Source organism: Capra hircus, chromosome 23 (genome assembly GCF_001704415.2).
Source record: "Capra hircus breed San Clemente chromosome 23, ASM170441v1, whole genome shotgun sequence".
Lineage (NCBI taxonomy): Eukaryota > Metazoa > Chordata > Mammalia > Artiodactyla > Bovidae > Capra > Capra hircus.
The window spans coordinates 41,489,107-41,557,995 of record NC_030830.1 but is presented as its reverse complement, the minus strand read 5'-3'; the positions used below and the strand labels follow the sequence as shown (position 1 = coordinate 41,557,995).

Below are 68,889 nucleotides of genomic sequence, written 5' to 3'. Positions count from 1 at the left end.
TCCTTGTAATGATCCTGTTTGGCAATGAGCATAGACAGAGGGGCTTTCCCGATGATTCAGATGATAAAGAATCTGCCTTCAATGCAGGAGACCCAGGTTGGGAAGATCCCCCAGAGGAGGGATTGGCTACCCACTCCAGTGCTCTTGTCTGGAGAGTTCCATGGACAGAGGAGCCTGGAAGGCTACAGTCCATGGGGTTGCAAAGAGTCGGACACGACTGAGCAACTAACACTTACACGTTCATAGACGGATGTGGACCTGGAAATAAAGACTGAGAAGGAAAAGCCATGGATATGAACTGGAGGAGTGGACAACAGTCAAGAGAGACTTCTCTGGTGAGCACATCTGTGAAAAGCCAGTTCTCTCAGTTTCGGAAGTTTGTTGAGGACAAGCACTAACTTCTTTAGCCAGCATCTCAGAATCTTTGCTCTATGGATAGACTTCAGTGTCAACATCAGAATCTTCTATCAGAGAGCCCAACGTCTTATTTTGTATCTAATCGGGAAACCAAGAATTAGGACCAAATTTTTCTGTGATTTTATTTATGCCAACCTCAGCAATCTTAGGTATTCTCCAATGCACTCTCTCCTTTACTGGTGGTTTAGTCGTTAAGTCGTGACAGTCTTCATTAGCATCTACTAATCAATCAATGTCTTTGCAATATTTTTGAAGTTGGCACGTTTTTCACCCATACCGTCTTTGGGCAACCAGTTGCATTAATTTTGCCAATGACATCTAAAGAACTCTTCTGTCATACATTTCCTCTTTCAAATTACAGAGTGAAAGTAAAAGGGGGTATTCTCTTTTTCACTTTGCAGAAACTAATGAAGACACTGAATTAGCAGATGTTTCCAAATTTGTAAAACTTGATACACACCCTAGAGGCCAGTTGTTACAAACAGCAATGGGCAGGCTATGTACTAGAGAATCGCATGTGGTACTTTTGCTAGACGAGATATGGCTTCCACTGTTTACATGGCTATCAAAAAGTGAAATGTGTTTCTTCTTCTAATCTCGTCTGTGTGCCTGAGTTTCTTGACTTCAACTCAGTGAATCAACATTTATTGAGTAGCTCTGTTCTAGGCACCAGGAATCCATCAGTGGTGGGGAAGAAGAAAGAATTCCTTGTCTCCAGAAGCTCAGTTCTAGCAGGACTGCCTGCATTATACTCTGAAAAATGCGTGGATTGAACTAGGTCATCTCTACTGTCCCTTCTAGGCCTTAGAGCCTGTGATGAGGTGACATCTCGTGGTGACTGGGGAGCTGGTCAGTGTCCTGAGGTCACAGGATAGTCAGTTTGCCCAATGGACTTGCTTCTTGTTGACTCGAGTTGTAATAAACCAGATTTGGGTTTGTATCTACATGATCACTTCATGGGAAATAGATGGGGAAACAGTGGAAACAGTGTCAGACTTTATTTTGGGAGGCTCCAAAATCACTGCAGATGGTGACTGAAGCCATGAAATTAAAGACGCTTACTCCTTGGAAGGAAAGTTATGACCAACCTGGATAGCATTTTGAAAAGCAGAGACATTACTTTGCTAACAAAGGTCCATCTAGTCAAGGCTATGTTTTTTCCAGGGGTCATGTATGGATGTGAGAGTTGGACTCTGAAGAAAGCTAAGCACAGAAGAATTGATGCTTTTGAACTGTGGTGTTGGAGAAGACTCTTGAGAGTCCCTTGCACTGCAAGGAGATCCAACCAGTCCATTCTGAAGGAGATCAGCCCTGGAATTTCTTTGGAAGGAATGATGCTAAAGCTGAAACTCCAGTACTTTGGCCACCTCATGAGAAGAGTTGACTCATTGGAAAAGACCCTGATGCTGGGAGGGATTGGGGGGCAGAAGGAGAAGGGAACGACAGAGGATGAGATGGCTGAATGGCATCACTGACTCGATGGACGTGAGTCTGAGTGAACTCCGGGAGTTGGTGATGGACAGGGAAGCCTGGTGTGCTGCGATTCATGGGGTCGCAGAGTCGGACACGACTGAGTGACTGAACTGAACTGAACTGAACCTCTTATAGAATATTAAATTCAATGTGTCCTTCACCCAGATCTGTATCGATACAGTGGCAGACTTCCTCTGTAAGATCGGTGACAGTAATAATTAAGAACAGTGGCCTAAGGAGGGAGGGATGGATACAGGCCGTGAGGGGACAGAAACACAGGGCTTCTCTGGCTGGACTGGAAAGCGCCTCATCACCTCTTCTCCATTCCCTGAATTTCCATGTTGTCCATTGCTCCGTTCAGTGCCTTGCAGACTGAGGTAATATGAGAAAAAGGAGACGCGGAGGCTAGTGCAGAAATCCCCTTAGAAAATGTCAGATTTCCACTGGGACTCCCCCCATGAAATTGGAGAGTTCAGTTCAGTTCAGTCACTCAGTCGTGTCTGACTCTTTGTGATCCCATGGACTGCAGCACGCCAGGCCTCCCTGTCCATCACCAACTCCTGGAGTTCACTCAAACTCATGTCCATTAAGTCAGTGATGCCATCTAACCATCTCATCCTCTGTTGTCCCCTTCTCTTCCTGCCTTCAATCTTTCCCAGCATCAGGGTCTTTTCCAATGAGTCAGTACTTCGTATCAGGTAGCCAAAGTATTGGAGTTTCAGCTTCAGCATCAGTCCTTCCAATGAACACCCAGGACTGATCTCCTTTAGGAGGACTAGTTGGATCTCCTTGCAGTCCAAGGGACTCTCAAGAGTCTTCTCCAACATCACAGTTCAAAAGCATCAATTCTTCTGTGCTCAGCTTTCTTTATAGTCCAACTCTCACATCCATACATGACTACTGGAAAAACCATAGCCTTGACTAGATGGACCTTTGTTGACAAAGTGATGTCTCTGCTTTTTAATATGCTGTCTAGGTTGGTTATAGCTCTTCTTCCAAGGAGCAAGTGTGTTTTAATTTCATGGCTGCAATCACCATCTGCAGTGATTTTGGAGACCAGGAAAATAAAGTCTGTCACTGTTTCCACTGTTTCCCCATCTATCTGCCATGAAGTGATGGGACCAGATGCCATGATCTTTGTTTTCTGAATGTTGAGTTTTAAGCCAACTTTTTCACTCTCCTCTTTCACTTTCATCAAGAGGCTCTTTAGTTCTTCACTGTCTGCCATCTGCATATCTGAGGTTATTGATATTTCTCCCGGCAATCTTGATTCCAGCTTGTGTTTATTCCAGCCAAGTGATTCTCAAGATGTACTCTGCATATAAGTTAAATAAGCAGGGTGACAATATACAGCCTTGACGTATTCCTTTTCCTATTTGGAACCAGTCTGTTGTTCCATGTCCAGTTCTAAGTGTTGTTTCCTGACCTGCATACAGATTTTTTAAGAGGTAGGTCAGGTGGTCTGGTATTCCCAGCTCTCTCAGAATTTTCCACAGTTTGTTGTGGTCCACATAGTCAAAGGCTTTGGCATAGTCAATAAAGCAGAAACAGATGTTTTTTTGGAACTCTGTTTCTTTTTTGATGATCCAGCGGATGATGGCAATTTGATCTCTGGTTCCTCTGCCTTTTCTAAATCCAGCTTTAACATCTGGAAGTTCACAGTTCACGTACTGTTGAAGCCTGGCTTGAAGAATTTTGAGCATCACTTTACTAGCATGTGAGATGAGTGCAATTGTGCGATAGTTTGAGCATTCTTTGGCATTGCCTTTCTTTGGGATTGGAATGAAAACTGACCTTTTCCAGTCCTATGGCCACTGCTGAGTTTTCCAAATTTGCTGGCATATTGAGTGCAGCACTTTCATAGCATCATCTTTTAGGATTTGAAATAGTTCAACTGGAATTCCATCACCTCCACTAGCTTTGTTCATAGTGATGCTTCCTAAGGCCCACTTGACTTCTCATTCCAGGATGTCTGGCTCTAGGTGAGTGATCACACCATCATGATTATCTGGGTCATGAAAATCTTTTTTGTACAGTTCTTCTGTGTATTCTTGCCACCTCTTCTTAATATCTTCTGCTTCTGTTAGGTCCATACCATTTCTGTCCTTTATTGCCCATCTTTGCATGAAATGTTCCCTTGGTATCTCCAGTTTTCTTGAAGAGATCTCTAGTCTTTCCCATTCTATCGTTTTCCTCTATTTTTTTGCACTGATCACTGAGGCAGGCTTTCTTATCTCTCCTTGCTATTTTTTGGAACTCTGCATTCAGATGCTTATATCTTTCCTTTTCTCCTTTGCTTTTCACTTCTCTTCTATTCACAGCTATTTGTAAGGCCTCCTCATGCTGGGAGCCAGCGTGAGGAATCCCGCCTGTGGCAAAGATCATGAGGAAGGAAGCCTGACATACGCAAAGGCGTGATCTGGCTTCAGAGGTTCCCCCTGGATTTTCCTGAGCATCTACCCCCAAAAACTAGAGTTTGCCTGCCTCATTTTACTGTGCTTTCCACTCTTCTGACATTAACAGGGGCTGTCCCCAATCACCTTTCTCTGGAAAAAGTTAACTTAGAGCTCCAATTAGTCTCCCGCATATGAAAAGAATGTTTCAGCTCGAATCCCTCCGATGGTTCTCTAACTTGCCTGACAGGTTTAACTACATTTGTGAATTGTTTATGGCCCCCCTACCGTTAGAGGCACGAAGCTTAAAGCATCTTAAAGATATAGAGACTTTTCTAAAAGCTAAAAATTATATTGGTGACGGGTTTCATTGTTGAGTCAATGACTGTTGCCAGGCCTCCAAATTCTTTATCTTTTAGGCACCTGAAGGATATTAATCAATGTAATTGGGATATAGAAAAAGGAATATAGTAGTTTTGATGTTAGCAACACTAGACTTTTGAGTTGATTAATTTTCCCTTTGTTATAAATCACTGTACTCCTCTTTCCTTGTTATAAATTGTTGTGTCCTTGCTATGTAAGAATGTAACTTTATTTAGTGCTTTCTGAGAGTGGCACCAGACTTTGGGAAGAACACACTATTAAGACAAATAAGTTTTCTGGTTAGTATAGACCAGAAACTTATTTAGGTCTAAATAAGTTTAGACCCTTATCAGAAAAGGGCCGTAAAATGTTAATTGGCCTTCTGGCCAGAAGATGATGTAAATCACCTAAGACTTGTGTATACAGCTAGGTATGCCTAGTAAAAGCCTGGTCTCGATAAGAGTCAGGGCTGCTGACGCTGCATAACTTTGTATTATCCCTTGATCTCTATGTACAACTAAAAGTATAAAAAGCCTTTCCGGACAATAAAGGATGGACCAGTTTCTCAGACCAGCTTCTCGAACTGGTTTCTTGGAAATCTGGCTCCCCCCATGTCGACTCTCTCTCTCTTTCTCCCTCTCCCTCCCTTTCCTTTTCAGGCTGAATTCCCATCTGGAGAGCAGAGGCTCACCACATCTACTTACTTGCCCTGGCTTCTAAGACCCACATGAGAGGGAGCCCAAGGCGGGGCACCCTCCATTATTCAAGCAGGCGCCGGTGGCCTAACGTAGATGGTGCAAACCTCTTGTCCTAAGGTTTTATTAGCTCTCCATATAAACCAAGTTATTCAGCCTCTTTTCTCCACTGAATTTTCCTACTATACTATTTTTCCTAATCTTATATTTCTAATTAAATAATTATTTTCTAAGACACCGATTCCGTCTCCCCTTCGAATTACCCTGGATCCACCGGGGCTGGACCCCAGCATCCTCAGACAACCATTTTGCCTTGTTGCATTTCTTGAACTTGGAGAAAACCAACTTAAATTCCACCACGATCACCATCTGGCTGTAGGAGTACCGCATCACATTTTCAGAGCAGCGGCCCATTGTGCCTAAGCAAAGGCGACTCGGGTTTAAGATGATTACATTGGAAATAAAAGCAAAAATAAACAAATGGGACCTAATTAAAATTAAAAGCTTCTGCACAACAAAGGAAACTATAAGCAAGGTGAAAAGACAGCCTTCAAAATGGGAGAAAATAATAGCAAATGAAGCAACGGACAAACAACTACTCTCAAAAATATGCAAGCAACTCCTGCAGCTCAATTCCAGAAAAATAAACGACCCAATCAAAAAATGGGCCAAAGAACTAAATAGACATTTCTCCAAAGAACACATACAGATGACTAACAAACACATGAAAAGATGCTCAACATCACTCATTATCAGAGAAATGCAAATCAAAACCACAATGAGGTATCATTTCATGCCAGTCAGAATGGCTGCTATCCAAAAGTCTACAAGCAATAAATGCTGGAGAGGGTGTGGAGAAAAGGGAATCCTCTTACACGGTTGGTGGGAATGCAAACTCGTACAGCCACTCTGAAGAACAGTGTGGAGATTCCTTAAAAAACTGGAGTTAGAACTGCCATATGACCCAGCAATCCCACTGCTGGACATACACACCGAGGAAACCAGAATTGAAAGAGACATGCATACCCCAATGTTCATCGCAGCCCTGTTTATAATAGCCAGGACACGGAAGCAACCTAGATGTCCATCAGCAGACGAATGGATAAGAAAGCTGTGGTACATATACACAATGGAGTATTACTCAGCCATTAAAAAGAATACATTTGAATCCGTTCTAATGAGGTGGATGAAACTGGAGCCCATTATACAGAGTGAAGTAAGCCAGAAAGAAAAACACCAATACAGTATACTAATGCATATATATGGAATTTAGAAAGATGGTAACAATAACCCTGTATGCGAGACAGCAAAAGAGACACAGATGTATAGAACAGTATTTTGGACTCTGTGGGAGAGGGAGAGGGTGGGATGATATGGGAGAATGGCATTGAAACATGTATAATATCATATATGAAATGAATCGCCAGTCCAGGTTCAATGCAGGATACAGGATGCTTAGGGCTGGTGCACTGGGATGACCTAGAACGATGGTACAGGGAGGGAGGAGGGAAGGGGGTTCAGGATGGGGAACACGTGTACATCTGTGGCGGATTCGTGTTGATGTATGGCAAAACCAATACAATATTGTAAAGTAATTAGCCCCCAATTAAAATAAATAATTTTAAAAATTAAAATAAATAAACATATTCGAGTGAAAAAAAAGATGATTACATTTCTGAACTTTTCTCAATGGAAATTTTATTTGATGGTTAATCTGGGATTGTGACCATTGCCCTCACCTGGACCTAGACCTGGATCTAGGTTTCACCTGAGTGAAACCTGGTCTTCTTTCAGCTCACCCCTGGTTTGCCGAGGATGCTACGGTTGAGATTGCTCTGTCCCCAAAAGCCCTCCCACGTAAGACCTGTGACTGCTTCTCTCACCTTATCACCTTCCCCTCCCAAGCACACTCTGGAGCCCAATCCTAAGAGGTCACCGTTAAAATCCTTGAGTTTGCTGCTAAGTCACTTCAGTCGTGTCCGACTCTGCACAACCCCACAGACAGCAGCCCAACAGGCTCCCCCGTCCCTGGGATTCTCCAGGCAAGAACACTGGAGTGCGTTGCCGTTTCCTTCTCCAATGCATGAAAGTGAAAAGTGAAAGTGGAAAGTGAAAGTGAAGTCGCTCAGTCGTGTCCCACTCTTCACGACCCCATGGACTGCAGCCCACCAGGCTCCTCCATCCATGGGATTTTCCAGGCAAGAGGACTGGAGTGGGGTGCCATCGCCTTCTCCTTGAGTTTATGAGACTACAAAAAACACTTTAACTTGAACACTAGTAAATCAAGGGAAAGAATTCAACTTTGATCTTTTCTTTCCGCAGTACCATGTGGCAAACCACTCCTCAGTAAAGGGAAGGATCTCTTTACAGAAGCAACAATGCACGTAAATGAAGAAGGGATGATAGAATTAGCTCATCCCCTATCTACATTCAGTTCAGTCTCTCCGACGAGTCTGACTCTTTGTGACCCCATGGACTGCAGCACGCCAGGCCTCCCTGTCCATCACCAACTCCAGGAGCATGCTCATTTCTGCATTTCCCAGGGAGTTAATTGACCCAGGCAATGGTTACTAACTTCACGGAGACAAGCAGGGTGTGTGTCTCATGGTGAGGTCACAGCACCACCTATGGACGTTTCAGAGGAATGACATCTAAGTCTAATCCAACCTCCAAGCAGATGCTGATTTGCGAGAGCCGCGGAGGACAGAGGCACATGGCAAACGGCGCCGGGCGTCTCAATCCACAAATCCAGACTGCAGAGAGCTGTGTGGGCCAGTAGCTCAGAAACGCCACTGTGCTAATCATAAGGAGCAGACAGGGCTGCAGGAGAAATTTGTAAGCGTGAATAAGCATAAACAACAACTAAACTAAAAGGAGCACATTTGACTGGTCCTAATAAGATGGGTGAACCTAGAGCTTATTATACAAAGTTAAGTAAGTCAGAAAGAGAAAGACAAACATCATATATTAACGTATATATATATATGGAATCTAGAGCCATCCGATCTCATGGCACCGATGAACCCTGTTTGCAGGGCAGCAATGCAGACGCGAACACAGAGGACAGACACAGAGTGGGGAGGAGAGGGCAGGATGAGCTGAGGCAGCAGCGCTGAAGCCCATGCATTGCCCTGTGTAAGATTAGAGAGCCGGGGGATCTGCTGTATGACCCGGGAGCTCAAAGGAGGGCTCTGTGACCACCTAGAGAGCTGGGATGGGGTGGTGGGGTGGGAGGGAGGTTCATGCAGGAGGGGACATACCTATATTCATGGCTGGTTCATGCTGATGTATGGCAGAAACCAACACAATATTATAAAGCAATTATCCAGTTAAAAATAAATTTAAATTTTTAAAGAGACACCTAAGCTAGGGTGTCCAAAAATTTATACTTGAGTAAACAGACCACCAAGAAATTTTTTAAGGTAGTTGATATAACAGTCCAGATATGATTACTTTTTAAATTTAATTTACTCTTTTAAAATATTTATTTATTTGTTTGTCTGCGATGGGTCTTAGCTGTGGTTCACAGGATCTTGTTCAGTTGTGGTGTGCAAACTTAGTCGCGGTATGTGGGATCTAGTTCCCCGACCAGGGCTTGAATCCAGGCCCCTGCCGTGGGAACAGAGTCTTAGCCACTGGACCACCAGGGAAGTCCCATGATTACTTTTGCAAATTTTATTGAGTTACAGTTGATATACAACATTGTGTTAATTTCTGCTGCACAGCCAAGTGATTCATTTGTACATATATATATATACATACATACATTCTTTTACATATTTCCATTATTGTTTATCCCAGGATACTGAATATAGTTCCCTGTCCTAAAGAGTAAGACCTTTGTATTCCTCCATCCTGTGTATAATAGTTGGCAAACATATTTCCCTTTAAGAAGAGGGAGGAGGAGCTTTGATTGGCCCACAGCAGAGAGACTTCTGCAGCGGCTGGAAAATTTCTAATTCTTGAACTGGGTGTTGATTACAAGGGTTTTATCTTAAGTCATGTATTAAATAACACATTTTACATGGTTGTTGGTACCTCAGTTTTATTTTAAAGGAAAAAAAAGACTTTAAAAATCAATGAAAAGGGGACTTCTCCAGGGGTCCAGGGGTTATGATTCTTCACTCCCACTGTAGGGGGCACAGGTTTGATCCCTGGTGGCAGCGCTTAAGATCCCGCAGCCCTCACAGTACAGCCAAAAACAAACAAAAAAAAAAAACAATGAAAAGGAAGCAGTGACTATCTGAACACTTGTCTTCTGAAGACTGCAGGGCTGAGTTTGGAGGAGAGAAAGTTGAAGACCACGACTCAGAGGGCTAGGGCTGGACCACAAAAAAGTAAACCATTTGGGGCTGGAAGGAGCTAGGTCTTGGGGGAATTTCTGGGCACTGTCCTTGGGAATGAGGACTTGTGTAGACAAGGAGGAGGACAAAGGGCAGGAGGGTGAGAGACGCGTGATCTCAGAACACAGCACTCCAGAGTTAGTTCAGGACTCCTCCCAGGTCTCACAGAATGAGTCATCCTGACCATTGACCTCACAGCGTCCTTCACTTGGTCCAAGGCCACCTGATGGGTCTTCAGGCTCCCGGGGAGAAGCATCAATTAGAACCTAGTGCGGCTGTGGTGGAAGCACTGCTCTTGGGACCTGCAGGGAGAGCGATAAAGTCTCTTGAGGTCCCCACCCTGCTGGGCAAGGACTCAGCAGACAGTGCACCCAGCCAGAGCCACTTACATCTTATCCCTCCCTCTGCCAAAGGCTGGGTGACTGATCTGGGACCCAAAGATAAGGAAGGAGACATTACCTCATTGCCAAGCAACGGAGTCTCCACATGTCCTGGAATTAAAAAAAAGAAGGAAGAAATAGAATGCATCAATTAGGATCAAAAGTGATTATCCTGAGTGGTGGGAGATGACCCACAACATCAGAACTCTGTTTCCAATTACCCCCTGAAATGTTTCTGGCTTCAGAAAAGATTATCCCAGTGATCCCTGAGAAGTATGGTCAGCCTTCCCCTGTCACACATCTTAGACGTTAGGAAAAGTAGAAAGTGGGAGAAGCTGGGGGCGGGGGGTTAGGTAGCAGGGTGCTCCTCAAAACTTATTACCTTTCCGGGCCCTGATGTGGATGGCAATTCCCACCAGAAAGAAGACTAGCCCGACCAGGAAGGCTGCAGCTCCACTCAGCATCTTTCTCCAAGAATATTCAGACTGAGCTCCTAAAGGAAACAGGTCTCAAAGTTGGCCAAAAGCTCCCAATATTTGGTGCTCCTTTCTGAAACTCCATCCACCTGCAATGCAGAAGACCCCGGTTCAATCCCTGAGTCGGGAAAATCCCCTGGAGGAGGGCATGGCTACCCACTCCAGTAATCTTGCCTGGGAAATCCCATGGACAGAGAAGCCTGGCTGCTACAGTCCATGGAGTCCCAAAGAGTCAAACATGACAGTGACTAACATTTTCTCCTGAAATCCCAGGGTCTGTGCTGGACAGCAATACAATGCTGTCCAGAGAAAGAATACATCTTTGGGTCCAAGGTTTGTACTCACGGAGTTTCTGTTAATGATTCTGATGGCCAATAAGAATGCCCCCCCTAAATGTTAAGGCCAAAGTACCAGAGGACACAAGTTCCCAAAACCAGAAGTGAGTAACAAGGTGATTAGACCTCCTTATTTCTTGGAAGATCCAAGGGTAGCTATCTGCCATGATTTTTCTCCACCCCAGCCCAACAAACACAATTTCTATGACTCCTTCAGGTCAGAGGGAGGAACTAGTGCTGTGGCCAAGGTGAATAGGGAGGTAACACAGGCCCTGTCCAGGGTCAGATCGACCCGAGTTGGGTTCAGAAAGTACAAGCTGGTTCTCACTCCACTCCACAGAAACAGGGCTCGGCAAGCTGGGATGGTCAACAAGGCAGGTGTAGACCTCTCCAAGCTCAGGCGTCATGGGCAGCATCACCGTCGTCTGAAAGGTCCAGTCTCCATTCCTGATGAGGCCGGTGGACATGACCCCCTCTCTTTGTTCCTGCCCATTCCGGAACCAGGTGACCTTGATGTCCCCTGGGTAGAAACCTGTCACCAAGCAAAGCAGCAGATTGCGGTGCTGCAGGGCTGGGGTCTTCTCCGGATACACTGTCACCTCTGGTTGCACTAGGAGGAGAGAGAAAAAATGAGAGGTGGTGAAGGAAATCCACAAAGCCAACACCGGAGTGCCTTTAGGGCTGTCTCTGCCCTGAATCTCTTCCCCAGATCACCCACGTGGCAACCGGAAATGTGGGGAAAGCTCACCCCCAGGACTCAGGCACTGGAAATGTCAGTGTCCACAAGGAGGATGTGGGCTTTATCAGACACACCCACAATTTTCCTTGTGTTCAGGAAGACACTAGCCCTCAAAGGCGCCGAGAACTGGTATCTAGGACCAAGACCACAGTGACCTGACCCTTGAGGACAGTGAGTGAGTCACAACAGGGGACAGATCATATATAGTCTCCCCTGCACCTGACCCTGATGGATAGATATCCTGAAGCAGGAAACTGCCCAGGACAAGGAAGAAGAGCCACGCCCAGGCTCCCACCTAGGAGACTCCAACTCCCACCTCACCTCTCCTCCCCACGGTGAAGGGTGCTCCCAGATTGTAGTTGCGTCTGCAAAGCATGTCCACAGAGGCTCTACTCCTCGCCAGTATATCTGGCCGATTGTTCCACAGCTCAGCATCGGGCTTGCCCAGCTCCGTCAAGGCCACAAACATTCCCAAGTCGCTGTCGAAACGTGCATACTCCTCCAGGTTGAAGATGAATCTGACCACAAACCGCACCTTTTCTGTCCCATTGGTGAAGTAACAGTCAGCCTTTGCCTGGGTCACAAAATCTTCTGGAAAACCAAAAAAGACTATGAACCAGCCCCCATCTTTAGGAAACCCCTACCTGGTATATTACAATGCACCATATGGATTGGAGAGGAGGGCTTTGACCTCAGTAAATCTGACAAAGTAGCCTCTGCTCATCTGGGCCACACCCTGGTTCCTCTTAGCAAACAGACATCTATTCTTTAAAAAAAAAGTGGTACACATATACAATGGAATATGCAGTTCAGTTCAGTTCAGTTCAGTCGCTTAGTTGTGTCTGTCCATCACCAACTGCCGGAGTCCACCCAAACTCATATCCACTGAGTCGGTGATGCCATGTCATCCTCTGTCCTCCCCTTCTCCTCCTGCCCTCAATCTTTCCCAGCATCAGGGTCTTTACAAATGAGTCAGCTCTTTGCATCAGGTGGCCAAAGTATTGGAGTTTCGGCTTCAGCATCAGTCCTTCCAATGAACACCCAGGACTGATCTGCTTTAGGATGGACTGGTTGGATCTCCTTGCAGTGCAAGGGACTCTCAAGAGTCTTCTCCAACATCATAGTTAAAAAGCATCAAGTCTTTGGCACTTAGCTTTCTTTATAGTCCAACTCTTACATCCATACATGACTACTGGAAAAACCATAGCCTTGACTAGATGGACCTTTGTGGACAAAGTAATGTCTCTGATTTTTAATATGCTGTCCAGGTTGGTCATAACTTTCCTTTCAAGGAGTAAGAATCTTTTAATTTCATGGCCGCAATCACCATCTGCAGTCATTTTGGAGCCCAAAAAAATAAAGCCTGACACTGTTTCCACTGTTTCCCCATCTATCTGCTATGAAGTGATGGGACCAGATGCCATGATCTTCATTTTCTGGATGTTGAGCTTTAAGCCAACTTTTTCACTCTCCTCTTTCACTTTCATCAAGAGGCTCTTTAGTTCTTCTTCACTTTCTGCCATAAGGGTGGTGTCATCTGCATAGCTGAGGTTATTGATATTTCTCCCGGCAATCTTGATTCCAGCTTGTGCTTCCTCCAGCCCAGCGTTTCTCATGATGTACTCTGCATATAAATTAAATAAGCAGAGTGACAATATACAGCCTTGACGTACTCCTTTTCCTATTTGGAACCAGTCTATTGTTCCATGTTCAGTTCTAACTGTTGCTTCCTGACCTGCATACAAGTTTCTCAAGAGGCAGGTCAAGTGGTCTGGTATTCCCATCTTCTTCTGAATTTTCCACAGTTTATTGTGATCCACACAGTCAAAGGCTTTGGCATAGTCAATAAAGCAGAAATAGATGTTTTTCTGAAACTCTCTTGTTTTTTGATGATCCAGCAGACGTTGGCAATTTGATCTGTGGTTCCTCTGCATTTTCTAAAACCAGCTTGAACATCTGGAAGATTACTCGGCCATAAAAAAGAACGAAATAACGCCATTTGCAGCAACATGGATGGATCTAGAGATTATCATTTAAGTGAAGTAAGTCAAAGGCAAATATCATATGGTATTGTTTAAATGTGGAATCAGAAATAAAAGGGGTACAAATGAACTTACCTACACAACAGAAATAGAGTACAGATATAGAAAACAAACTTATGGTCGCCAGGCGTAAGGAGGGGAGGGATAAATTGGGAGATCAGAAATGACATATATATACCACTGTATATAAAATAGCTAACAGCAAGGACCTGCTGTATAGCATACAGAACTCTGCTCAATACTCTGTAATGGCCTATATGGGGGGAAAAAATAATGAAAAGAGTGGATGTATGTATATGTATAACTGATTCACTTTGCTGTTCACCTGAAACAAATACAACATTATAAATTAACTATACTCCAATAATTTTTTTTTAAAAAAGAACATTCTTTCTTCTTTGAAAGAAGCCTGAGGTCCAGCCTATCAGGCCAGCCAAATAGGAGACATATCACCCAAAGAAGCAAGTCAAAATGAGTCCAGGGACATGAACATTCATTCAACAAACATACATTCATTTGACCAATATTTATAGACTGTTTGTGTTTTGCCAGACAAAGTGCTAAGTGTCTCTAACCCAGGCTTCCAGAAGCCCAGACTTTTAATTCTCCTTATTATCAAGTCAAAACCAACCATCCCTGTACGGAATAGCTCAATTTTCTTGCCATTAGCAGCTTCATTCTATATATTCCTTCTGGAGTAAAATGAAAGGAAGATGGAGGTGAGGTAAAAAAAAAAAAAAGACAAATGCAGAGCAGATTCACAGTAGTAGAAATTTCCCTCCTGCTTTCCACTTAAATAGGTTTTCTCAAGAATTTTCTCCTGTGCCTTTTCCTGTGCATGGTTACTCAGAGACCTCATCCCCTCTGTTGGCTCTAGTAAAGTAATGACCTCATTACCTCTATCAACTTTGGGCAAAATAATATAAATCCCTGGTTTGAATACGCCTTCATCATCATCATCACCATCATTGGCCCTATATGTACAGTTCTAGTGGTTGTAATAACATGGTGATAAGGAATATAAGCTTAACTTAAACCTTCTCTGGAGCCTTTAATATTAAGCATTTCTACTGAGAATGAATTAAAAAATCCAAATCCAAGGATTCCCTAGAGGCTCAGTGGTTTAAAAAAAAAAATCCGCCTAGCAATGCAGGAGACACGAGTTCGATCCCTGATCCAGGAAGATGCCACCTGCCGCAGAGCAACAAATCCCGTGGGCCACGACTACTGAGCCTGCTGTGCTCGAGCGCCCGGAGCCACAACTATGGCAGCCTGCACGCCCCGGGGCCCGTGCTCTGCAGTGAGAGAAGCCGCTGCAGCGAGAAACCCATGCACAGCAACTCGAGAGTGCCCCCTGCCTGTCCCGACTGGAGAGCAGCCCACGCAGCCATGAAGACCAAGCGCTTCAAAGTAATTAAACAAATTTTAAAAATTATTTTTAAAACTCCAAATCAAAAACAAAATCTAAATCCTTCAATATTCTGTGATAAACCATAATGGAAAAGAATATGAAACAGAATGTACATATCTATATATATATATACACATATAACTGAGTCCCTTTGCCATACAGCGGTAATCAACACAACATGTAATTCAACCATACTTCAATAAAAATAAATTTAAATAAGTAGAAAAATAGAAATCAAACCCATTCTCCATTATGATTTTCTACTTTCAAAGTACGTTACTAGTATTGGTAGTGATTAGTTTGAGCTCTGTATTAACCTTCATACACTGTACCTCATTTCTAAATGGTTCATGTTCCCCAAAACAGTTTTAATTTTCCAAAGTTATTTAATCAATCTTCATAGGTGAGAAAAAGTGTGACTGTTTACTATGGTAAATTCATATGTTGAAATCCCAAATCCCAAGGATGATGGTATTAGTTGGTGGTTTCGGAGGAAGGACCTAAGTTGAGAGCGTGAGCTCTTGATGAATGGGATTAGCGCCCTTAGGGAAGAGGCTCCAGAGAGTGCCCCAGCCCCTTCTGCCACGTCAGGACACAGAGAAGGCACCAGCTCTGAACCAGGATGACAGCCTTTCCCAGGACACAACCAGGCTGGAGTCTTGATCTTGGACTCCTCAGCCTCCAGAACTTTGAGAAATCAATGTCTGTTGGTTATAAGCCACCAAGTCTGTGGTATTTGTCATAGCAGTCCAAACAGACTAAGATAATGACAGCTGTCTTAAACTTGAAGATATGGGTGATTTTAAGAGAGAAACTGGTGTGTGGCCGAGGGCTAGGTCTCGGTTGACTGGGGTTCTGGTTCTGCATCTGCTGGTGTCTCATAGAAACAGACACTTCCCCTTCCTGACCTGCTTCCCCATCACTAAAGATGGGGCTTCAGTTCCCGCACACCACCACCAAGGTAGAGCTCAAAAGCATTTGGGTCAAGTAAGAAAAGAAGCAGAATGTGAGGGAGCAGACGTGGCTCACATGCGCAGTGGAGCATTACTCAGCCACAGAAAAGAACAAGATGGGGTCATTTGTAGAGATGCGGATGGACCCAGAGACTGTCATATAGAGTGAAATAAGTCAGAAAGAGAAAAGCAAATATCAAATATTGATGCATGTCTCTGGAGTCTAAAAAAAATGCTATAAATGACCTTGTTTGCAAAGCAGAAATAAAGACACAGATGTAGCGAACAAATGTATGGATAAGTAGGGAATGGGAGGTGGGGGGGATGAAACTGGGAGGTTGGGATTGATGTATAGACACTATTGATACTATGTATAAAATAGACAACTAATGAGAACCTACTGTAGAGCAATGGCAGCCCACTCCAGTACTCTCGCCTGGAAAATCCCATGGATGGAGGAGCCTGGTGGGCTGCAGTCCATGGGGTCCCTAAGAGTCGGACATGAATGAATGACTTCATTTTCCCTTTTCCTTTCATGCACTGGAGAAGGCAATGGCAGCCCACTCCAGCGTTCTTGCCTGGAAAAATCCCAGGGACAGAGGAGCCTGCTGGGCTGCCGTCTCTGCGGTCGCACGGAGTTGGACACGACTGAAGCGACTTAGCAGCAGCACTGTAGAGCACCGGGAACTCTAGTCAGTGCTCTGCAGTGACGCAACTGGGAAGGAAATCCAAAAAACAGGGGATACATGTGTGTGTATAGCTGATCCACCTTGCTCTACAGTAGAAACAGACACAACATTGTAAAGCAACTATACACCAATAAAAATTAATTTTAAAAAATTAAACTTTTTAAAAAAGCAGAATGCAATTCAACACATAATGACATTTACTAATATTTTAAATGCGCACAGAAAACTGCTACATCTTTTCTAAAGCCACCCTGATACTTAAAGCCACAGCACACACGGAATGGAAGGGAGGGAGAGAGGACAGAGAGAAGCGAGTGATGACAAGGTGCTGTGAGCTTGTTGGGAGAGAGAACTCCACTCTGTGCACTTGAGAACCATGTAAAAGGACGTTCAAATGGGTTAGTAGTGCAGATGAACCAGGAACGATCTCCCGGAAGAAATGGCATTTCGGCTGAGATGTGAAGGGTGATCCTGATCTCAGATGCAGACCTGCTTTCGTGTCAAAGCGCAGAGGAACTACTGGGCTGAGTGTCAGGAGGGCAACATCCTTCCTGGGCCAGCCAGACTGCTCTCAAACTCAGATGAGTCTCTAATCTCCAATTCCCTCTTTCATCTTACAGTCTAAATTAGAAAAATAATTATTTTTCTGTCAGATCTGTGTCAGAGTTTAGGTCTTACTGATCATGTGTGTGTGTGTGTGTGTGTGTGTGTGTGTGTGTGTGTGGGTTGTTGTTGTTTAACAGAAATTATAAGCTCAGAGAGGTTTCTGTTCTCCAAGAACAATGATCTCCTCACACCCACCCTCCCCAACCCTAGGGTTTTGTTCCTCTTTTGCGTTTAACGACTGGCATTTAAAGGGGCTCTGTTTTAAGAATGTTGTATCCTGTTTTCTTCTGATAAATATGTTTTCGGAATGTCCTGTCATTTCATGTTTGCATAGCTTAACTTCTCAGCTAGACAAATACCAGTAAGCATAGGTACCTGGCAATCTGAGGATGGGCATCACACATTCAATTTCTCCTGTTTGTCAAATCGCTTGGTACAATCTGACCATGTTACAGAGGCTTAAAAACGTCAAATGACGCAGTCAAGTCCATATATGCATAAAGAAACAGTCACAAATAAAAGCAGTCACAATCATCAAACTCCTGGCTGAAAGACAGTGGCTATTTTCAGCCTGCCTCAATTTTTCACAGTTCTCCAGATGGCCGGCCATCAATACCATAAGGACCCTGAGCAAGCAATATGTTTCCCTTTTGTTGAATCAGTGGCTCTGGGACAGGAAGTCCCTTTCCCCGCCGCTCCATTTCATGTGGTAAAGCGGGAGGGAAAGCTTTTCTCTGAGAAAGATTCTCTGAAGCCAGAACTGCTTCCTGTCTGAACTGGAACCTGGACCTGAAGGGAAAGGCCTCTCTCCCCCGTGTCAATGTGTGCCTCTATACCTGAAAGAAATCACTATGTTCTTACCTGGAGAATCTCTGCCTTGAGTCATAGAAGCATCCAGCCTGAGAACCGTGGATGAGAAGGCCACCACCCAGGGAACCCAAATAGGACTCATTCTGGAAGAAAGCAAACAAGACAGGAAAATCTCCATCTCTTTAGAACGGGGCTTGGCCACACACACTCAGTCAAATATTCATGCAGAGCAGAGATGTCTTTCTGTCTACCCCAGGATTGGAAACTCCTCATCCAGATAACCAATCAAGCTAGAGGAGCTTAGTGTCATTAGGTGCTGGGTAGGATGCCTTCATAAAGTCATGTGATACCACTCCAGAATTTTTCACCTGCAGAATCACTGGCTGCAGTTCAGGGACTTGGAAACTGGACTAGGAGAAAAAAGAAAAACTACTCTACAGGGTATGTGGTCTCAGGACGACTAAGCAGATTGTTCACCGTGGATCTTTGTATCATCATCCAGCACCATCCCTGGCCTGTTGTGGCCAGTAGATCTCCATGATGATGCGGTGACTGACACTGTCAACAGAGAGCGTCTAAACGAAGACAACAGTGGACAGTATTCCAAGGCATGGCCCTTACGAGGACTCAGGGAAAGGGCGATTAGAGAAAAAATGGAAGAGACAGAATTATCTGGAGAGGAGGATTTCCTATAAACCAGGAGAGGGAGGAAAAAACAAACATGGAGAGAAGCTTCTCGAAAGAATAAAATGCTACAAAAAAATGTTTAAAGGGATAAAAAGAGAGAGTGTGGATATGTGTATATGATTCACTCTGCTGTAATTAACACAACATTGTAAATCAGCTATACTCCAAAAAATTTTTTAAATACGAAAAGAGTTTGGTGTATATCTGGGAAACAATAGCTCTCATGGATTTATATTTATAATAACTTGGCGAAAATAATACATAAGCATGGATAGTGAATCTAAATGTTAAACTTCTTAAGCTAATAAAGGTAGATTTGAAACAATGTTTAAAGAGGATAAAAGGGGGGGGAAGCATTATTATGTTTTATAATTAATGGGGCACCAGTAGCCTTCAGTGGAACAGAGTATTAAAAGAAGAGGCAATATTTCAAAAAGGTAGAGAGTGAATTAAAATAAGAAAATGAAGGCAGCAGATGTACCAGGACCTCAGGAATTTTGGAAGTTGACATATGTGTACTGTTTTGTGGTTTGTCCAGGCACTCAGTTCTGTCCGACTCTTTGGGGTCCCATGGACTTGCAGCACGCCAGGCTTCCCTGCCCATCACCATCTCCTGGAGCTTGCTCACACTCATGTCGGTTGAGTCGGTGATGCCATTCAGACATCTCATCCTTTGTTGTCCCCTTCTCCTCCCGCCTTCAATCTTCCCCCAGCATCAGGGTATTTTCCAATGAGTCAGTTCTCTGCATCAGGTGGCCAAAGTATTTGAGCTTCAGCTTCAGCATCAGTCCCTCCAATGAATATTCAGGATTGATTTCCTTTAGGATGGACTGGTTGGATCTCCTTACAGCCCAAGGGACTCTCAAGAGTCTCCCTCATTGCAAGCAGATTCTTTACCATTTGAGCTACCAGAGAAGTCCCATAAACTTCTTAATCAATGATATTATTCAGTTCAGTTCAGTCGCTCAGTCGTGTCCAACTCTTTGCGACCCCATGAATCACAGCACACCAGGCCTCCCTGTCCATCACCAACTTCCCGAGTTCACTCAAACTCACGTCCATCAAGTCGGTGATGCCATCCAGCCAACTCATCCTCTGTTGTCCTCTTCTCCTCCTGCCCTCAATCCCTCCCAGTATCAGAGTCTTTTCCAATGAGTTACATGAGGAAGCCAAAGTATTGGAGTTTCAGCTTCAGCACCAATCTTTCCAATGAACACCCAGGACTGATCTCCTTTAGGATGGACTTGTTGGATCTCTTGCACTCCAAGGGACTCTCAAGAGTCTTCTCCAACACCACAGTTCAAAAGCATCAATTCTTCGGCGCTCAGCTTTCTTCACGGTCCAACTCTCACATCCATACAAGACCACTGGAAAAACCATAGCCTTGACTAGACAGACTTTTGTTGGCAAAGTAATGTCTCTGCTTTTCAATATGCTGTTTAGGTTGGTCATAACTTTCCTTCCAAGGAGTAAGTGTCTTTTAATTTCATGGCTGCAGTCACCATCTGCAGTGATTTTGGAGCCCCCCCAAAGAAATTCTGACACTGTTTCCACTGTTTCCACATCTATTTCCCAGGAAGTGATGAGCCTAGATGCCATAATCTTCGTTTTCTGAATGTTGAGCTTCAAGCCAACTTTTTCACTCTCCTCTTTCACTTTCATCAAGAGGCTTTTGAGTTCCTCTTCACTTTCTGCCATAAGGGTGGTATCATCTGCATATCTGAGGTTATTGTTATTTCTCCCAGCAATCTTGATTCCAGCTTGTGCTTCCTCCAGCCCAGCATTTCTCATGATGTACCCTGCATATAAGTTAAATAAGTAGGGTGACCATGTACAGCCTTGACGTACTCCTTTTCCTATTTGGAACCAGTCTGTTGTTCCATCTCCAGTTCTAACTGTTATTTCCTGACCTGCATATAGGTTTCTCAAGAGGCAGGTCAGGTGGTCTGGTATTCCCTCTCTTTCAGAATTTTCCACAGTTTGTTGTGATCCACACAGTCAAAGGCTTTGGCATAGTCGATAAAACAGAAATAGATGTTTTTCTGGAACTCCCTTGCTTTTTGGATGATCCAGCAGATGTTGGCAATTTGATCTCTGGTTCCTCTGCCTTTTCTAAAACCAGCATGAACATCTGGAAGTTCTAGGCCAAAAAATTCTATTGATCCAAACTTATTTGGGGCCAACCCAATTCTTTCTGGTGGCCTAAAAGTGATATGCCTCTATGCTGAGGGTCAGTCACCTTTAAGGTTAGTACTTGTTTTTATAGCTACCTTCTGCAGTGACGAAAGTAAGCAGTGGGTAACAGTGGTTTAAAATTATTTTTTTCTGTGAAACTGGCTAATTTGATACATATAGGGAATGTATGAATCTGAGTGTACTTTCAAGCTAGATATGTACATATAAATAGAAGGTAAAAAGAATAAAATGCATTGCTTTAAAAAGAAAGAAAGAAAAAGCACTTTTTCAGACACATGATTAAAATAGGAAGATTTGAAAAACAGGGGAATGAGGAAGTTCAAGCTGTGTGTGGCTTCAACAAACTTATTTTAGAACAAGGCAAGGTCTTCTGTTAAAAAGAAACTGGAAAAAAATATTTGATAAGTAAGAAGAGCAAGACTTCTTTTTCTCCAAAGTGATCTAAAAGTGTATTATTACTTAATTTGCCTCTCGATCCATGGCCCAATATTGTGAATCCTGCAAGATGAAACAGACATGTTTCTTGTCCACAAGAAACGTAAAATTTAGGTGGAGTGACAGAGAAACAATTCACTATAATGTCAGGAAGAATCAAATGAGCTTTAAAGCTTGGGCACACAAGAAAATTCGAGCCGTCTAGAAAGAGTTCATGATGAAGCTGATAAAGTTGATATTTCACAGAAGTGGCCAACAGGAAATGTTATAATTTGGAATACCCAGTGCATGGGGACAACAGAGAAGGAATAAACAGTGAAACAAAAAATGTGCCAGGAATTCCTTAAAAATTACTGTTTGGCCACAATAACTATATGTATGCACACTAATTCACTGAATGGGAGAGGAACACAGTAGAATTTTTTTCTTTTTCACTTCCCTAAGAGAATACATGTTTTGATGGGTGTGTAAGGTGGGACTGTAATGGTAGTATACCCAGAGAGTCTGGAATATTTGAGTTATGTGTTACCGAACATGCTGAGAGGCCCTCAGCTGCCCACAAACGCAATATTCTTTCCATAATGTAATAAGTGTAATACTCGTACTCATAAATGTAATAGCAAATTGTAAATAAAAGGCCAGTCAAATCCCTGATGCTCTAATAGAGGGTTTTACGGTAAAGCTTCTATGAAGCATGAGACCCCAAGCAAGGTTCTCATGTTTCCACTTTTACCGATAACCAGCTGTAAATCCTGAAGGACTAGAACTTCCAAGCACATAAAGTGTAGGAAGAAGAAAGATGGCGGGTCACAAAGGAACTCTGTTGAAGATGGCAGAAATAAGATTCCGGAAAAGAAAGGTGAAACATGGAGGTTCCCCAGAGCTGAAGGAGAACAGGCAGCATGTGTCTGTACCCCAGCTCGAGGGTGATTCGCAGGAGCAGTTCATGGGACACCTGGATCCACAGAGAAAACCTCTGGTGTTGAAAGGAATTGATTTGGGAGCATGTACAAGCAAATGGATGGAGGACTTCCCTGGTGGCTCAGATGGTAAAGCGTCTGCCTACAACGTGGGAGACCCAGGTTCTATCACTGGAAAGGGTCTGGAAGAGCCCCTGGAGAAGGAAATGTCAACCCACTCCGGTATTCTTGCCTGGAGAATCCCATGGATGGAGGAGCCTGGTAGGCTATAGTCCATGGGGTCACAAAGAGTCAGACGCAACTGAGCGACTTCACTTTCACAAGCTGATGGACAGTGGATCACTGAGCCAAATCAGAAGGAGGAAAGAAGTGAAGATTCACGTTGCTGCAGTTGCCCCATGTACTTTCTTAAACTTTTACCAAGCTGGTACAGAGGGCAACTGAAGAAAACCATAAGGAATTCTTTATATCAGAGGATCTACTGTACTTCATGCTTTGTGGATCCACTTTTTACTACAAGCATATATAGAGACATTTCTTCATAAGGCCACCAGAGAGCATTAATAGAAAAAACTGAGAAGGACAACCTAGGATCACTTGGCAAAGACCCTAGAAAGGATCTTGCAAACATCAGAAAGCAGTTTCCTTTACTGGAAGGAGATATTGAATTTCCAAAATTCTTCAAAGAATGGTTCTTTTCCAATGTTTTTCAAATTAAGCTCACCAAAGTTACAACTTTGGATCCACTATAATGTAATGGATAACTTCTCAATACAAGTGACAGGGGAAAAAATGCATTATAATATTCAGTCCTCAAGATGCCCAATGTTTATAATTATCAGGTATTAAATCAGAAGTGCCAAACATAGATAACACAGACTTATCTAAAGATCTACTGTTTTCCAAGGCTAGATGGTATGAATGTTCCCTTAAAGCTGGAGATGTATTATTCATTCCTGCTTTATTATTCCACAATATAATTTCTGAAGAGTTTAGAGTGGGGGTGAATGTCTTTTGGAAGCACCTTCCCTCTGAATTGTATGGTAAAATGGATACCTATGGAAACAAAGATCCTACAGCAGCATCAAGAACTGCACAAATTTTGGACAGAGCCGTCAGTTCAGTTCAGTCGCCCAGTCAAACAGTCAGGACTCTTTGCGACCCCATGAATCCCAGCATGCCAGGCCTCCCTGTCCATCACCAGCTCCCGGAGTTCACTCAAACTCACGTCCATCGAGTCAGTGATGCCATCCAGCCATCTCATCCTCTGTCTCCCCCTTCTGCTCTTGCTCCCAGTCCCTCCCAGCATCAAAATATTTTCCAATGAGTCAACTCTTTGCATGAGGAGGCCAAAGTATTGGAGTTTCAGCTTCAACATCAGTCTTTCCAATGAACACCCAGGACTGATCTGCTTTAGGATGGGCTGGTTGGATCTCCTTGCACTCCAAGGGACTCTCAAGAGTCTTCTCCAACACCACACTTCAAAAGCATCAATTCTTCGGTGCTCAGCTTTCTTCACAGTTCAACTCTCATATCCATACAAGACCACTGGAAAAACCATAGCCTTGACTAGACGGACCTTTGTTGGCAAAGTAGTGTCTCTGCTTTTCAATATGCTATCTAGGTTGGTCATAACTTTCCTTCCAAGGAGTAGGTGTCTTTTAATTTCATGGCTGCAGTCACCATCTGCAGTGATTTTGGAGGCCCCCCCCCCACAAAACATTCTGACACTGTTTCCACTGTTTCCACATCTATTTCCCAGGAAGTGATGGGACCGGATGCCATGATCTTCGTTTTCTGAATGTTGAGCTTTAAACCAACTTTTTCACTCTCCTCTTTCACTTTCATCAAGAGACTTTTGAGTCCCTCTTCACTTTCTGCCATAAGGGTGGTGTCATCTGCATATCTGAGGTTATTGTTATTTCTCCTGGCAATCTTGATTCCAGCTTGTGCTTCTTCCAGCCCAGCGTTTCTCATGAGAGCCTTAAAAACCCTCAAAGAATTGCAAGAGCAATATAGGGACTTCTATGAGATCCAACCAGTCCATTCTAAAAGAGATCAGCCCTGGGTGTTCTTTGGAAGGAATGATGCTAAAGCTGAAACTTCAGTACTTTGGCCACCTCATGAGAAGAGTTGACTCATTGGAAAAGACTCTGATGCTGGGAGGGATTGGAGGCAGGAGGAGAAAGGGACGACAGAGGATGAGATGGCTGGATGGCATCACTGACTCGATGGACGTGAGTCTGAGTGAACTCCGGGAGTTGGTGATGGACAGGGAGGCCTGGCGTGCTGCGATTCATGGGGTCTCAAAGAATCGGACACGACTGAGCAACTGAACTGAACTGAACTGATGCAGGGCGAATGGTTTTGCCCATTCAAGATAAAGCCTATAGCAAAAATTTTGAATAAATAAAGAACTGAATGCAAAGAGCATAAACTTTTAAACACAATTCATTTCAAATACTGGAAAAGTGTAACAAGATGTAAGTCATTTTTTAAAAGATTTATTCTTCTCAGAGGGGCACTAGTGGTAAAGAATCTGCCTGCCAGTACAGGAGACAAAAGAAACATGGGGTCAGTCCCAGGGTTGGGAAGATACCCTGGAGTAAGAAATAGCAATACACTCCAGTATTCTTGCCTGAAAAATTCCATGGACAGAAGAGCCCCGTGGCTACAGTCCATGGGGATCACAGTCAGTCATGGCTAAGCATGCACACACACAAAATGGGAAAGGCAGCTCAATCTCAGATTTATAAATTAAATAAGTATGAAGGTGGGGGAGGTGAAATGCAACTTTGTAACTTTTAGTGTCCTGTGATGCCTCTCCCCCTCTACTGTTAGTAAAATGCCCTGCCTGGGGATCTGAGGAGTCAGAATAAATATTTCTTCCCCTGGAAGGCCATGACAGGAAGAATAAGAAAAAGATGGGGAGAGTTCCCTGGTGGTCCAGGGATTAAGACTGTGCTCTCACTACCATGGGCTCGGGTTAGAACCCTGGTTGGGGAGCTAAGATTCCCCAAGCCATAGGAAACAAAATATATAGAAAACTATAAAACACTGGTGAAAGAAATCAAAGAGGACACTAATAGATGGAGAAACATATCATGAACATGGAGAAATATATCCATGAACAATGGATTGGGAGAATCAATATAGTGAAAGTGAGTATACTACACAAAGCAATCTATAGATTCAATGCAATCCCTATCAAGCTACCAATGGTATTTTTCACAGAGCTAGAACAAATAATTTCACAATTTGTATGGAAATACAAAAAAAACTCAAATAGCCAAAGCAATCTTGAGAAAGAAGAATGGAACTGGAGGAATCAACCTGCCTGACTTCAGGCTCTACTACAAAGCCACAGTCATCAAGACAGTATGGTACTGGCACAAAGACAGAAATATAGATCAATGGAACAAAATAGAAAGCCCAGAGATAAATCCACACACCTATAGACACCTTATCTTTGACAACGGAGGCAAGACTATACAATGGAGAAAAGACAAGTGGTGCTGGGAAAACTGGTCAACCACTTGTAAAAGAATGAAACTAGAACACTTTCTAACACCATACACAAAAATAAACTCAAAATGGATTAAAGATCTAAATGTAAGACTAGAAACTATAAAACTCCTAGAGGAGAACATAGGCAAAACACTCTCTGACATAAATCACAGCAGGATCCTCTATGACCCACATCCCAGAATATTGGAAATAAAAGCAAAAATAAACAAATGGGACCTAATTAAAATTAAAAGCTTCTGCACAACTAAGGAAACTATAAGCAAGGTGAAAAGACAACCTTCAGAATGGGAGAAAATAATAGCAAATGAAGCAACTGACAAAGAACTAATCTCAAAAAATACACAAGCAACTCCTGCAGCTCAATTCCAGAAAAATAAATGACCCAATCAAAAAATGGGCCAAAGAACTAAATAGACATTTCTCCAAAGAAGACATACAGATGGCTAAACAAACACATGAAAAGATACTCAACATCACTCATTATCAGAGAAATGCAAATCAAGACCACAATGAGGTACCATTTCACGCCAGGCAGAATGGTTGCTATCTAAAAGTCTACAAGCAATAAATGCTGGAGAGGATGTGGAGAAAAAGGAACACTCTTACACTGTTGGTGGGAATGCAAACTAGTACAGCCACTATGGAGAACAGGGTGGAGATTCCTTATAAAACTGGAAATAGAACTGCCTTATGACCCAGCAATCCCGCTGCTGGGCATACACACCAAGGAAACTAGAATTGAAAGAGACATGTGTACCCCAATGTTCATCGCAGCACTGTTTATAATAGCCAGGACATGGAAGCAACCTAGATGTCCATCAGCAGACGAATGGATAAGAAAGCTGTGGTACATATACACAATGGAGTATTACTCAGTCATTAAAAAGAATACATTTGAATCCGTTCTAATGAGGTGGATGAAACTGGAGCCTATTATACAGAGTGAAGTAAGCCAGAAAGAAAAACACCAATACGGTATACTAACACATATATATGGAATTTAGAAAGATGGTAACAATAACCCTGTATGCGAGACAGCAAGAGGGACACTGATGTATAGAACAGTCTTTTGGACTCTGTGGGAGAGAGAGAGGATGGGATGATTTAGGAGAATGGCATTGAAACATGTATAATATCATATATGAAATGAATCGTCAGTCCAGGTTCAGTGCAGGATATAGGATGCTTGTGGCTGGTGCACTGGGATAACCCAGAGGGATTGTATGGGGAGGGAGGTGGGAGGGGTTTCAGGATGGGGAACACGTGTACACCCGTGGCGGATTCATGTTGATGTATGGCAAAACCAATACAATATTATAATTAGCCTCCAATTAAAATAAATAAATTTATAGTTTAAAAGTAATAAAAATAGAAAATTAAAAATAAATAAATAAAAGAAAGAAACAGATGGGGCAGTATGGAAGACATTATTGGTGTTCACCAACTTTCTCTATTCCTTAGGCATATAGAAAACTGCAGTTGCTACTCTTCTATAGGTGCTAGAGACTAGTTCTAGCTCCCCTGAGAGGAGAATCCTCCGCATTGATTGTTAAATTCTGGAGGACTTTCCTCTTCCCCTACTGTAACTGACCAGGACCCCATGAGGTCTTCCCAGAATAGACCCCCCAGCCATGTCCTCCACCTGTCTTTCCTCTGTAGAAAAACCTCAACTGAAGAAATGAGGAAATGCACAAAAAAAAAAAAGAAGAAGAAAAGAAGTATTGAAACAAGACAAAATAATAATAGCTGAGCCATTATACAAAGGCAAGGACCTTTAGTTCTTCCTCAAGGACTATAGATAATATTCTGAGTCATATCCTGTGAGCTGTTTTACAGATACTGAAAATGCTCCCTGGTGGAAGATATTAACTGTAGGCTGCCCAAAAGCATGTAGACCCCAGACCCCAGGAACCAGGAGGTTGATGATGCTGACTCCAGATTACCTCATCACCAACCATTCAGAAGAACGTCCATTAGATGACCACACTCCTGCTCCTTGAACACTGTGAGATTCCTCACTATCTCCTCCTCCTGTGCCCCCCTCCCCCAGCCTGGCAAAGGAATAAAGTTATTTCTTTATATTTCACCAAAACTCTGTCTCCACGATGTAATCTGGCACCGTTGTAAAGAGGTCCAATTTTGGCAATATCACTAAGTCAACCCAAACAGGCTTGAGTTCAAATGTTGGAATCAGTATATAAAAGCAGTCTAATTAGATGAGTCATTGGAGAAAGAAGGTCCCTGGAGAATCACCTGAATCTACAACAGATGCTATATGAATCCAAAATAACTTGCTTAATTAAGGCATTTGATAATGGGTCCTCCCTGGAGGATCAGTGATTGGGACTCCACTGCAAGGGGTCAGGTTCAGTCCTTGGTCAGGGAACTAAAATCCCATAGTCCATGGGATTTTTTTGGCAGTGCAGCCAAAAAAAAAGAAAAAGGCACCAGCAGTCCTTGTTACCACAGCCTCACTTAACTTGCTAGAACAGGAACCAGAATGTCACCCACAGTCCTCAGGTAGATTCGAATATTTATGAATTAGGAGCCTGACCACAGGTCAGAAATTGACTAAGTGTAGGGATGTGTGACCTGTTGTGAGTGTGAGTGTTATGGTTGTGAGTGTTCTAGAGCTGGGTGGGGGTGTTGCTCCCAGTTGGAAGGGTGTGTGTGGCTCTGAGTTTAAAAAAAAAAAAAAAAAGGTAGCCATCAGAAGGAGCTCAAGCCACTGAATTTTAATTTCCTTCTTTCTTCACACAAATATCTATGTATCTTTCCCACGTATCTCATCTCATCTGAAAATGAAGAAAAGTGTTTTGCTTGAGGCTGAGTGAGTGAGGACGTGACCTGGGGGTACCAGAAGCAGTAAAAGCCGGAGATGAGAAGGCCGCACAGGTCTCAAGCCTGTCTCCCCTCCCCTGCTGCCAGCCCGGTGGCCAGGCTCCTGCACCTTCTCTCAGAGATAAACAAGAGCCGGTGGGGAGAAGAGGACCGTGGGGCCCAAAAGACACAGAGTAAATGGGGCTTGTACGCGCATTTGGAGGAAGGAGGAGGAGTCCTTAGATGGGGAGGACTGGAGGATACGGATGCTGAACCGGAAGTTAGCAGCGCCGTTCTTTCTTACTTCCGGTGTGAATGTGTCCCCAGCGCGTACCTTCTGAAATCTAACTTGACCGCATCATAACAGTAAGAGTTAATATCTGTCAGCTGCTTGTTACAAATCATTTTTCTAGGCACGGTGTGAATATGGGGGGGCAGGAGGAGGGAGAGAGAGAATCATCAGAACAACCCTTCACTGTGATACTATCATGACTTCCCTTCTACAGGTGAAGTAGTGAGAGAATGAACCAGAGTTCACAGGAAGTTAGCCCACGGGCTATGCTGTTTTCACTGCACTGTATTTCTTACTTGGGAACCCAGGAAAGCCTCATTTCTACATCTTTAACATCCCTGCAATAAGATGCACAAAAGGTCAAAATGACTGAATTATAACTTTGGTGCCAGGATAGACCTCCATCCTTGTCTCTTAAGAGAAGTCAGTGGTCTCATGGATCAGGAACAAGGAATGACAGGGAGACCATCTATAGGAAAAGGTAGCAAGGTCAACCAAAGAGAGACGGCAATAACCAACCTGGGAATCTCCCTTGCCAGTGGCCTGTGATACAGCTTGAATAAATGGAAGCATCCGGTTGGTCCAATCAGAAGCTCTGTTGAGTCGTTTTCTGTGCTGCTTGTCACTGTCCCCAGTGGGAGGATCGGGGTTTCCCAGGCTCTTCAGAGAAACCAGACATTTCAGAGGAGACAGCTAATAAAGAGAGAGGTCATGCCTAGTTGCCCTCTCCCACATTTTTGTTTTTTCTTCTACTTGTGTGAGTTTGAAAAAGATGAGGGATTTTCATTTTTCTCTTCCTGCCTGACTTCAACCAAGAACTCTACTTCATAGAAATATGGGCTTTTCTGTGATTTTCCCCCAAAACTCACCCCTCATTTTGCATCCCTCTTCCGCTTTCCCTCCCTGTTCTCTAGGGAGTGAGAGAAGCTGGGCATGGTAGATGCAGCTGTGTATTGAGGGTGTTAAAAAATCATTCTCTATATTACCTGGCAAAACTATCTCTTCAGTCTCTATCTTAGTGACTTTATTATTTTTTATTGAAATATAATTAGGTTACAACACTGTGTTAGTTCCAAGTGTACAACATAGTGATTTGATACTTCTATACATTACAAAGTAATCAACATGATAAATCTAGATGCCATCTGTCATCATACAAAGTTATTACCATAGTATTCACTGTTTTAGCCACCCTGTGGATTTCATTCTTGTGACACATTCATTTTGTAACTGGAGGCTTACGCCTCTGAATCTCCCTCACCCATCTCACTCATTCTCCCCAGTCCCCTCCCCTTTGGCAACCACTCTGTACAACGTGTCTTTCTACTCTTTGCTTGTTCACTTGTTTTTCAGATCCCACATGCAAGTGAAACCATACAGTGTATGTCTTTCTCTGACTTACTCTTCCTTAATGTGATACCTGCTAGGCCCGTCTATGTTGTTGCTAATGGCATGATTTTCTTTTTTTATGACTGAGTGACTTTCCATCACATGTATGTACCCCATCTTCTTGATCCATTCATCTACTGATAGACACTTAGGTTGTTTCCATTTGATTTTGTTTCCCTTTCACTTAATTCACTTTGTTTCATTCTTTCATTTTATTGATATAAATAATTAAAGTCATGAATTCTCCTCTGAATACTGCTTTGGCCGTATCCTAAAAATTTTGATGTGTGATTTTCAATTGTCATTTTTCTAGAAATTTTTCAGTTGTTGCTTTCTCACTCTCTGGCCCAAGAAAAAGACTATTTCTTTAAGTTTCCATGTGGAAGGGCATTTATCTTTTCTGACCTTATTATTATTATCTAGTTTGTTCCATTATAGTCGGAGAATTGTATCTATATCATTCCTACTTTGGGGGGGGGCGCGAATTACTGAAGTTTATTGTGCCAGCATGTGTGGTCCATTTTCATTAATACTTTGTTGAAACTTGAAAAATTGTTTTCCCAGTTTTCAGTGAGAAGATGTCAATATAGATTCATCAGATCTAACTTTTGACTAAGTAGCATCTTCTGTGTTCATAACTTTTATCTACTTGATTTCTCTGGTCCTAAGAAAAGTGAATTAAAATCACCTATTACTACTTTTCTGAATAGTTTCCTAGTATCTTCCTTAATTTCTGCTCCGTGATGGTTACTTATATGCTATTTGGAACTTACATATCTCTTAGATATCCATTTTTAATTTTACACTTTCCATTATAAAGTGCCTTCTTATCTCAATCAATTTGGGTAGATGGATCTGAATGCCACCTTCTTTAATAATAAGATTGTGACCTCTGCTTTCTTTAGGTTTACATTGTCTCTTTTTATGCCTTTGTCTACCATTTTATTTGTTGAATAAATGAATGAATCTTTCAGGACTTCCCTATCAATCCAGTAGTTAAGATTCCATGCTTTCACTGCAAGAGGAGTGGGTTTGACCTCTGGCCAGGGAACTAAGATCCACATGCCACATGGAGTGGCCAAAAAATTCAAATTTAAAAGTGAAAAAAAAAATGAATCTTTCTGAGTCACTGTATTTTTAAGCATATCTTTTGTATATTGCAAACAGCAGAGTTTTTCTTTTAATCTAATCTGAAAATATTTTAATTTTAATATTTTAATGAGTTAAGTCCATTTATAATTATTAATATGGCAAATGGATTCAGTATGATTTGGAGAGTATTATTTTCTATTAAATATGTTTATATGAGTATTGCATTTTAAAAATCTTTCACTATATCTTTTTGCGTTTTCCTGATTGCAGTCTTTCAGATTTGGGGAAAGCTGTTTATGTTGGTATTATCTTGATTTTGCCTTTATATAATGCGGTTAGTTTCTCCCTTCTTTAGATAGTTCCTGTTAGTTTTCTACTATAAATATCCGAAAACTGCTTATATTCTCTCTCTTTCTCTTCAGTTGTCTTTGTGTGTGCCTTTGTAGTCTTAAATATGTTCTAAATACGTGAAGTTGGGCGAAGTGCACCTTCACCTAGCTCTGTGTCCCAGGCAAGTGAGCAAATGTTTCTCAGACTCCATTTCTCATTCTTACAATTGGGAAAGTAATACATGCCACATAAGATTACCTTAAAGGTAAAGTAAGATATGGCAGGTTCTTAGCACAGCAGGAGCACACAGAAAGCACTCCATGAATGATTATCATTGATACTGAATATTGTATTTCATAAAAGTCCTTGAAACTTAGTATTTCCCAGGACCAGTAGATGGCACTGGATTCAAGTAAATGGATGTTCTTCTCACTCAGCACCCAAAACAGGGAAGATCTTTGTTTTCCCTTCCCCCTAGTCCTTTCTCTGCAGATTCTGACAACTCCGCACTTCCTTCTGAGGCCCCACTGCCATTCAGAGGCAAGTGGCTGCCCCACTCAGCTGGCGCATGAAAGACTTGAAGTTCAAAATTGTTCCCGCTTTGGGCAGGGCAGACAGGGTGGGAGGTTGTTTGGGGACCCAGAGTAATCTGAGAGTTTCCTAAGTTTCCTCTTTGCCATTCATATCTTGCTTCGAAAAGAGCAGCACATGGCTAAGTGGAAAGACTCTGAAGGTAAGTGACGAGAGGATAGGGAATTTAAGGTGTGGGAGTGAAACGGTGATGGGCAGTGGGAGGGGAAAATGAAAAGAACTAGAACTGGACTTCCCTGGTGGTCCAGTGGTTAATAATCCACCCGCTACTGCAGGGTTGCAGGTCCGATCCCTGGTCTGGGAAGATCCCACATGCTGTGTGGCAACCGCACACCACGACTACTAAAGCCATGTGCCCTAGAGGCTGTGCGCTGCAACAAGAGAAACCACCGCATCAGAAGCCCTTGCACCACTACTCAAGAGTGCCCCACTCACCACAACTGGAGGAAGCCCGCACGCATCAACCAAAACCCAGCACAGCCGAAAATAATTTTTTTTTTTTTTAAAGAACTGGAACTCTGGACAAATCAGAAATACTAATGCCTGTGGTTACCAGGCAGACCACACTTGGGAATTTGTTGAATACACTGTCAGGGAATGTTTTTCTGTGTCTCTAAAGTCAGTTTTACCTGGGACTATCCCTCAAGGATAATGCATTTTCATGACCCCTTATGATCCTAAGGTCTGCTGCACCTTCCTGGATGCCCATCCAAATGCCTGAGTTTCCCTCCCAGCTCTCTGACTGATGGGCTCTGTGATTTCAGGCCCCTTTCCCTATCTGTAAAAGATTTGACAGCTATACCATTTTTAAGATGTCTTTCAAGTGTTAGGTATTATGAATCCGTGGGTGTAATTATACTGAGGTTACCAAAGAATTTTAATAGATCCTTTTCTCCATGAAGACTGTAGTTCCCACAAGGCAGGGGATATAGAACTTATTATTCCTATCTTGCAGACGGAGGAAGGACACTTGGTGGGGAGGGGAAAGAATCAGGCCAGTCTTCTCTCTCCCAATGCTTAATTCACCCTCAGTGACATGTGAAAGGCTACTGACTCCAGTATTCTGGCCTGGAGAATTCCATGGACTATACAGTTCATGGGGTGGCAGAGAGTCAGACAGGACTGAGCGACTTTCACTTTCACTTTCTCTCTCTCCCAATGCTTATTTCGCCCTCAGTGAAATTTGAGCAATTAACAGGTGTGGAACAGCAGGACAACCGCAGATGAAGTAAAGGTTTACACGCATAGGAAGTTATTTACTCTGGCCTCACCCTGATCCCAACAGTTGCCAGGCAGAAACAAACCCAAAACAACAAAAGTTCTGGTGAGTTCAGGGCGAGTCTGGAAAGTACCTGCTACTTCTGGGAAAGTGAAAGTTTTAGTTTTCTAAAAAATAGCAAATGTAAGACCTTCCATGAACCAGTGACATGTACAGCTCTGGAATGTCAGTGATTTGTATGTGTAAGGAATATTGAGATGGAAGACAGTAGAGGAAGGAGATTCATTCATTTACCCAAAAGAGTTATTTATCATTCAATGTGAATGAAGCCCTGTGCCAGGCAGTAGACATAAAGCTTAATAAGACAGGTGGCCTCCCCTGCAGGGGCTCATGGTCTAGTGTAAGGACGGAGGTCAACGGCGGGGGTGGAGACTTTAATAGGGACAGTGAGCCCCTGGAACACAGCAGCAGGAGCACGTGGAAAGGAGCTCTGAGACAACTAGAGAAGGATTCCTGGGAGACTTAAACCCTGCTGCTGCTGGTGAATCTTAAAGAACTAGGGCCTAACGGGGAGAGCCATTTTGGGAATGGCAGGGCGCGCCATATACGGAGGCACAAAGATATCAGGAGGGCAGGAAGTTTGTCATGGATGGAAAGTCCTTTCCAAAAGGAAAAGCAGAGAGAAATGGGCTAGATAAGCTGTGTTTCTGGGGAGGAAATATCAGTGCAGCAAGAGTAGGGACATAGGAAGGATTTTTCAGGAGTGATACTGCTTTACTTGTCCCCTAGAAAGAAAAATGACTTCATTAACGTCTGGAAGAGATGAACCAATGATAGGGGAACCTCTTTGGACATGAGATCATTCCCTGGTGGCTCAGATGGTAAAAAATCTGCCTGTGATGCAGGAGACCCAGGTTCGATCCCTGGATCAGGAAAAACCCCTGGAGAAGGGAATGGCTACCCACTCCAGTGTTCTTGCCTGGAGAATCCCATGGACAGAGGAGCCTGGGGGGCTACAGTCCATGAGGTCGTAAAGAGTCATACAGGACTGAGTGACTGACCCTTTCACTTTCACAACACAATGAATGAAAGTTGTAACAATGGAATTAGAGAGAAAATAAGGGATTCAGAGCTGTTCACAACTAGAAGTGAAAGAGCTTTAGGAGATTGATTATACAGTAGACTATAACAAAAGATGCATTATAATTGGTTGAGAGTGTGGATTCCTGGGTCAGGCCTGGATTCCAAGTCCAATTCCACCACTGTGCAACCTTGGGAAAGTCCTTTAATCTCTTTGAGACTCAGTTTTCTCATACATACAATGGGTATGAGGGTAAACAACCTCAACAGGTTGAGGATAAGGATTAAAAATGATAATACATGGAAAAGACTTCACATATTTCCTACACATATTAAAACACTGTACACAGTAGCTGTTATCAAAGTTTTATTAAAACTGTTAACTAACAGTGCGCTGCTCCCCCATATCCTAGTGGACCCCAAAATATCAGACCCTGGTGGGAACTGAGAAAAATATAGGGAAGGGCAAACTCATGAATATTTATGTATCTCAAAGAACAATCTAAAGACTGATCAGACAGCCAGCAAAATAGTCTTGGCGATTATCTCTGGGACATGAAACAGTGCATAATTTTACTTTTCTCCTCCTTACCTGTCTCTATTGTCTAAATTTACTATACAAATGTATGCTATTTATGTAAGAAAAATACTTTTAAATATATTCAAGATGCCACAATACAGTACTCAGCACCAGGCAAAGCTCTGTTCGTCGAGGATGCAGACAGATACCACGTCTCCCATCCCCCGCCCTCCCACGGCCCCAGCAGAAGTACCCACGGTCTAAATCCAGCTCCAAAAACAACCAGCCGGGGGAACACCCCCAGGGAAAGCCAAGGCAGGAGCTATTCCGGGTCACTGAGACGGCCCTGGGCGGGGCCGGGGGTGTCTGGGGTCTCCACGCTCCGGTTCTGCTGCACCAGCCAGGAGTAGAGGTCCTGCCCGTCCACGAGCTGCTCGGGGCTCTGCAGCCGCCCCTGCCTCAGCACCAGGACCTGGTCGGCGCTCTGAACCGTCTGCAGCCTGTGGGCGATCACCAGCACCGTGCGGGCTCCGTGCGCTCTCCAGTCCTGCAGCTGAAGGGGGAGGATCGCGATGCCCCGGGTGCCGGGTCAGAAGGGGCTGGAGGCCCGGGGCCCACGGGGCTTAGGGGGAAGAGGCGTGAGCCACGAGAAGGTAGCACAGAGCAGAAGAGCAAGGTCAGCTGCCCTCCCCCGTCCCGGGTCAGGCAGCCTCAGAGGATAGGGGAGGCCCCCGCCGCCCCGGCCCCAGGAGGCGTCCCGCCGGCCCGCACTCACAGCCTGCTCACACTCCACGTCCAGGGCACTGGTGGCTTCATCCAGGATGAGCACGCGGGGGTCCCGCACGAGGGCCCGGGCGATGGCCAGACGTTGCTTCTGCCCCACCGCCAGCTGGCTGCCTTTCTCCCCCACCTCTGCGGAGACCGAGAAAACGCCCTCTCCTCAGAGACGGCCCGGACAACGCCCGCTTCACAGGCGCGGCTGGCGCTTCCACAGGCACCGCGCCGGAGGACGAGTGCGCGTGGACGGGGGCGGCGGGGGGACCTCCGGGGCGGCAGCTTCTCTGGGAACAGGCCCCCGAGGGGTCGGGAGGCCTCCGCGCGCAGCGCGCGGGCGCAGGGGGCGGCGCCGTGGCCGCGGTACCTGTATCGAGCCCGAGCGCCAGCTCGCGGATGAACTCCTCCGCCCGGGCCGCCCGGGCCGCAGCCAGCACCTTCTCGTCGCTGCAGCCCTCCAGGCCGTAGGTGATGTTGTCCCTCACCGAGCCCGAGAACAGCACGGGCTCCTGCCCTACCAAGACCACCTGAGCGGAGGCGACGGGAGCAGACTGTGCGGAAACCCACGCGGCGGGGACCCGCCCTTGCTCCCCGCCCGCCCCGCTCACCACGGAGCCTCGGGTGCCCGCCCCACGCCCCTGCCCTGCCCTGCCCTCTGCCACCCTTCCCCGTCCTCCCCACCTGACGGTGCAGGTAGTGGTGCTCATACTCGGAGACCGGCTTCCCGTCCAGCAGCACCTGGCCCTCGGTGGGCTGGTACAGATTCTGCAGCAGCGCGGCCACCGTGCTCTTCCCAGACCCGTTAGGCCCCACCAGCGCCGTCATCTGCCCAGGACTCAGGGTGAACGTCAGACCCTAGAACAGCCAGGGAAGAGTCAGAGGCCTGCCCCTTCCCCCGGCCCCCCCTCTCCTTGGGGCCGATCATCCGCGCAGGGAGTCAGGGGCCCAGGCTCCCCGATCGGGCACCTGGAGCGCAGGCTGGTCGGGGCGACTGGGATACGCAAAGGAGACGTTCTGGAAATTCACCCTGCCCTGCAGAGTGGGTGGGGCCAGAGTCCCCGGTGGAGGCAGATCTGGCTTTCGGTCCAGGTAGCAGAACACCTTCTTGGCTGCCCCCACGTTGCTCAGCATGTCCCCAAACATGTACACCAGGGTCTGCAAGACAGGAGGGCGGGGCTCAGCTAAGCAAAGGCAGCTGCGCCACGAACCAGCTTCCCAGCTCCTAACGCCAGCCACGCCACACTCCACCCCGGCTGGTCTTCTCCCCTTGTCCCAGAAAGATCACCAGCTTTAATTTAAAAAAAAAAAAAAACTGTCTTAGAAAAGATTTTTTTAACTGGAGAAAGGAATGGCAACCCACTCCAGTATTCTTGCCTGGAAAACTGCATGGACAGAGGAGCCTTGCAGGTTGAAGACTCCGATGCAACTGAGCAACTAACACTCACTTTCCTGAATAATGAGGCAGATGGCTTCCATATGAGATAACTAGTATAAGAGTCTTAAAAAAAAAAGATTTTTACAAAAAATTTTGGCTGCCCCAGGTGGCAAGTGGGACCCTAGTTGCCCCACCAGGGATCAAACCCATGCACCCTGCAGTGGAAGCACAGAGTCCTAACCACTGGACTATCAGGAATAAGTGTGCAATTTGACTCAACTTAAAATGGGCAGAAAGTGAAGAGGAACTAAAAAGCCTCTTGATGAAAGTAAAAGAGGAGAGTGAAAAAGTTGGCTTAAAGTTCAACATTCAGAAAACGAAGATCATGGCATCCGGTCCCATCACTTCATGGGAAATAAGACGAGAAAACAGCGGAAACAGTGTCAGACTTTATATTTTGGGGCTCCAAACTCACTGCAGATGGTGATTGCAGCCATGAAATTAAAAGACGCTTACTTCTTGGAAGAAAAGTTATGACCAACCTAGATAGTGTATTCAAGAGCAAAGACATTACTTTGCCGACTAAGGTCCATCTAGTCAAGGCTATGGTTTTTCCTGTGGTCATGGATGGATGTGAGGGTTGGACTCTGAAGAAGGCTGAGCTCCGAAGAATTGATGCTTTTGAACTGTGGCGTTGGAGAAGACTCTTGAGAGTCCCTTGGACTGCAAGGAGATCCAACCAGTCCATTCTGAAGGAGATCAACCCTGGGATTTCTTTGGAAGGAATGATGCTAAATCTGAAACTCCAGTACTTTGGCCACCTCATGAGAAGAGTTGACTCATTGGAAAAGACTCTGATGCTGGGAGGGATTGGGGGCAGGAGGAGAAGGGGATGACAGAGGATGAGATGGCTGGATGGCATCACTGACTCGATGGACGCGAGTCTGAGTGAACTCCCAGAGTTGGTGATGGACAGGGAGGCCTGGCGTGCTGCGATTCATGGGGTCTCAAAGAGTCGGACACGACTGAGCGACTGAACTAAACTGAACTGAAAATGGGCACCAATACCCCATTATTCCAATTTGTAATGTAAAGGATGGAGACCTCTTTACTCCTCCCATCCAGCATCACCTTCATCTCTAGATCTTTCCAGCTACTGTGCTGTGTTACTTGTACACAGCTATCTAGCCTGGTGAGACAGGGATTCCTTAAATGCAAGCACTGTGCCCACCTCATCTTTGCAGCCACCAGACTGCCTCACACAGCTCTCCACACGTAAGAGATGTTTATACAAATTATAAACTAAAGCCCCAGGTGCAGAAACTAATTACTTTTCAAAACTGGTTTATATAAGGAGGGTGTCCCAGGACGCTCAGTGGTAAAGAATCTGCCTGCCAATGCAGGAGACAAAGGTTCAATTCCTGGTCAGGAAGAATCCCCGGAGGAGGGCATGGCAACCCACTCCAGTATTCTTGCCTTAATAGCCCATGGACAGAGGAGCCTGGTGGGCTACAGTCCATGGCGTTGCAAAGAGTCGGACAGGACTGAGCAACTGAGCACACGTCTATAGGGAAAGAACTAAATACTCATTCTGCCTTTCCTAATCAAACTATACCACTCAGCAGCTTATCAGCACATGAGAAGACATCTCCCCTGAGAGATGCATCCTGGCTAATAAATGAAGGAATGGCACCAAAAATGTCACCATTTTTGCAACCCTGAATAATTTAATAGATCGTGACACTAAGCTTTATCACCACAGATGTATATGAGAGAGAAAAAAAGAGATCAATATAATACATACCTCTACGGAACATGTGGAAATCTGACCACTGACTGTATTTGGTGAGGTTATTAATTTTTTTGGTATGATTATGGCTTTGTGGTTATATATTTGTAATGTTAACATTTAGAGACACATATTTACAGATGAAACTATATCTTGGCTCTGATTCAAAGTAATATGGGTGGGGAGAAGTCAGTGGGTGGTACAGGTGAAATAACATTGGCCATGAGTTGATAACTGTTAGATGTTGGGAGATAAAAAAACAAGGTCCCATTGTATAGCACAGAGAACTATAGTCTATATCCTCTGATATATACACACAATTATATATTAAATAGATAACTAATAAGGACCTACTGTAGAGCACAGGGAACTCTACTCAAAACTCTGTAATGACCTACATGGGAAAAGAATCTACAAAAGAAAGGAGATATATATATATATATATATATGCATAACTGATTCACTTTGCTATACACCTGAAATTGTCATAACATTGTTAATCGGCTATATACCAACACAAAGTAAAAAGTTGTCTTTAAAAAGTTAAACAAAAATTAAAAAAAAAAAACAGATGCTGAGTACAAGGAGGTCCACGTTTATAGATTTATCATTTTCCCCTTTTTTTAACCCAAGTTTGAAATTTTACATGACAATGAGTTGGGGTTATTTCAGTTTGTTTTTTTAAGGGGAACAAATAGAAGCCAAAGGAGGAAAATGAGAGCACGCATAGCTCCCGACTCACGTGCATATAGTTGCCCACGTCCTCCTGGTAAAGCAGGAAGGAGAGGAGCCCGCCGCGGGTGAGGTCCCCGGCCAGGATCTGCTGTAACGCACAGTTCAGCAAGAGCACCTTCATCGCCAAGTGCAGCATCTGGAGGGAGAGGAAAGGAGAGCCTGAGGACCTTCCACTCCTTGGCCTCCCTGCCCCTACGACGAGACATTCCGTCCGACACAAAAACACCTGTTATACTACATTCACTCCACTCTGTAACCACAATAAGTAATATAAACTTTGACGATGCTGGAGCCAGGTGGCGAATGAAGGAGTAAATGGATGGATGCTTGACACAGAACGGTGATGCTTGACACAGAACGGTGAATGAACAAACTCAGGCTTTTCTTCGGTTAAGTATTTTGTGCTTCGTGCACAAAGGGGATTGGAAACAGGAGAGTGAGGTCCCCTGAGAATACTGGGGGCCAACAAATCGCTCATCACCTACCTCCCAACAGAGAAGAGACTCATGAAGAAGATGACGCTGGCAAAGGCATCGGGAACCCCAAGGACCCCCAAGACCAGCCCCCACCTGCGCCCTTCCTCCAGCCCTCAGCTTTCTCACCCTCCTTAAGAGCAGATAGAGGGCCCGTTCCAGGTCCCGTCGCCACCACAGCCGCCGGCATCGTTCAAGGGCCTCCTTATAGCGACAGACCTCTTGCTCCTCGGCTCCAAAACTGCGCACGGTCTGCAGCCCTCCAACCGACTCCCGCACCACCTGCCCAGCTTTCGCCACAGCGTCCTGGATCTCCCAAAGGACTGCCTGGAACAGTGGGGCCAAGGATGGAGCGGGCCAATTTGGCAGAAGACAGCCAACCCCCAGAGCCCACTCCAGTCCCTTCATGCTAAGTGAAGTAAGACAGAGAAAGACAAATATTATATGATATTGTTTATATGTGCAATCTAAAAAAAAAAAATACAAGTGAATCTATACACAAAACAGAAACAGACTCACAGACATAAAAAAAAGAGAAAGAAAAAACCTTATGGTTACCAAAGGTGGAGGAGGGGATACATTTGGAGTTTGAGATTAACAGATATAAATCACTGACACAAAGTAGAGAAGCAACAAGGATTAACTGTATAGCATTGGGAACCACAATCAACATCTGAAAATCTCTCCCTCTCCCCTTACTCCTCTCTTAAAAACACACACGTTCGCATAAAGTCCCTGGGATGACGTCTTCCCTGGGGATTCCCCAGCATCTGCACATACCTGATGGCGGGCATTGTACACCTTTTCAGCCACTATCATGAGAGGCACCTCGAACAGAGACAGGAAGGTGAGTTGAGGTGACAGGCTGAGCATGAAGCTATAAAGTCCCAGCACTTTCACCAGGCTTCGAGACAGCACATTGGTGTTATAAGGAAGCCAAGAACTCATCAGTTTGGTATCCGAGCTCAGCCGGGAATTCAGCTCCCCTGGGCAGGACAGAGCAGGCAAGGAAACCATGTGTTGTAATGCAGAACCCCCAGAAACTCCCTCCTGACCTCCCAATCATCTCACGGAGCCCTCCCTCCTTGCAGAGAGACAGGTCCCCAAAGAGAGAAAAACAGCTCCCGGCCCCGGCACCAAGGATGCAGGCAGGACCGGCTGGGTGCAGGTAGGCGGCAGCAGGTGGGCAAGGAACATGCAGGGGGACCCCAGACCTTACCTGTCTTAGTCTCTTGGAAGAAAGGGAGGTCCTGGCGCAGGAGGGAAGAGAAAAGCATCTCCCGGATCCGCAGGTTGATTCTGGACATGGTAAAGACGAAGATGCTTCCTCGGCAGCCTGCACACAGTGAGCTATGGGGAAAGAGGGTTGGAGGATGAACGGGAGAGAGATGCAGAGAGGAAGGGGGAGGGAAGGAGAAGAAAAAGCACAGAAGGAAAAGAAGCACCAAGTTGGGGGCAGTATATCAAGAGAGAAGAAGAGAAACAAATACGAGACATGAGGGACAGGAGTCGACAGAGGAAGGAAAAAAGAGGACCCAGGGAACCTCATCCTAGTCCCAACCCCTACCATGTAGTTAGTTAGTTTGTAGACAGCAGATTCCTGGCTGTGTTGAAAAACAAAAGGGAAAGTAAATACAGTGGAAAAGAGTAAAGATGCTGGAAAGAAAGGTGACAAGGCTCAGAGTTAGAGCTTCCAAGACTGACAAGATGAGTAAGGGAAGAAGGGTCAGGATGAACAAACATGCCCCTCCTGACAATAGGCTAACTGTGGAAACAAACATGAGCTGGGAGGTCAGAGACAGAAAAGAGAAATGGAACTTCATGGAGATAAAAGTGTTCACAGGTAACTGAGAGGCATTCCATTCGACACACAAACACCTACTGTACTACACTCATTGAAATAATAAGCAATATAAACTTTGAAGATGTTGGAGCCAGGCGGCGAATGAAGGAGTAAATAGATGGATGCTTGACACAGAGGGTGAATGAACTCATACCGGCTTTTGTTTGTTGAAGAATTTTGTGCTTTGTGCACAAAGGGGATTGAAAACAGGAGAGTGAGGTCCCCTGTAAACACTGGGGGCTAACAAATTGCTCACCACCTACCTCCCAACAGAGACGAGACTCATGAAGAAGATGGCGCTGGCAAAGGCATCGGGATCAAAGTCGCCCCCCAGGATGTCAATCACACGGCCAGAAAAGTAAGGGATCAGGGTCTCACCTGCAACAGGCAGGAGGGCCGCAGTCAGAGTGAGGCTGCTAAAGGGCCTCCTCCCAACCCCCAAGTCCCTGCGCCCTCTCCCCACTCACCCAACACGGCCAGAGAGAGGAAGGAGAAGGCCGCAACCAGGAAAGGCAGGTCAGGCCAGGAGAGCTTCAGCAGCCTCCACATCAAGACTCTGTTCTCCTGGCCCTGCCCCTCCGCCTTGGCTCCTGGAGGGCTCAGCACAGCCCATAGGACCCTGCTCAGCCCCACTGCCCAGTACCCCAGCAGCAGCCAGGCCCAGGTGGCTGCAGCCACTCTGACCGGAGGGGCGCTCAAGGCCCCCGGGACCAGAGCCCTCAGGGAGAGAAACAGGGGGGTCACCAGGCAGAGGAGGGGCAGGTGTGCTTCCACACACCCCAGCAGCCCTCCCAGCCTCAGCAGCCCCCAAAGTCCACCGAGTCGCAAGGCACCCTCCAGCCACAGGCCCGGAAGCCCGCGGGGAAGTAGGGCCCCCAGGGGCCCCTGCAGCAGCCAGAGCAAGGCCAAGTCCGCCAGCAGCAGGGAGGCCCAGGGTCTCAGGTCCGGGCGCCGCATGGCGAGATCTAGGGGTAGAAGAGAAGGACAGAGGTGGCTTCCAGTCCCTGTCCCCACTCCCACTCTGCCCAAGCGTCCGCTGGCTTCCCCCTCCCCCCCTTTTTTTTAAATCCTGTGCTGCCCTGAAAGATGCGCTGGGTACCCCGTCTCACCAGCACCCCCCTCCTAGGACCCAAGGCATTCGGCCTGACAGAGGGAGCTGAGAAGCCTGACCATCTGCAGCCTCGTCCTCTAAAACACGTCCCGTGACCCCCTCCACACACCCCGGCCCCGCCAGCCGCCGCCGAGTTCCCAGGGGCCAGAGGATGCCCGCCGCGCTCCCCAGGCCCCCGATCCTAAGGGGCGGGAGGCGGGGGCGCAGCGCGCGTGCTGGGCGGGCTGCGCCTGTGTCAGCGTTCCAGGCTTACACGCGCACAAGCTCACCAGTGGCGGATCCCGGGCTCTTTGCTGGCGTGCCGAGGGCTGTGCTCTGAGATCCCCTCGCGCGGCCTCCGCTCCGTCTCGCCTCTGTTGGCTGGCGAGGCTCCCCCAGCCGGGGGCGGCCAGGCTCCTGGGCTTTCGCTTTTGCTTTCGGTTCCGCCTAGGCAGCAGCTGCCTGGTTGCGCGCCTGGCAGCCGGCCGGGGGCGCGCGACACCCGCAGGACGCGGGACCGGTGCCCGAGGCCGGCTCCGCGTGCCAGGACGAATCTACCACCCTCAGCCACATGTACTCTGTCGTAGGAAACTCCTGCACTTCCTAAAACTGCCATTAAGTAAGATGACGCTGTTTCAAGGATTGGGATGCTTTGCAATTGAAGAACCGCTGGATTTTCTTACCTCCGCTCTGAGGTGACCGCACCCATGACATTAAGACTTTCGCTCCTTGGAAGAAAAGCTATGACAAACCTAGACAGCATATTAAAAAGCAGACACATTACTTTGCCAACAAAGGTCCGTCTAGTTCAAAATATGGTTTTTTCCAGTAGTCATGTATGAATGTGAGAGTTGGACCATAAAGAAAGCTGAGCGCAGAAGAATTGATGCTTTTAAACTGGTGTTGGAGAAGACTCTTGAGAGTCCCTTGGACTGCAAGGAGATCCAACCAGTCCATTCTGAGGGAGATCAGTCCTGAATAGTCATTGGAAGGACTGATGCTGAAGGTGAAACTCCAATACTTTGGCCACCTGATGCGAAGAGCTGACTCATTGGAAAAGACCCTGATGCTGGGAAAGATTGAAGGCGGGAGGAGAAGGGGAGGACAGAAGATGAGATGGTTGGATGGCATCACCAACTTGATGGACATGAGTTTGAGCAAGCTCCAGGAGATGGTGAAGGACAGAGAAGCCTGGTGTGCTGCAGTCCATGGGTCACAAGAATCAGACACAACTGGGTGACTGAACTGAACTGAGCTGAACTGAGCCTGTTTTGAGAACAGCCCTCTTTCCCCCATCCAAGTTTCAGTTGTGGGATCTTGGGGTAAAAAAAAACAGAGCAGAGACCAAGTGAGAAACAAGCAGGACTTCTGCGAAACAGACAGCCCCTCCACTCTCACCAGGACCTGTGTGAGTTTCCACCTACAGATTCTTATCTGAGAAGGCGCTCACCCCACATCTTCATGTCTTCCTCAGCAGAGCTCCTGAGCAAGCACGTGCTCAGAAGCCTCTAAATTTGTGCTCCAGTTATTTGGGGGAATGCCTTCAACATATGAGGAAAGTGGACTTTGTTTCTTGGTCTACTCTAACACTGATTAGCTCAGTAATCGGATTTCTATAGGTCCTACCAGACCCAGAGTCCATCTATGGAACATGCAGATGGGTTTATTCCAGAAATAACTCTTCTGGTTGAAACTACCTCTCAGACTCAAAATGTCCCCCAAGGGAGGACCACTTGAATTCCAAACCACCCTCTTGAAATGTTATTGGCACAATTACCATGAGTCACTTCAAATTTAGATTTGAAGTTAGGAAATTATTTGAACTTCTCCAACCCTGTTCATTCTGGAATTTTAAGGATCTCTCTCTAATTAAAAAAAAAAAAAAGAAACAACTCCACACTCAGCTGCTTTCTACTTACAGGCTTTTCTCTTGATTAACTCTCCTGGGAAAGTGACACTGTGTTGCTTCTCCCTGCAGGCCCAACATAATTCAGGGAATCTCACAATGGGGATCTCCCTAGCTGTCAAGTGGGATGTTTCTAATCCAGGAGACATGGTTCGATGCCTGGTGAAATGATTTTAATATTTAATAGAGGATTATCTGGCCTGATTTCAATAGACAGTCATTAAAAGAAGAGAAATAGAAACAATTGAGAAAATTGAACGGCACATACATCACCAAATTGGGCTAACCAACATTCCGACTTAAAACAGCTGGGAAGTCCCTCATTAACAGCAAGCTGAAATCCTAGTTAGGAAAAGTTCCCAAGTGGTGCATCCACCCCACGAGTAAGACTGTGAATTGCAGTTTCAGGCGCTCCTGATTATCATTCCAAGCCACAGACTGATATCATCATGAGTTTGTGCACAAAAATACAGCTCTGGTTTTACTGTAACCTTTTTCTAAGGCTGTTTCTTTTACCTTGTGAGTCATAGGATTTCATTACATCTTGGGGGGCTGGCCAGACCTCCAGGGGCTCAAGAATTCCAAGGTCCACCCCTTTCTCTTTTTTCAATGTAATTTTATTTTTGGCTGTGCTGGGTCTTTGTTGCTCTCAGGCTTTTCCCTAGTTGTGGTGCGTGGGGGTGCTGTCTAGCTGCGTGCGTGGGCTTCTCATTGCAGTGGCCTCTCTTGCCGCCGAGCGCAGGCTCTAGGGCAGGAGGGCTTCGGTAGTCGTGGCCCCTGGACTCAGCAGTCTGCCTCCGGGCTCTAGAGCGCGGGCTCAGTGGCTGCAGCACTCGGGTTTAGTTCCTCGGAGACATGTGAGATCTTCCTAGATCGGGGATCAAACCCGTGTCTCCCACATTGGCAGGTGGATTCTTCACCACTAAGCCACCAGGGAAGCCCCACCACCATCTTTCTTATCTCAAGTGCCACCGGACTTGCTCTGTGTGCAGACAGCCACGGAATCGGGCAGTGTCCAGGCAGGTCAGAAGCAGGTCAGAGGCCTGCTCTCCTGCTTCTGAAGCCTGATCATAACTTCCTCCATTTTAATTTCCCTAACAGTCAGGGGACCAAAATCCCACATACCATGCAGCACAGCGAAAAGAAAAAGAACATCTCACTGCGCCTGTCTCATCTTTCTAACCTGGTTGCTTTTTCCTCATTTTTTCCCAACTTCAGTGACGCTTCCTTTATCTCCTCTTCCACTTCAATCGCAGTCTTGTCATCTTGCAATGGGTGTGACCCATCATGAAACTGAACGTCCATCTTTCCATGTAATATCCACTCTCTGACACAGGAGGGAAGAGGGCAACCTTTCAAGGAATGACAGAGCCCAAGGACACAAAATAAACTGACTGAACCAAACAGGCCCAAGATGGTGGGCAAGTCGACTCACCCTAGATCTTGATCCTAGGTGTATGCTCGCTGTAACAGGTAAACAAGCTAACCAACACACCCACAAGGCGCCATGACAGTTCCAAGATCAACCATCAAAGACCCAAAAGTAGGCGGGGCCCAGTTCCTGGAAATCTCCACCCCTTCCCCAAAATAGTTGGAATAACCCTCCCACTCCTTAGCCTATGAAGTTACCCAGCCCATAAAAGCTAACCATACTACATTTCAAGCCCATTCTTGCCTTCTAAGATGGCCCACACTCCCTCTGTGGAGTGTGTTTCTCTCTAAATAAATCCACTTCTTACCTATCACTTTCTCTCTCACTGAATTCATTCTTCAATGAGACGTCAAGAACCTGAGCTTCATTAAGTCCTTAAGCCAGGTGTGTGATCTGTCGGAAGATTCTGAGCTCTGTCTGGGTTCACACCCTGGCCACATGGGTTAGAGTCCCAAACTGAGTTTTGGCTGGGTTCGAGTCCCAACTTGAGGTGAATGGTTTCATCTCCACGGGGCTATTTGAGGTAAATGGGGCTGTGTTCACAATTCCCACACACATGTGAGGAGGAAACTTGTTCCTCCCATTCTAACGCAGTTAAAGACAGGTGTTCCAAGGGCCCTCCTCCAACATATCCAAACCATTAACAAGCGGCCACACAGGAGCTTCCTGGTTGAGAGCCCGCAGAAAGGACCCTAACCTAGGCTAAACTGCACACGGGAGTCCACAGACAACACGGAGCCTTCCAGCGGTCCTGGAGGAATGAGAGTGGGAGCCCAGGAGAAGAATTTGGTGAGCCCCATTTCTTATGCAGGGGTTTCTCTCTTCTCAGGAAAAATCTGTCTCTATTTCCTGTCCCCTCCCCCCAGCCACCCCAGCCCTGAGCCCACAGCCACAACACACAGCTTTTATAACCGTTTTCCTTTATTGTGCTCAGCGGGGCATCCAGGATGTTGGGGTGGGGGTGACGTTCATTGAGACAGAGAATACACAAAGGGATGAACTCTGTGCTGCCTTCCAGCGGCCACTGGTTCCCCGGCTCTGGGCCAGGTCAGGCCGCCTTCTCCCAGAGTGCGATCCGGCCCAGGTCCCTGAGTCAGCCAGGCTTCCCCCGAGGAGGCCTGTGGGTCACCGCCACCATTACTGACTGGCCTCCCGGTACTGGTGCATCAGGTCACTGACGTCTGTACTTTCCACTTTCACCCAGCCGTCCTCCTTCATGTGGTACACTGCGGGCGGATGGGAAAGAACACGGAGCCACCCTCCCCTCGGCGAGGTCCTGCTGATGCTGTTACACCGGAAGCGACCAGAGCAGCTCACGCTCTCAAAGGCCCGGTGGCGGGGCTTCAGGGCCCCTCTTCCGGCTGAAGACCTGCCCTCTGCCGCCCTGCCTCCCCCATACCTCCAATCTCAACCCCCCTCCCCCACCCCAGGGACAGACGGGGCACTTTGATCTCTTACTATTGACAACGCCTCCAGAATAGCTGTCTCGGTGGGTGGCATGAACGATTGCCCTTCGGCCCAGGTCATAGGCCTCTTCAATACTAAGGTCAGGTCGATAGCCACTATCCATGACTCCATAGGCATGGGAGTTCCCACTACCGGTGGAGAACATGTTTCCCGAGAGTCGAGTCCCATTCTCATCCACATAGTAGAGTCCAGGACCCTATAGGAAGCAAGAAGGTTCCAGGTTGGAAGCTGTTGGTAACACCCAGATTCAAGTGTGAGCCACAAGAAGTGGGCCAGAGACTACAGATGAGCCCAGGAACATGGAACTAGGAAAGCACTTTGGAAACAATTGTAGAACCTTGAGGAGGAAAAACAAACTTGGAATCAGCTATTTGATCCAAAGGGACAAGCTTATGAAACAATGGTCCACATCCGGACCCAGAAATTGCTGTTGAGTAACCGCTCTGCAACTAAGCTTTCTCTGTGCCCTGAGTCCTGTAGGGGAGGGGAGGGGAGTGTACGGTGGGGAAACTTATCTCTCATCCACACCTTGGAATACGGAGCAGGGAAGGGACTCACCTTCTTGTCCCAGCCACAGATCATGCTGCCCATGGAGAGGCCCATGCCCCGGTACTGGCACATCATATTGGAGAGCAGCTTGGAGGCGGCCGACACGGAGATACGCTCCCCATTCCGCAGATAGTACAGCCTGGGTGAGGGCAGGACAGTCCAGGGAGAGAGTTTACAAGGGGCAGAAGGGCAGCCCTCTGGGCAGGTTACTTGATGGGCAGAAAATGGCTGAAGAGATAAGCATCTAAAAGGAATGGTTCTGTAGGATCTAAGGATGGGCAAAGATCTGGAATTTATATAGAATTCTTTTCTTTTTTTTAATTCTATGGGTTCTTGGTGGAGCATGTGGGATTTAGTTCTTGAACCAGGGATCAAACCCATGCTCCCCATGTTGGTGTGCGGAGTCTTAACCACTGGACTGCCAGAGAAGTCATCAAAATTGCCTAGAGAAATCCCAGTAAATGATATCCCACCAGGGTTGACGGTCATTGCTAAATAACTGACAAATAACGTGGGCTTCCCCGGTGGCTCAGATGGTAAAGAATCTGCCTGTAATGTAGGAGACTTGGGTTCGATCCCTGGGTTGGGAAGATCCCCTGGAGAAGGGGCTGGCAACCCACTCCAGTGTTCTTGCCTGGAGAATCCCATGGACAGAGGAGCCTGGCGGACTATACAGTTCATGAGGTCGCAAAGAGTCAGACAGGACTGAGCTACTAACACGTTCACTTTCACTTTCAATCTGGCTTCTTGGCAGGAGCACAGGCTTGAGATTAGAGAGGTTTTTTCATCACCAAAAGGTGGCTTTTTGAGATAGGACATTAGCACTAAGATGCTCTGTGAGCGTAGGGAGAGTGGGGGAGGAGCAGTGACCTGCCAGGTGCAGAACCTGGGCTTAGAAGAGAGTAAGAGGCCTGGCCTACCTGCACTCCTTGGCCAGCAGGCGCTCCCAGTACTGGCAGTCAGCCGCACAGCCGGACATGGTGCCGAGCAGGTAAGGGTTAATCTCAATCACCTTGTTCACCTTTAATGTGGCTGGAAGAAGATGGAGTTTGGGGAGAGAGGGGATGAGCGCACAGGTTTCCCTGAATGTCCTGAGTCAACATTTGGTCCCACTTTGCAGATACTGGACTCCTGCTGAGAGGAAGGCCCAGCTCCCCAGATTCCGCCAGCCAGAACCCACACACTCACAAATGTAATTCCCAGCTGAGGCCCGAGAATCCACGGCCACAATCACCCCATGCTGGAACTTGAAGGCCAGTGTGGTCGTGCCGTGAGCCATCTCGATCTGCACGTTACTTTCTCCATTCCCACCCAGGGACCGGAAGAATTCAGTGGGCTAATGAGACAGAAGAGGCAGAGAAAGGACCATTGCAAACTTCCGAAGCTGGATGCTCCAGGAAAGCAAATTTACAGAGCATGGGAAGGTGAAGATAGCCATACCACGAATAGATGAAGCAGTTAACAACCCAGTTTTGCAAGGAAACGACTGGGGAGAAGAAAAAGAAGAGGCCAGGACATTGACCTTTTCCATTTACCAGCACAACCAGAAATGAAAATAAAATTTTTTTAAGTTACCATAACTAAACATTTTAAGAGTAACTATAATGATTTTCCATTCATAGGTCATTTAATCCTCAGGAAACACGTTTTATGAATTGTATCCCCACTTTACAGAAAAGAGGCCCAGGAGACCTAGACCAAGTCCTAGGGGACTTGACCGAGGCACACAACAATGAATGGCCGGGGCCAGGCCAACGGCTCAAGGTCATAGGTTTCCCAAGAAAGTCTACAGCCCCCGTATCATAGGGTCGCCCAATAAGGAAGACTGCGTGATCTGTGTGTGATGGAGAACGGGGATCCCACCCCCAACTCTTTGTCCTAATCTGCACTTCCTAGCCCTCAGGCGGCCAGCCCCCAGGTCCCACGTGGCCTCTTCCCCAGCTCCGGCCCTGGACCCCAGACGAGGCTCTCCTAAAGGATGCCCCCTGCGCGTTTCCCCGCCTCCGAACAGCCTCCAGGCAGCCCCTCCGTTACTCTGCGCACACCCCCACCGCCCCCCCTCGTGCCCGCCGGACTGCCTCCCACGGGATTTTGTTAGAGCCCTGACCTGCATGCCCCGGGGGAGGGCGAGCTCCGGAGATCGCAGGGAGAAGCTGTAGTGGCCGGGGTCCGAGCGCTGCCGGCTTCCCGCAAGGGGCACAGCCCAGTCCCCCCGCTGCCCTCGGGGGGCTCCGCACAAGTCCAGCAGCGCCATGGCCGCCCAGCACCCAGAGATCTGGCGGCTCGCGGAGGAGGAAGTGAAAGCGAAAGCCCGAAGCCTTAAGGGGAGGGAACCAGAATGTTTTCCACATCCCCCTGCCCTTTCCGAGGAGGCGTCCCGTGCGAGTCCGGGCACCGGGAGTGTTAGGTTGGGAAGGGGCTTCTCTGCTCCGCCTTCATGGAAATTGGGGAAACGAGGGTGCTGGGCCGTTAGAAGAAAGGAAGAAAGACAGAGCGGCTTCGAAAGCCACCCCCCCTGGCGATGAGGTTTCAGCGACAGACACGGCCACCCTGCTGCATCCTCCGGGGACAGTTACGGGGCGGGGCGGGGGTCATAGCATCAAAAGCGCTGCCTCACCCCCGAACGGGCTCAACCTCAGCGAAAACCTGGGAGCAGTTTCAGCGGAAACGGGGGAGGGGGCGCCTAGGAGCCTCGTTTTATAAAAAGGAGGGGAGGGCTAGGCGTGCTTGGCGGCCCTGAGTCCCAGAACAGGTCCCGGGGCGACTGCCCGCCGAATATACCTGCACGAGTTGGGGAACGGAGAGCCCAGGGGAAGGCACAGTCCCAGACTTCCGCCTGGTGCCTCCTAGGGCCTCTCCCAGTTCAACGGTCTCCCCAACCTGTAGCCACCCACAAGAACTGCGCTTTCCGCCCCCAGCTCCTCGCGTAATTCTTGCTGGACCGAGCACTCCGGAGCTCGCCTTTTCTAAACCCCGCCTCGCCTTGCAACCTGATTCGGCCTCATCTGCCCAGCAACTGTTGACGTCACACGAGCACGGCGCGCTCTGAATGGAGGAGGTGTACTAGAGCGCCCCGCCCACTTCGCTGATGACCTCCGCAGGTTCCACCGCACAGCACGGTGAACCCCGCTGCAAAGGGCCGGCGCTGGCAAGAGGGATGAACTGCTTTCAGCCCTGCTCACCCGCCAGCCTCCTGCTCCAGGCTCTGAGGCACTGCTGCTGCTGGTGCCTTGGAGGAAGCTGCATCCCTGTCTGGCTCATTCTTAGGGGGGCGGGCACAGAGGGCTGGAGAAGTGGAAAGAGCAACCGTGGGAACAGAAAACTTAGGGGAGAAGATGCCACACTTCGGGCTGGGGATCACTGAGGAAGACGAAGGAGGGAAAGACGCGGCTTCCGAAGAGTGCACTGCAAAGTTCGGCGGGCCACTTGGGCCACTGAAAACATGAGAATCCACAGTACAAAACACCAATTTTATTATAAATATCAAGAAACTACAGTGTATTTATGCACCAGCATCTGCCTGGGGTCCGACTGGAAAGAAGCCGACCTTGCATGTGTATTCTAAATATTTCTCTTCGTTGTCTGGATGCTAGCCACAGCAACCCTGGCTCCAAACCCAGTTACACAAGGAGTTAGCACCTCTGTTTTCAACCCTGAAATCAGCATCACCACAAGAGGAGATTGGAGAGCAGGTAACAGGCATGGCAAAATTTCAGGCATCACCTAGGGGGTTACATTTCAGAAGCAGCTGCCCATGGTGCAGCTCTGGCAAGACCTCTGTTCTCAAACTCTCCACTATATGCAGGAGGGCGTGAAGGAGGGAGACAGAGTCTGTGGGTCTGAGGACTGTTTCATTCTGGAGCCCCTGGCCCGCCAGGAGCCTGCACCATGGCCCAATAGCGTCCTTCATTCGTCATGAGCTGCTGGTGAGTTCCTGCCTCAATGATCGTGCCTCCTTCCAGAAAGAGGATGCGGTCAGCCTGCTCCACCGAACTGAGGCGCTGGGTGATGAAAAGCACTGACCGAGAGCCCCGCTCAGGGCTTTCATAGAGCAGCCGCTCCACCTGAGAAAAGACGTAGATTCTGTCAGAGCTGAGGACCCCTCCCGGCTCAGGAAGACACCTGTGTTTCCAGAAGTGGCAGAGACCTTGCCTCAATCAATACCACCTCAGCCAATAACCCCAAAGAGAGTGAAGAGTCTCCTTCTGAGTGCTTCTCTGTCACACTTATGGTTTGTGAAGGGCTGTTTACATGAGGTGGCAACAGCGGAACAGAAGTAAAGAGTCCTAGGGTGAAACCCAAAACAAGAGAGGGGAGGGTACTGGAAAGTCTCTCCATCCTAATTTTTATATTCTTTTAAGGAAATAAAACTGAGTAAAGAGCATGAGCATTCAAGTCAAGCAGACTTTAACTGGGGTCCAGGTTCGGCTACTCAACAGCTGCACGACACTGAGCAGGTAATTCCACCTCTCTCAGTGTCCGTGTGCTCATCTGCTGAATGAGGATGACAACACCCAGCTCACAAGGGTTCATGATAAATGAGGGAGAGAGTACATGTGAAGGGTCATCCAGCGTGGCTGGCACATAGTAAAAGTTCAGTTCACATTAGCATTACAGGATGGCCTTTTGCTCATGTTTGGCTTCACTGATTCAGGATTGTAGACCATCTCTTCTAACCAGGTTTACGTATCTTGGGCTTCTCTGATGGCTCAGTGGGTAAAGAATCCACCCACAATGCAGGAGACTCGGATTCCATCCCTGGGTCGGGAAGATCCTCTGGAGGAGGAAATGGCAACCCACTCCAGTATTCTTACCTGGGAAATCCCAGGGACAGAGGAGCCTGGTGGGCTACAGTCCAGGGGGTTGCAAAGAGTCAGATATGACTGAGCATATGGCTCTGGGCACTAGGCCACCTTGGAGAGAAGCTCATGGGAAGTGAGAACTGCAAGGACTGGTTTGGAAATTTCCACGGGGTATAATGACAAAGGACAAGTGAAACAAGGCAGCTTGGGTGAGAAACAGGCGATAAGAAGACAGCTGTCTCACCAGGGATTGGTTGTTTGCATCCAGGGCGCTGGTAGCATCATCCAGAATGAGTACGCTTGGTTTCCGGATCAGGGCTCGAGCCAAGGCCACTGCCTGTCGCTGACCCCCGGACAGCTGGCTCCCAGCCTCACCCACCTCTGCAGAGACAAGGGCCAAGGCGAGGGCTGGGTAAGCACACGTGCACACACACGCACACACAAGGACTGATGGATGCACCAGGGTAAGAAAGGTTCTGGGAAGGTAAAGGAGTTCTGAGGCTATGAGGAAGGAAGAGACACGAGAACAGGATCTTAACCTCAAACTGATGTCAGTGGGGTGGGAGGAGCTAAGGAATGAAGGCAAGACTACTGGGGTTTCAGTGAAGGTAAAGATGTCTGGGGGGCGATGGGAGCAAGCACCTGTGTCGTAGCCCTCAGGGAGCTCAGAGATAAAACCATGGGCTCCGGACTCCACCGCAGCAGCTATGATCTCCTCCATTGTCAGCTCCTGGACCAAGCCATAGGCAATATTTTCTTTAAAGCTTCTTCCAAACAGCAGAGGCTCTTGTCCCACAGCAGCCACCTAGGACAAAATATAATGCAGAGTCATAGAAAGAGGAACACAGGAGTGTGGTCATCTAGAGACTGAAGGCTGAGCATCTCCATTGAGAGCCTGTCACAAAGTGGCACGGCCTCCCTGCTGACCACACGCCCACCTCCCCCCAGGGTCTCCTAACTTCCACTCAGAGAGCGCGTGGAGAAGGCTCTCCTGACTTGAGGCTCTCTGCCCTCCACCATGCCATCTTCTTGCTCACCTGTCTGTGCAGGTAGCGGTGCTCGTATTTGGGAAGGGGCTCCCCATCCAGCAGCACCTGGCCCTCAGTGGGCTGGTACAGGTTCTGCAGCAGCGCGGCCACCGTGCTCTTCCCAGACCCATTGGGCCCCACCAGCGCCGTCACCTCACCAGGACGAAGGGTGAAGGTCAGCCCCTGGAAGCCGGAGAACCACACACTAAGAGACAGCCAGAGGCCCCTAACCTTAAGACCAGATATCATCCACTCATTATGGTGTCTCGTCTACGTCTTCCCCCAGAGAAGAAAGGAGAAAAGTGGGGGAAATACGGCAACTCCTCCCCTCCTGCACACATAGACCGCTCCCCGTGGAGCAGAGATGAAAGATGAAACAAAGACAAAGGCAGAACTTAAGCACCAAGAGCCACACGCTGGATCTCAGACACTGTGGCGGGGGAAGAAAAAGTCATGTTCAAAAGCACAGTTGGAAAGAAAAAGGAAGTATGGAAGACTGGAGACACAGCCTCTGCTTCGGTGATGCCTTACAGGAGAACCTGTAAGAACCCTAAGAGCATCCACTCCCATTCTCCTTGGAAATCTGGACTGTTCTTGAGTTTGGGGTGGCTTTTTATTTATGTATGTATTCTGGCTGTGCTGCATCTTTACTGCTACATGCGGACTTTCTCTAGTCGCAACAAGCAGGGGCTACTCTATTTGTGGTGCATGGACTTCTCATTGCGGTGGCGTCTCTTGATACAGAGCACAGCCTCTAGAGCACATGGTCTTAGTTGCCCCATGGTGTGTGGGGATCCTCCCAGACCAGGGTCGAACCCATGCCCCCAGCATTGGCAGATGGATTCTTAACCAGCGGAGCACCCAGGGAAATCCCTGGGGCAGTTTTAGGGGACAAATGCTGCTCATCTTTGCCTCTGAAGGGTGAGGGGGGTCTATCTATACGTGGCGCTAAGCAGGCTGAAGGCAGGAAGACCATTTAGGATGACCCAGTTGAGAGGGCGGCTGGAGGAACAGAGGATCTGTAGGTTGTACCTGCAGCACAGGGGCATCCGGACGGTTTGGGTAGGCAAAGGAGACACCCTGGAACTGGACGAGGCCGCGCAAGGTTAAGGAAGCCAATGACCCACTCTCTGGGCAGTTAGGGACCCGGTCGAGGTATTCAAATATTTTCTCTGAGGAGCCCACAGCCTTCTGTACCCTGGGGTATCTGGACAGCAGCACCTGGAGGGGCGGTATGAATAGTGAAGTGGGACGCAGGAGGGAGCCAGTCTGTTGCCAGGGTTACGCGATGTGAGGAGGGCGAAGGAGGGAAGGGAAGTGACTTGGATGGTGGTGGCACACGGGAAGGAAAAGCACGGGGGAGTGGCCACGGAGGGACCTCACCTCAACAGCTATGGTGAACTGGATCTGGTACAGAATAAAGGTGACCAGACGCCCACTGCTGACAGACCCACTTGTCACCAGCTGCCCACCAAAATACAGGATTCCCACCTTCAGCAGCATCCCTGAGAGCTGGGGAGAGACCACAGAGGAAAAGGGACTGAAGTGGGAAGCTCAAGAACCAGAATGGCTGATGTCAAGGAGAGAGAGAGTCCCTTTGCGCCAAGCAACACATGGGGCTCAACAGGGATTAAAGAATGAATCAGAGCATCCCGTGGTGTGATCACTCAGGTGCACAGGATACAAGTCAACTACCATCATCACCGTCACCAGGAATGCCTTGTTTGGGGAGCATTCTGCTCTTCACAAGAGGCTTTCATGAATGTAATGTCATCTAATATTCATATCAAGAATCTTATCAACAAGGTTATATCACTCTCATCTTTTAAAATAAGAAAATAAGTCTCAGAGAAGGTAAGTTACTATTAATAGCCCATGGCTACACAGCTAACAAGTGGTAGCATCAAGGCAGGAACTTCTGATTGATGGTCTAATTCTCTGTCAATTACATCACAGGATGCCCCTCCTTCTTGGCTTCTGCTAGCCCCTAGTCCCAGCATGAAGCTGCCCAACAAAAGCTACCTGCCATTCCCCACACTGCCCCATGAGGCAAGGAGAAGTCCTGGGACTGGAAGACATGGTGCTTTCCTACAAAGGGGGTCATCGAGATTCTGTGCACCACGGGGAAAAGAAGCCACGTAGCATGCCTGGAAAGAGGGAGGGGGTTCGGAACACTAGGTCACCCAGCCTCTGGTTGCTAGGATACAGACACTGAACCCACCCCTGCCCAGTGAAGGAAGAGTGCAGAGCAGGGTCAGGGGAAGGGGAATGGTGATGAAACATTTCGGGAACCAGGGGATAGGCATTCATGCCCAGGTGCTCACAGAGACGGTCCAGAGGTCGAACGCGTAGGCCAGGGCCTCCTTCCGGCTGAGCACCATCATCTCATGCAGCTTTTGCCTGAACTTCTGGGCCTCACCCTCTTCATTGGCAAAGCTCCGAACTGTAGGCATGGCTGACAGCACCTCGATGGCCACCTGGCTGGACTTTGCCAGAGATTCTTGCATCTGTTCTGCCAGCATCTGTGGAGATATGAACCATAGATACCACACGGGGTTGGCAAACCATGAGGGATGCTAAGACCTGAATTCTCCAATCAGTACAGGTGAGAGGCAGCAGAGGGACAAGAGAGAAAAAGACACAGCTCCTACCACTCACCAACCTCCCACCATGCCAAAGAGAAACCGAAAAGAGGGAAATGCTTCAGAAGGGCCATGGGGGTCATATTCCTGAGATCAGTGTCATATTCTTTATTTTCTTTTCTATTACAATACAGTTTATTTGGGGGCTTCTGTGGTGGCTCAGTGGCAGAGAATCTACCTGCCAATTCAAGAGGTATGGGTTTGATCCCTGGGTCGGGGAAATCCTCTGGAGAAGGAAATGGCAACCCACTCCAGTATTTTGCCTGGGAAACCTCATGGACAGAGGAGCCTAGTGGGCTACAGTCCAGGACGGGGGTTGCAAAGAGTTGGCCATGACTTACATGGCCAACTAAACATGGAGAAGGAAATGACAACCCATTCCAGTACTCTTGCCTGGAAAATCCTGTGGATGGAGGAGCCTGGTAGGCTACAGTCCATGGGGTCGCAAAGAGTTGGACATGACTGAGTGACTTCAGTTTCTTTCTTTCTTTCTTTCTAGCAACTAAACAACATAGCTGATTCACAATATTGTATTAGCTTCAGTAGTACAGCAAAGTGATATATATTTATGTGTGTGTATATATATATATATATATGACTTCCCATGTGGCTCAGTGATAAAGAATCCACCCACCAATGCAAGAGATCTGGGTTCCATCCCTGGGTTGGGAGGATCCCCTGGAGAAGGAAACGGCAACCCAATATCTATTCTTTTTCAGCTTCTTTCCCTACATATCATTACAGAGTATTGAGTAGAGTTCTCTGTGCTAGCCAGTCAGTCGTTACTGATTATCTATTTTATCAATATATATACAGTAGTGTCTATATGTTAATCCTAACCTCAGTGATTGTATCCTTTAAGACAGGTAGTGGGCAGACGTTAGAAGACACGGAGAACATGAAAACTGACACTGAGCAACCCAAGAATGTGGACAATTGGACCCACAGAGATGCAGAATCAGTGCAGGCGCCAGGAAAGAACCCTGACAGGAAGCGAGCCCACCACGTCTGGGCGATAGGAGTCAGCGTAGGTTGAGGCAACTCCCCAGACACACCTTGGACCATTTCCCCAGCTTCTTAGGCAGAAGGAAGAGCAGGGGCAGGGCGACCAGGGTGACCACAGTGAGGGACGGGGACACCCAGAGCATGAGCCCCAGGAGACACAGTCCCCGGATGAGGTACCACAGCAACAGGCTGAGATCCGAACTCAGAGATTCACTCATGGTGGACGTGTCATCTGTCACCCGAGATGTGATTTCACCTGTGAAGGGTTGGGGAGAAGAGGGTGGTGTGAATGAGAATCTCAGAGTGATGGGAGGGACAGGTGAGCCAGGGTGCCAGGGGAAGCGTTCTAAGAAGGCTGAGAAGACAAGGTCAGTGGTTAGGGAGACTTGGAACCTCAACACAAGGAGAAAGTGTCCAGAGGAGAAGACTGGCTAAAGACTTTCCAGTTTAAAAAAAAAAAAAAAGATGCCCTTGTGGATTTCGTTTTCTCTGACAGATTCCTGTTCTCTAAGAACTTTTATATCCCAGGTATAGGGGGAGGAGAAACAAGCAGATCATCTAACAGCTGGAGAGAAACAAAGTTGCTGTTAAACAGCAGTCCAGGAAACTGTAGCAAGCGCTGGACTGGGAATCAAGAGAGGGGTTCTGACTCCCAGTTCATCTCTGTCCATCCGCATCTAGGCAAGCGCCAGCATTTGGGGACGGCCTCAGTTCCCTTCTCTGCAAAGCAAGGTGGCTGGACTCTGTGATCTCAAAATTTCAAGGTTTAAATTCCAGTCATTTCTATCTAAACACACACAGAGGGATAAGTCTGTGAGGCTTGGATGGAAACACTAGGCTTTTCTTAAATAAAAGGAGTATGTTTTGCTCTTGAGGCACGTTGAGAATAAGACATGACAGTGTTTATGTGTGAGAGACAGAAATCAAGGTTATAAGTAAAAGAGGAGGTATGGGCTTCCCTGGTGGCTCGGATGCTAAAGAATCTCCCTGCAATGCATGAGACCTGGGTACGATCTCTGGGTCGGGAAGATCCCCTGGAGAATCCACTCCAGTATTCTTGCCTAGAGAATTCCATGGACAGAGAGCCTGGCGGGCCACAGTCCATGAGGTCCCAAAGAGTCGGACATGACTGAGAGATTAATAATTTAATACTTTATGGGTGTATAAACAGTAAGTGAATGGATAGTGAAAAGAGTTTCATGAGAAACCTGCTTGGTTCTTTTGAAAAAACTCTGTCTCCTGGCGCAGGACAGCCTGAAACACCTCTCCCTGCAGGTGGCTGTGCGTGCGGCCCATGGTGCTGTTGTAGATTCCATCAGCTGTGAACTCCAGCACTGCGCTACGGGGAGACAAGAGAAGGGGGCCCGGGGTGGTCAGGAGGTCCCCCAGAAGTTCACCCTGGACGGCAGCCCCAACTTCCAACTCCCACTTTTTCCGAATCCCCTGTCCCGCAGCCTTCCACCTTCAGTGCCCAGACCTGGCTATGGTGAGGACCGACATGAGGGTTACGTTCCGGGTGAAGGCAGCGGCTGTCTCATCCTGTACAATCCAGTCGGTGAGCCGGCCAGTGTAGAACGGAATGGCCATCTCCCCTGCGGAGGGGAAGAAATAGCAAGTCTGAGCAGCTGAGCTCTCACCAGGCCCTGGCCCACCGGCTTTTCGCCTTTATTCATTCTCCTGCAGAGCAGTGGAGAGATACCATCTCCACCTACACGGGGCCCAAAGACCTTTAGAGGTTTAATGAGGAAGCCTAGCGGTTGTAGGATGGGCTGCCCCGGAAAAGCCCTTGTTCACGGTGGCCAGTGAAGCAACAACACGCAGGGCAGCCCTGGAGTCCAGGACCCCTGACAATTGCCCAGTCAGGACCTTCCCACTCCACTGGGGTGATCAAGACCTGAGCTGGGTCCCCTTCCCCTCACCCACATTTCCGAGCACCCACACCAATTGATCTCATTGATCATGCCGCTCGATTCCTACCCAGTTCTCCAGTCCCGTCCCCCTTCCCGTTGCACGCCCCCCGCCGCCCCCACCTTACCTACCAAGACAGGAGAGAAACACCAGGGCCAAAATGAACTGCACGTGGCTTTTCTCCGGACCCAGGAAGACTAAAAGCCGGCTCATCGCCAGGCCAAAAGCCCCGCGAGCTCCTTGCACGCAGAGGCTCCTGATCTTATACCACAGGGTGGCCGCGGGCAGTGCCGCGCAGTAGCTGAGAGCGAAGGCGTCCAGGCGACTTCCCCAGTGCAGGGGCCCGGCGCTGTCCGCGTCCTCGGGGGCTCGCCAGGAGACCAGCTCTCGGAACAAGGCGAGTCCCGGCAGGGCCAAGCCCAGCGCCGCCGCCAAAGGCTCCAAAACAGCCAGCCACCCGAGGACTCGCGTGCTTTCCCTCCGGAAGCCCAGCGCGGCCCCGACGACGCCGCGGGCCCCCAGCCACAGCAGCGCCCAGCGGCTCAAGCCGGCCACCCAGACCCGGAGCAGCGGCAGCGCAGGGGGCACCAGCCGCGAGGCCACTCGGGGCAGCGCCGGCCGGAGCAGCGTCCAGTCGGCGAGGAGCAGCAGCCCCGTCCCCAGCCACGCGACGGCGAGGCGGGGGAGGCGCGGACGGCCGCAGGGAGCTGGGGACCCCGGGCAGGCCATGGGCGCGCGCGGTCTCGGCTCTCGCTGTCCCCGACGGGGTGCTGTGGGAGCCCGAGCCCCGGGCCGGAATCCGGACCGCCGCGGGGAGGGGCCGAGGCGGGCCGGGGCGGGGCCTCGGAAAGTCCCGGGAGCCTGCCGAGCCCGCGGCGCTGCCCAGAAGCTGGCGGTTTAGGGGAAAGAGAAAACGAAAGCGGCCCGGCTTCCCAGGCCCGGCCCCTGCGGAGGCGGCCGGCCCAGAGCACCTGGGAGGAGCGCAGGGACCTCAGATCCGAGGCTGACCTCCTCCATCGCCACCCGAGCCCCGCCTCGCGTGCCACCGCCTCCTGCAGGAGGCGCGCTGCCCGGGACTTTCTGGCCCCGGGTCTGCAGGCGGGGCTCGTGCGTCATCCGTCTCCGGGCAGATCCGCTGGCCCCGGTCTCTTGCGTCATCTGTCTCCGGGTAGACCCGCCCCGCACAAGTTAGCGCCGGGCCGCCCCGCGCGGCGGCACGGACTCGTGCGCCCCCTGGCGGGCGCGGAGCGGGGGCGGGGCCTCCGGCAGCGAGCGGCGCGCGGTCCCAGGTCGGAAACCAGAGCCCGGAGCGGCGAGCCTCGCGGAGCCGGGATGCTGCGGACCGGAGCCCCCGCCGGGGACTTGCCCCGGGCAGGAGAAGTCCACACCGGGGTAAAGAGTCTGGAACATCAGTGGAGGGACGGAGGGATGGGCGGACCCTGGAAGCGCCACAGGGTTAACTCGGAGACTCGCAAGAGGGAGGAGACCGCTTGCAGCAGCCGGGGCGCGCATCCCAAAAGGAACACGGGCGGCTCTACAGAAGCGGGGTGCTCGGGGGGCCGCCAAGGGACTGGGCGTGGGGGGCAGGCGGGGAAGGGGTGCTTGGGCTCCGAGCTGGAAGCGTTGAGGGGAAGCTGCTTTAGAGCGCTTTCGCTTTCACTCTGGACTAGAGACAGGGGCTGCTTGAATGAAGGCGGAGAGCTGGGGAAGGTGCGCAGAGACGAGGACACGGTGCCCCGAGGGAACAGGACGGCACTTGGGAGCGTGCGGGGAGGAACGTGCCCCCACAGACCTTTGATGGACTCGCGCCGGAGAACTTAGGGCCCCGGCACTGCTCACGGGGGTTCCCTGTGAGCTGGCGCTGCCAGTGCCCAACCTGGTCCAGGAAGGCAGCTACTCGGCCCACGTGCACCGTGCTCCTCTCCCCGTGTCTTCCTCACCCACCTCCACAACCTGCTGGAGGACTTTTGCCCAGGCTGGGCCCCCGGGGGGCTGGTGGCAGCCCTTGGCTGGCTGCCTTCTGCTCTCAAGCGACCGCCACCACTCTCAGCTTCCGGCAGCCTTGTTATAACGGATTAACCTCTCGAGTGGGGTTGCCCCTAATCTCTGGTCCGCTCTTCACGATGAATCAGTGTGTCAAAATGAGCACTCCGGCCAATATCCCCGGAGGCCAGAGCAACTTATGAAGCCCTGAGGAATATAGCAGTGACACCATTCATAAATTAGAAACTCTTCCCCTCACCACCAGATGAACAGTAAGAAGTACAAGTCAGAACAAACCCTGGGAGCTGGATGGGGGTTTTAGTCCTGTGTGACCCTGGGCAAGTCACTTGCCTTCTGTATGATGCAGGTTCTTCCTTTGCAGGATCTTTAAAGTTTAAAAAAAAAAAGTGGCTTTATTCTCCTTCACTTTTCCTTAATTCTTTTCTTGACCTGGAAAAGTCAGCTAAAACTCTCCAATCAAATCCTCTCTTGCTACAGATCTCTTTCCCTGGCTATTTACTCTTTTAAAGAAAAAAAAAATTTATTTTTTAGCCACACCACATGGCATGTGAGATCTTGGTTCCTTGACCAGGGATCAAACCCATGCCCCCTACAAAGGAAGCACAGTCTTAACCACTGGACCACCAGGGAAGTCCCCTTGCTCTTTACCTCTTGATCAGAAATTCTTAAACGAGACCTTTATTTTAAACTGTCCCATGTGTTTCCTGATATTTTCCTCCTTCCTTGACACGTGGCCATGGTAACCACTGACCTCTGAGATGTTTTCCCTTGTTCAGTAAACTGATTAAGGGGAGAGTGGGGTGGATGATTCTGGGCTAATAAAAAGGCTTGAGCTTGTTTCCCAAGGTCACGGTCACTTGCTGTGTGGCAAGATCTGCAGCACATCTGTGCACACACAAGCGCACGCAGAGATCATGCATGTGTGGGGCTGCGTCATCAGGGTCTGGAAGTGCCCCCCTGAGCCCTTCACTCAGAGGGAGCACTTAAGCCCTGGGAGCTTCACCCCACCTCTCTCTTCACAGCAGAAAGAATTTTAGGGAGGCCATTCTTTCTATGTGATACCACTGGCCAGACTCTGATGTTCCCTTGCAGCCAGGAAAGACAATAGAGAAAACGGAAAGAAAAAAAAAAAAAAATCCCATCCTGGGAGTCAACTCTGGCCTAAATTACCAGATAACCTTGAGCCAGTCACCTCCCCCTCTCTGAGAATGTTTCCTTATCTAACATGAAGGGGCCAAGGCTCTTCCTGCTCTGACGTTCTGTCCTCTGTGTCTCCGCAGACAACCATCATGGCAGTAGAGTTTGATGGGGGCGTTGTGGTGGGATCGGACTCCCGGGTGTCTGCAGGGTGAGTACCAGTGACCCTGGGTACTTTTGGAAGGAAGCCCGTGGCGCCCAATGCACATTTTTAATCATTCATAGAGACTGGCAAACTGAAGCTCTGGAGAAACTGAGTGAACCTTTCAGAAAGGCCACTATAATAAGACATTGGGTGAGGGTTTGGGTCTCTGAACTCATGGAGAAGAATCTGGGGCTTGAATGCTAACGTGGCCTGTCCCAGGGGGGGTCATCGAATTGGGTCTGAAAAGAGTTTAGGAAACAGGGATTTCAGAGGTCTTCCTTCCACCTGTGTTTAGAGATAGAAAAGATGGTTCTGCCGAGCAGATACCTGCTTTCTGATCCACTGTGTGAACTAAGTGTATCTTTCTCCCTTTTGGCCAGTTTCCCCACATACAAGAAAAAGTATACAGGATTAGACCAGTATTACTTACTTTATGTGCCAGAGAACACATAACTTCCTCAAGATGGTTAATAACAAAGAAAAATTAGTAAGGGGAAGATTATTCTTAATTTAATGTAGTATTTTTGTTCTATTATAAAATCTAAGTCTGATTTTGATCAGCACTTGCAGTGTTTCATTTGTCTGAGACAATTTTTTCCTTCCCGCTTTAATCCAGGTGTTACATTTCATGTACTCTGAAGCCATTCTATTGTCAAAAGAACATCAGAAACTTTAGCAACTCGCTGTATGATCCTGCAGTCCCACTCCTGGGCATATATCCAGGCAAAACTGTAACTCAAAGAGATGCCTTCACCCTTGTGTTCATAGCAGTACACGTGTTCTTTATCCATTCCTCTGTTGATGGACATTTAGGTTGCTGCCGTGTCCTGGCTACTGTAAATGACGCTGCAATGAACACTGGGGTGCATATATCTTTTTGAATTATAGTTTTCTCCAGATCTATGCCCCGGAGTGGGATTTCCAGTACCAGGTGATATGGTAGTTCTATGTTTAGATTTGTAAGGAACCTCCATACCGTTCTCCACAGTGACTGTACCAATTTGCATCCCCATCAACAGTGTAACAGTGTTCCCTTTTCTCCATACCTTCACCAGCATTTATTGTTTGCAGATTTTTCTTTATGATGGCCGTTCTGACCAGTGTGAGCTGATACTTCATTGTAGTTTTTATTTTTACAAACAAAAACAGAAACAGACTCACAGACGTAGAAAACAGACCTGTGGCTGCAAGGGTGGGGGAAAGGAGGAGGACAGGGTCCGGGATGAGCAGGTGCGAACTGTTCTGTACAGAACGGATAAAGCGTGTCTCTAATAATCAGTGGCTGAGCATCTTTCCATGTGCTTTTTGGCCATCTGTATGTCTTCTTTGGAGAAATGTCTATTTAGATCTTGCACCCATTTTTGATTGGATTATTTGTTTTTTGATATTCAGCTGAATGAGCTGTTTGTATATTTTGGAGATTAATCCCTTGTTGGTTGCTTCATTTGCAAATATTTTCTCTCATTCTGAGGACTGTCTTTATACTCAATTTTAAAAAAGGAGTGGATAACTGTATATAATTCACTTTGCCATACACCCCAAAGTAACACAACAGTGTAAATCAACTATACTCCAATACAGAATTTTTAAAGATGTGATATATATGCATATTATGTGTATGTGTGTGTGTGTATATATATATATATATATATGTATATCACAATGGACTATTACTCAGTCCTAAAAAAGAATGAAATAATGCCATCTGCAGCAATGTGGATGGACCTGGAATGATCAAATTAGGCACAGTCAGAAATAGATACCATATGATATCACATATACATGGAATCTAAACTATGACAAATGAACACAGCGGCAAAAGGGAAACAGACTCACAGACGTAGAGAGCAGACGTGCGGTTGCCGAGGTGGGGGCGGGGAGAAGGATTGGGAGTCTGGGATCAGCAGACGAAGTTATATACAAAATGGAGAAGCAACAAGATCCTCCCATATGGCACAGGGAACTTATTCAAAATTCTGTGATAAACCATAACGGAAAAGAATATGAAAAAATATATATATGTATAACTGAATCAACTTTGCTATACAGTAGAAATTAACACAACACTGCAAATCAACGATACTTAAATTTTTTTTAATTGGCCACTCTGATGCTGATGACTTTGCACTGCTTGCTGACAGGGAGGCGGTGGTGAACCGAGTGTTTGACAAGCTCTCCCCCCTGCACCAGCGTATCTACTGCGCTCTCTCCGGCTCAGCTGCTGACGCTCAGGCCATAGCGGACATGGCCGCCTACCAGCTGGAGCTCCATGGGTATGAAACGGTGGGCTCCCCCGTCCAGGCCGCCTAGAGTTCCCCCACTCCGTGAACGCCAACACCGTGTCCTATTCCAGGGGCGCTACCGTGGAAAAGGAAAACTTCTTGCTTTGCCTTCAGCTTTCATTTCTCTTTGAACTGGCACTCGACTGTCTCAAAGCTGGTTTCTGCATCTGTAAAGCAGAGATAACTAATAGCACCTCCCCTACCTCACCAGATTGTTATTTCCAAAACCAAAAAATATGAGTAAAAGTGATTTGAACACTGCAGATCACTCTCCTAATATAAATAGTGAGGAAGAAGATGAGGACATAGCCCACCGTGGTATCAGGTGGTGACTGTGTGGGAACCAAGGTCACGGGGCAGAAATGATGCTTATCTTCTAAACCCATATGTGCAGGGCTCCGGTGGCCAGGAGACTTTTGTCACTGGGGACTGGGGGGCAGGGGACACAGTAAAGGAGGGAGAACAATTAACAATTGAAACCTTCTTCCTAGTGGGTAATGTGAGACTCTGGTTCCCCCGCACCAGTGGGAGGGGAGCTGGAGACTGAATCCTTGCAGCTAGTTTTTAGGGGTCACCTGGCAGAGATGAGGATGATGGTCTAGGAGGGTGGACCTCCAGGAAAGCATATCACCACCTATTCCTAACCCTTCCTTCAGGATGGAACTGGAGGAACCCCCGCTGGTTCTGGCTGCTGCGAACGTGGTGAGAAACATCACCTATAAATATCGAGAGGACTTGTCCGCGCATCTCATGGTAGCTGGCTGGGACCAACGCGAAGGGGGCCAGGTGAGCCTCTCCCAGCGTCCCCTCTTCCTCGGAGCTAGCCTCTCCCCCAGAGAGGGAGATGGCAGTCATATGGCATTCCAGCCTTGAGTTCCCAAGACATTGCCCCTAAAAGCATAGGACGGTCTCAGAGGAGACGGGTATGAGGTGCTGGGGCTTTACTGCTGGGCGTGGAGACCACCTGCCTGTCTCAGGGCTGAGCAGAGGATGCAGGCTCTGAGTCTGAGCGGAGGGTGCCTCCCCAGGTGTACGGGACCATGAGCGGGATGCTGATTCGACAGCCCTTTGCCATCGGTGGCTCTGGCAGCACCTACATCTACGGTTACGTGGATGCGGCGTATAAACCAGGCATGTCCCCGGAGGAGTGCAGACGCTTCACCACGAATGGTAATACGGGAGGGCACCTGGGGCAGGGGTTACACGTGGTAAGGACGTCGAGTGTGAGGACAAGAAAGACATCGATGCCCATCTAATGAAATGTCCAAATGGGACGCCTTTGAGAGTGAAGGGGCAAAGGCTAAACTAGATGGGCTTTCAGGAAAAGTTCAGACGGTCAAGAGTCCACCTGCAATGCAGGAGACTTGGGTTCGATCCCTAGGTTGGAAAGATCCCCTGGAGAAGGGAATGGCTACCCACTCCAGTACTCTTGCCTAGAGAGTTTCATGGACAGAGGAGCCTGGCGGGCTACAGTCCATGGGGTTTCAAAGAGTCGGACACGACTGAGGAACTAACACACTTTAGGACAAAAGGCATAAACCAAGGCCCTTCTGTGCACGTCAAAGAAAGATCTAGGGTAACCACAGGAAATCAGTTGTGCGCTTGGGCCAGCCCGTAAGAGCCAGTTGTTACATATTCAAGGATTTGGGAGCTGCTTGCCTATCTACTTGTTACAAAATCAGTCATGGTGGAAGTATTGAGACCGTGGATGTTGCATGAAGACCTTTGTATTTTTTAAGTTGGTTGACCACCACTAAATACGCATCTCTAGGAGATGTGTTCTGAAGTCTGCATGTAGTAGTAGGCATATGGGCAGAAAGGAAGGGAAACCATTTTTTTAAAATAGTTATTTATCTGGCTGCACGGGGCCTTGGTTGCAGCATGCGGGATCTAGTTGCTTTACCAGGAATGGATCCCAGGCCCCCTCCAAGGTTTTAGCCACCAGACCACCAGGGAGGTCCCATGGGACTTCTGCAGCTAAGCCACTCTCACTTCCTTCTCTCCACCCGGCACCCTCCACAGCGATCGCCCTGGCCATGAAGCGGGACGGCTCCAGCGGGGGCGTCATCTACCTGGTCACCATCACAGGCGCTGGGGTGGACCATCAAGTCATCCTGGGCAACGAGCTGCCGAAATTCTATGACGAGTGAAACTCCTTCCTCAGACTCTCCTTTATTTTGTAATAAACTTTCTGGAACCAGAAGCTGGTATGGTCCGTGTGCACCCAGAGAGGTGAAGCTAGGGAAGGGGGCTTCTGCCCACCCAAATGTTAGCGTATCTTTGTATTCCTTTGTCCCCTACCTCTAAAACATCTTTCCCAGAGGAGGGCGTGGGGGAGCAGATAAGAATCCGGTGTACGTGACAGATCTCAGGTAGCTAAGACAGCTACACACCTGAGAATTAGCTAGGAGCACCAGCCAGATGACGCGGAAAAGGGTTCCTCTCATAACGCGTTCATTCACATTAGAGGCCAAAACGTGATAAATACTTAACTATCTGGGGAAGGGAGACTTGTGGATTTCAAAGAATAGTAACAATAACCCCAAAAAGTGAAACTTATTGAACTGAGCAATGGCTCCATGCCTGTAAACCGTTTATCTCTTAGAACCCAAACCGAAAAACCTTAGCTACAACTATTGACACTTCTATGTAAGAATAGATGGAAGGTTACTATGAGGAAGTCACGGCAGTTCAAAAGTGGAGATGTGGGATTTTGTTTACAAATGCCCTTCCTCTTCCACTGACCTGAAACCTGCTCCCTCAAGACTCATATGCCATCTCCTCCCTGAAATCTGCAATAATTAGCCCAGCCCGACATTTAACACTTAGGACGTTGTTTGACGTTTGAATAACTGTGTTCAGCAGGCTGAGCTCTGGACCTATCTTTGCCAGGCATTTCCTGAGTGACAGGACAAGCTACTCCCCTTCTCTGAGCCCTTGTTTTCTCTTCCGTCAAATGGGGTGTTGAGTGACTTCTGAGATGCCTTATAGCTTTGACAGTCAATGCCATTTTACACACACGTGAGCAGTTAAGAGGTATATTTAACAGAATCCTAGTGGGCCACGTGGGAAGCTACTGTTCGCTTTTCTTTCCATATCTCGGGCGAAACATACAAAGCACCCTAAGACATCCCTATGTTCTTGGTAGTGTGTATTCGGTTTGGAGAAAACGAATCTAAAATTACTGTTGCCTTGAGTTCTTTCTAGCCACGAGATTTA

General features: G+C 47.6%; 5 protein-coding genes, 1 long non-coding RNA gene and 1 pseudogene across 7 annotated transcripts; 2 read left to right on the top strand and 5 right to left on the bottom strand.

Annotated features, from left to right (window-relative positions):
* On the bottom strand, positions 9,367 to 18,346 carry LOC102187356 (HLA class II histocompatibility antigen, DO beta chain). The gene is made up of 6 exons (XM_005696206.3): positions 18,177 to 18,346; positions 11,936 to 12,205; positions 11,204 to 11,485; positions 10,447 to 10,557; positions 10,144 to 10,175; positions 9,367 to 9,986 (listed from the first exon to the last, which is right to left on the bottom strand). The coding sequence occupies exons 1-6, from the start codon at positions 18,301 to 18,303 to the stop codon at positions 9,951 to 9,953; spliced, it is 858 nt and encodes a 285-aa protein (XP_005696263.2). The 5' UTR covers positions 18,304 to 18,346; the 3' UTR covers positions 9,367 to 9,950.
* LOC102180357 lies at positions 22,243 to 24,772 on the top strand (annotated as a pseudogene).
* On the bottom strand, positions 35,059 to 43,771 carry TAP2 (transporter 2, ATP binding cassette subfamily B member). The gene is made up of 12 exons (XM_018038903.1): positions 43,594 to 43,771; positions 42,681 to 43,178; positions 42,477 to 42,591; positions 41,590 to 41,720; positions 41,151 to 41,356; positions 40,500 to 40,697; positions 39,905 to 40,033; positions 36,965 to 37,153; positions 36,680 to 36,853; positions 36,366 to 36,525; positions 36,000 to 36,136; positions 35,059 to 35,777 (listed from the first exon to the last, which is right to left on the bottom strand). Exons 2-12 carry the CDS (start codon positions 43,168 to 43,170, stop codon positions 35,547 to 35,549), a joined length of 2,160 nt encoding a protein of 719 aa, XP_017894392.1. The 5' UTR covers positions 43,171 to 43,178; positions 43,594 to 43,771; the 3' UTR covers positions 35,059 to 35,546.
* On the bottom strand, positions 45,943 to 46,737 carry LOC108633470. The gene is made up of 3 exons (XR_001917092.1): positions 46,645 to 46,737; positions 46,393 to 46,536; positions 45,943 to 46,077 (listed from the first exon to the last, which is right to left on the bottom strand). It is a non-coding gene; the product is annotated as an uncharacterized LOC108633470 (long non-coding RNA).
* Positions 47,545 to 51,543, bottom strand: PSMB8 (proteasome subunit beta 8). 2 transcript variants are annotated; one of them, XM_018038902.1, is made up of 7 exons: positions 51,439 to 51,543; positions 50,765 to 50,975; positions 49,846 to 49,993; positions 49,578 to 49,689; positions 48,667 to 48,796; positions 48,100 to 48,304; positions 47,545 to 47,867 (listed from the first exon to the last, which is right to left on the bottom strand). In XM_018038902.1, exons 2-7 carry the CDS (start codon positions 50,909 to 50,911, stop codon positions 47,779 to 47,781), a joined length of 831 nt encoding a protein of 276 aa, XP_017894391.1. In that variant the 5' UTR covers positions 50,912 to 50,975; positions 51,439 to 51,543; the 3' UTR covers positions 47,545 to 47,778. The 2 variants fall into 2 exon arrangements, with proteins under 2 accessions (XP_017894391.1, XP_017894390.1); XM_018038901.1 differs by lacking the exon at positions 51,439 to 51,543 and having other exon boundaries at positions 50,765 to 51,222.
* TAP1 (transporter 1, ATP binding cassette subfamily B member) lies at positions 52,109 to 61,072 on the bottom strand. The gene is made up of 11 exons (XM_005696445.3): positions 60,174 to 61,072; positions 59,612 to 59,726; positions 59,343 to 59,473; positions 58,185 to 58,390; positions 56,812 to 57,009; positions 55,871 to 55,999; positions 55,520 to 55,708; positions 54,497 to 54,670; positions 54,102 to 54,264; positions 53,704 to 53,840; positions 52,109 to 52,721 (listed from the first exon to the last, which is right to left on the bottom strand). Exons 1-11 carry the CDS (start codon positions 60,769 to 60,771, stop codon positions 52,509 to 52,511), a joined length of 2,253 nt encoding a protein of 750 aa, XP_005696502.3. The 5' UTR covers positions 60,772 to 61,072; the 3' UTR covers positions 52,109 to 52,508.
* On the top strand, positions 61,262 to 67,873 carry PSMB9 (proteasome subunit beta 9). Its single transcript, XM_005696446.3, has 6 exons — positions 61,262 to 61,434; positions 63,327 to 63,394; positions 65,530 to 65,661; positions 66,327 to 66,456; positions 66,699 to 66,840; positions 67,693 to 67,873. The coding sequence occupies exons 1-6, from the start codon at positions 61,375 to 61,377 to the stop codon at positions 67,818 to 67,820; spliced, it is 660 nt and encodes a 219-aa protein (XP_005696503.3). The 5' UTR covers positions 61,262 to 61,374; the 3' UTR covers positions 67,821 to 67,873.

Excerpts from the sequence above, each read along its gene's own strand:
- LOC102187356 (XM_005696206.3), bottom strand. The coding sequence starts at position 18,303 with ATGGAGATTTTCCTGTCTTGTTTGCTTTCTTCCAGAATGAGTCCTATT. Across the intron at positions 10,558-11,203 it reads CCCTGTTTCTGTGGAGTGGA|GAGCTCAGTCTGAATATTCT; the intron begins GTGAGAACCAGC and ends TGTTTCCTTTAG. Across the intron at positions 9,987-10,143 it reads CTCCGTTGCTTGGCAATGAG|GTCCCAAGAGCAGTGCTTCC; the intron begins GTAATGTCTCCT and ends CTCTCCCTGCAG.
- TAP2 (XM_018038903.1), bottom strand. The coding sequence starts at position 43,170 with ATGCGGCGCCCGGACCTGAGACCCTGGGCCTCCCTGCTGCTGGCGGAC. Across the intron at positions 40,034-40,499 it reads TCTATCTGCTCTTAAGGAGG|ATGCTGCACTTGGCGATGAA; the intron begins GTGAGAAAGCTG and ends CTCTCCCTCCAG. Across the intron at positions 36,854-36,964 it reads CCGACCAGCCTGCGCTCCAG|GGTCTGACGTTCACCCTGAG; the intron begins GTGCCCGATCGG and ends TGGCTGTTCTAG.
- PSMB8 (XM_018038902.1), bottom strand. The coding sequence starts at position 50,911 with ATGGCGCTGCTGGACTTGTGCGGAGCCCCCCGAGGGCAGCGGGGGGAC. Across the intron at positions 49,994-50,764 it reads CCCTCCCCCGGGGCATGCAG|CCCACTGAATTCTTCCGGTC; the intron begins GTCAGGGCTCTA and ends CTGTCTCATTAG. Across the intron at positions 48,305-48,666 it reads TCTGTGGCTGGGACAAGAAG|GGTCCTGGACTCTACTATGT; the intron begins GTGAGTCCCTTC and ends TGCTTCCTATAG.
- TAP1 (XM_005696445.3), bottom strand. The coding sequence starts at position 60,771 with ATGGCCTGCCCGGGGTCCCCAGCTCCCTGCGGCCGTCCGCGCCTCCCC. Across the intron at positions 54,671-55,519 it reads CGGATGCCCCTGTGCTGCAG|GGGCTGACCTTCACCCTTCG; the intron begins GTACAACCTACA and ends TCCGGCTTCCAG. Across the intron at positions 54,265-54,496 it reads ACCGCTACCTGCACAGACAG|GTGGCTGCTGTGGGACAAGA; the intron begins GTGAGCAAGAAG and ends ATTTTGTCCTAG.
- PSMB9 (XM_005696446.3), top strand. The coding sequence starts at position 61,375 with ATGCTGCGGACCGGAGCCCCCGCCGGGGACTTGCCCCGGGCAGGAGAA. Across the intron at positions 63,395-65,529 it reads GACTCCCGGGTGTCTGCAGG|GGAGGCGGTGGTGAACCGAG; the intron begins GTGAGTACCAGT and ends GCTTGCTGACAG. Across the intron at positions 66,457-66,698 it reads ACCAACGCGAAGGGGGCCAG|GTGTACGGGACCATGAGCGG; the intron begins GTGAGCCTCTCC and ends GTGCCTCCCCAG.